The following is a 72,089-nucleotide window of genomic DNA, read 5'->3' as shown; positions in this document are numbered from 1 at the left end:
TCAATATATATTATTATTATTATTAAAACTATATTATCCAAATATATTTGTCTCGTTGTCTGACTGTTGTAACTTATAAGTTTTATCATCTCTGTTTTTTTTTAAAGTCCTAGTTTTATGTCTGTTTTGATTTTGGCACCAGATTCATATACACATTTTCCCATCTATTTAAGAATTGTGTCATGAGTTTTCTCTACTATCATTACTATTATTATTTGTGTCCTCATATTGTGTCCAGAAATATAATATATACAAAAATCAACTACGCACCGTCCCCTCCAGGTCTCGGATTGACCTTGCCTAGAGCGACAGGCGACCACATGACATACGAGTTGCCCTTTGGCAAATTGTCAATCAGTTAACTGATTAATTACAACTTAGGTTTAAAAATTACTTACGGAAATAATGGTCGATATAGGTAAAATAGTACAATAATTGTACTATTATATAATATTACTATTGTACTATTATTTATATTTCATTATAAAATAGTCAACAGGTAACAATTCTTTAATTATTATAAAATTGCCAACAGGTAAAATATAGGCAATAGCCCAATTATAAAATGGCTAACAAGTAAAATGGTAGTAGATAGAAAAGTCCATTGATAAAATGTTAAATGACCACTGTAATACAACTAATACCATAGTAATACCAAGTATTATTAAATGTTATTATTATATTATAGAAGTTAGTTATTAATATTACATAAAATGTACTGACCATATTGTATTAATCAGTCAAAAATTAAGAAAATTGTACAATAATTGATACTATTATAAAACCTAAACTCGGTGTAACTTTAAAACAAATTACCGTAGATACATGACATTTCCACTGGTTTTTTTATACTAGCATTTTATATACACAATTTAAATTTTCATAATATTTCGATTTGTTATGAACTGTTAACACTTTACAGACATTTTCAGTTTTTAATTTTAGATTCTGAGCGAAGCGATGAGTCTATTGATTTTACAATGATGTGTGTTTTTTTTTTTATTTTTTTTTTTGTGTCTGTCATCACCTTTTAGAACAGTAAAAGTGCTTGGATTTTCTTTAACAGTAACTTTTCTGATAGGAAAGTGAATCTAGTTGGTCAAAAGTAAAAATTTCTCAGTAGTTTTCAAAAGCGGCGTGAAAAACAAAAAAAAAATTAAGGAAAAACCGGAATTTTTACGTTTTCGAGAAAATCGATTTTGGTTTTTGATGTAACTCTAAAACAAATTACCGTAGGTACATGAAATGTTGACTGAATGTATATATTAGCATTTTCTATACACCATAACATTTTCCAAATATTTTGAGCTGTTTACTATTCAGCTTTTGAGCTGTTTACGGACATTTTCAGTTTCCATTTTTTTTAGTTTTTTTTTTTTTTAAACTTGAAAATTTAATAGAAGGCTCCTAGGTTATTATTTCAAAGGCAGATGAAAAAAATTAAAAATCCTTAGTCACAGTTTTTATTTATAAGCATTTAAAGTTCAAATCTTGACAAAATACGGAAAAATCACGAAAATTAGCAAATTATTTTGAGTTGAGAATTCATAAACATTTTTCTTTTTAAATCTAATCTGAAAATGCATTTTATATTGAGAATTTTATTAAATACTATATTATATAATATAGGTAATACTATCCTAATATTTTTTTATTATTTATATTCATTTAACACTAATAACTAATGGTATGTTGATATTTAGATATAATCTTAATAATTAAATTAAATAAATAATGCTAACATAATAAATTGCATTTATTGATTATTATTTTAATAGGTACTACTTATTGCTATTTAGATATTTAAAAACCCCTCTCCGTAACTCTGTATTTGTTTAATTGCAATGAAAATAAAATATGAATGTGCATATATAAGACATTCGTATGTGGTATGTCATAAGTCATAAAACCTTATTACAAGTTTTATAAAACATATTATAAGTACTTTAGGTTATAGTGTTATACCTTATACCTACTTTGGATTCCATTATGTTAAAAATATGTAAACACATTAAGACATTTTATTAATTCGGTAATTATTTAATTATTTTTTTTGATTATTTAGAAATATAACATATTATACCCAAAACATTTTTAGCAATACTTTATGAATATATGATATAAGCAAATTAGTGGGTGATCAAGTAGCAATACATAAATGCCCAACAGAAAAAAATAGGCCCGGTTGAATTCCCCTCCCCCCTCCCAATAAAAAATATCTGGGTGTCATACCTATAACTATTATAATAAGCAATAGCCATCTGGCCCCCACTGAGTGTTACATTGTCACGTTGTCGCAGCCGCCAGATGGCTATTGCTTATTATAATAGTTATAGGTATGACACCTATCTTCTACACTACTACAACAGTGGTCAGTCACACAGACGCACAGTGCAATTATGCTACAATGACTCAATGATTGTAGACGAAAAAAAAACCTAAGAAAAAGAAACCAAGGAAAAAAAACCATGAAAATAAAAACCAAATTTTTGTATTTTACTATATTATGTCATATTTCATTAGACATAAGTTTTAATTTTCTAATTAAAAATTTTGATCAGTAATCCAACTGCCCAGGTGTTCTGTCTGTTGAATACTATCGTCAGTGGCGTATATAACCTTTTTTTACATTTTTACAATAAGTTACGTTAATTCAAACAACGATCACTACAATAATAATAATAATCATTTATATTCATATTATAAATTCGTTTTACAATAAGTATAGTTTCTTCCAAATTTGAACTTAAATTGTCTGTAAAAAATAACTAGGTATGTATTTATATATTGTTCACATTGTTTGGTTACAGCAGTATAAACTATTTATGAGAAGCGTTGTTTTAAATTTTCAATCTTTAGCTATAAAAATTGAAAATTTTATCATTTTTAAATACGTTTTAAAAATTTTGTCACAATACAATATTGAGAATAATAATTTAAAGTAAGTTTCACGTTTTAAAAAAATGTATACATTTCCACGCTTTTTGGCCCAACAAATACAATTTTATCGATATTTACAGAAAAAAACTAAAAAAATTGAAATTGATCATTTGATCAAGTATATGAATTGATAAAATAAACCTATGATATAAATCTCAAGTGTCTACGGTTATTCGTTTTTGAATTACAACAAAATTAGAAAATTGTATGTATACAAGTAAATACAAGTAAAAAATGTATACAAGCAAATTAAATTAAATTTTTACGAGCGTTTGAAATTCATATTTTTACAACATTTGGATTTTCACTCGATTTCTCATTTAGCGGTTTTGTTATTTTATTGTTATTCAAAAACGAATAACTGTAGATACATGAACATTTTACTGAATGTTTATATTTTAATTTTCTATACACCATAACATTTTGAAAATATTTTGACTCTTTTTGAGCTGTTTACGGACATTGTCAGTTTTCAATTTTTTTAGTTTTTTTTCTATAAATATCAATAAAATATTATTTGTTGGATAAAAAAGACGTGTAAACTTAATGCAAGGCTCCTGGTATATGGTTACAATAGCAGTTGAAAAATATTAAAAATACATAGGCACAATTTTTTTTATAAACATATAAAGTTCGAATTTTGACAAAATGTATCAATATAATTATTTTGTAGTTTAAATTTATAAAATGTTCAACTTTTATAGCTAAGGATTGAAAATTTAAAACAAGGTTCCACGTAAATAGGTAAATATATAAGTTACTTTATTCACAATAATATCATCAAATATATTTAGTAATATCATAGGCTGACTGACCGTTTTCGCTCAGAATCGTTTTTCTTATGCAATGGTATTATAACATTGAATTCGAATTTAACACCATCCATTACAGTGACCCACTTGTAACCTACTGTACATCAGACCGACATCCACTTACCCACTTTTTAAATCTTATTTTTAAAATTAAAAAGTTTTATAAATTTCTAACTCAAAATAATATATGCACATTTTCGTGACGTTTTCGTCGTGTTTTGTCAACATTTAAACTTTAAATGCTTATAAAATATATTGTAAATACGGATTTTTAATATTTTTCAATTATAAATTATCATTGTATTTAGAAAGTAATAATTTGAAACTGAAAATGTTAATGTTAAAATTATTCAAAATGCACAAATTAGGTTAAGATAGTCAGTGGCGTATACCTATAGAAATAATTTTTGGGGTGGGCTATTGTAGATAGAAACTAGAAAGGGGTCTATTACTTAGTTGCTATACGGTTTACTATATATTTAAGAGTTTCTATGAATATATATTCTATATACGCCACTGACGATAGTATTCAACAGACAAAATTTTGGATTATTGATCAAAATTTTTAATTAGAAGATTAAAACTTATGTCTAATTAAATATCACATAATATAGTAAAATATAAAAATTTGGTTTTTATTTTCATGGTTTTTTTTCCGTGATTCCTCAATGATAAACCCAAAACGCCAAGTTGCCGCCGTACGAAAACTATAATAATATATTTTTATGCTCAGTTCATACTTCATATTATCCATGAAAAAATAGATCTATTTTGTCATGATATTATCATATCCAAGTATCTAACTCAATCTAAGGATCATACATTATAATATACCAGTGGCGCCGAACTATATTTTACATTGGCGGGGGGGGGGGGGGGGGGGGGCAAGTAAAAAGTTATACGGACCACCACTCCTGTTTACAAAATGTTGCTGCATATGTATACATTAATAGCTCAGGAGTTAGGAACATAATTCATAAATAGTTTGTTGGGGTACCCACGGACCCCTACTACCCCACCCACCGAGAAAAAGGGTGGGTTGTCGCCCCTCTTAGGTTATAGGTTCGGTGCCACTGTAATATACCACGGACTAAGATAGAGTCTATCTTCGTCCGTGTAATATTATATTTAAGTCCAGTATATCTGTATATACTATTATTTAAGGCCGTGATCTAAGATAATATGTCACAACCTTATCGTTAACCAAACTAATAAGACGACGATGTTTCGAACAGTCGAATGTTCACCGTCAACCAAACGTGCAAGCCACGACAGTTCTACCATAGAACAATAAAATAGTTCTACTGTCGATCAACTGCTGACGCCCCGTTTTCATCAACCATTTTTTTTGTTTTTATTTTTTCGTTTTTGCGAAAAAAATCACTACTTAGATAACGTTGTGAACGGTGTGATATAAATTATTATTATTTGTTTACAATTACAATCGTTTTTGATTTGTACACGATTGGGATTTTTTCACCATTACTATTATTATTATTATTATTATTATTATTATTTAATTATTCATAAACCAATATTCATTATATTTTATTCATGAAGTTACGGTACCTCGCGAATTTAATACTTCAATTGCAACACAATATCTAGTTATCGAACAGCTAATTTTCACTGCTGCTTAACAATGCATTTGATATGTCGTTTCTCTACGAAAATTCTGTCCTACGCGTTTTGCACAAACTACTAAATCATAACGTATTGAATCCGGCAAGTTTGACAAGTTCGACAAGTTTGACATTACAGCATCAGCATACAGATTGGTCTCAGAGTATTGCATGTACGTCAATCAAAAAACAACAGCGATGTATCTGTGGTTAGTTGTAAATATTATTATGTTTAATGTATATGAATTAATGATTTTTTAAATGTCCAAACTTAATATTTAAACATTAGGTACCTATTTATGCTAATTACATTTTTATTTGATAACTTTCGTAAATTGAGGATTTTCATCCATTCATTTTAAAATTACCTTGCAAATAATCTTTAAAATTAAAATTAAATAAGTATTTTAAAATAAATTATCTAAAACTAATTTTAATTAATTCAAAAAAATGCTTGTGTTATAAAACTTTAAAACTTTAAAATTAAATTATTCTCATATTAAAGAATATATTATACAAATTACCTAAGTAAAAATACTTTTTTAGCATAGTAATTTGGTGTGGATAAATAAAATTACCATTATAATTTATAATTAATGTTCATGGGATCATCGAGACATTTTTTTTAGCTATGCAGCAAGATATAATTTTACCCATTTCATATTTTTCTAAATGTTAGGGTCTATTTATGGCCGATTTTGTAGTACATTTTACTATGTCAACATTTAAATTCTATAAGAATTCAATTAATTATTATGTGTAAAAGAAATGTTATCATATCTAAGCCTAATTTCACTAAAACAATTTTAATCTACTTTAGATTTGTCTATATACCTGCCTATATAAATCAAATTGATCAGTCTCACTTTACCTACATTATCAATAAATCATTATTATTTTGCTAATCTAATGAAATATTCATAATAGGTACATATAACATAAGCTACTACCGATTTAGTTGTATGAGTTATAGTCATCGTAGAAGATTATTAAATGAATGTAAGATTTCATATTAATAAATATATTATATTCAATATTGAGATGTTGTTCATAATCTATTCATATCAGATATAGTCCAATACAAAGTAGAATGGAGTCTATTATTAATACATTTTAGTTATAGGTAGGTACAATTACTATTGATAATGTTATTTCAAAGGTGTAGTGGTTTCTCACCCTAGTGATATGATTGAAAGCTACTATATATTATAATGCTATTCATATACCTACATTAAACTAAATTACAAGTAAATAATATTTTATGCCTCGTTTAAGTCTAGATTGAAATTGTCATTATTGATGTATTCAAAACCATTATATTAATATTATAGGTAGTAGGTATAATGTGTTAAGTATTAAACAAAAAACTGAATTTAAACACAAAAAATCTTCATTCTTCTGGGTGCAGGGAATGGGTGGGTTGGTTGCTATGTTCACCTCAGCACAATCCATTATTATTACTTATTTGAAATGTTAAGTATTAACATAATTTATAATTATAGCCAATTCATTTTAGCTGTAGATATGTGTATAAGTGTACTTTGTACTTAACTCTGTTCCGTTTTTTGAGATAAATAAAAATATAATTAATTTAGGTACTATCTATCATTACTATTTAAAATTTAGGTACTAATTATTATACTAATGTTGGTGATCCAAAAACCTACCAGTGTTTCCATAGAAAAATTAACATTTCCCTTTTTTACCTGTGACATTGGCACATGCTTAGCGTATTTTATATTTTTCCAAATGATCATATCATAGAACTACAAATCAATAAGGTACTTACTTAATATTTATTTATTTACTATGGAATAAACGGGTGAGCCAAATTACTATAAGTACCTATATGGAAATACATCAAATAAATATATTTATGAAGTTGTAATGTTAAAATGTTATGAATGGACCATTCTTGAAAACATGGATCCAAAATGTATATTTTGTAAACGTTTTTTTACTATTTTAGAGATTTTTTTGGTAAATTTAACTGTACATTAATTTCCAATTGAAGACTCGAATCCTAACCATGGCATAACTATAAGCTTCCTCACTATATATAAATTAAACATTTAGTATACCTTATTTATTAATACCTTTATGCTGAAATTAAATTATTATAACACATGAATCAAAGTATGTAATTTTATTTTGATTGAATTTTTTTTCTGATAAAAATTAGTTTAATAATTGTTTTTTTTATGAAATGCTACATTTATATTTTTATCTCATTTTATTTATGAGTAATGACGGGTGTAAGTATAAATAGTGAATTAATGAAATATAAATATTTAAATATTGATTTTACAACGGCTTATCTGTCTTTTTATATTATCACATTTTCAAGTTTGTGAAAAAGTTTGAAAATTTCATATAACTAATAAAATTACAAACTTAACAGATGGTAGTTGAACACATATTTTTTTAAATTTTAGAACAATTGTTTAGAAAATTGCATAAAACAGATAAATAGAGGTCGCTATAAGCTTATGCTCAGCAATTTTTAATTACATTTTTATAATTTTTGCATACCTAATAGCTTAAAATATAAGAAATATGAATTTGACAGCTGTAATTTTATATATGTTACAATAATTAGGTATAAACCTTTATATTGTATTGAGGACATTGAGACAAATTATTTCTATTGTTATGAATCCTTGAGTATGTCTTTTATTTCATTTTATGTTGACACGTTTTTATATGGATTGACCTTGTTGTGGAAATTAATATCACAGATATTTGTAATGACTAATAAACATTTTTACTAGCATTGTTTCGTTGTTAATAATTTGGTATCACAATATTATAATAATATTTCTAATTTAATTTGTTAATTTAATAATTTATTATAAGTTGTTATTGTAATTAAAATATAATTATATATTGTGTATTGTATATTATGCACGTGTATAAGACATATTATACGAATATTAAGATTATAGAGTAAATAGTCTTAAAATTCATTGTTGCAACAGTATGAACTAAAATTACAATTATAACACAGTCAGTTAAACAAATTCATATTGGTATAATTTAGATAGTATAGGTTAGATGTACTTTTACTCAGAAAACCTTATTGATGCTTACATGTTTTAGGTTTGGTGAGGTCAAGAAATGTATTAGTTTTACATTGCTGTGTTAGTTTTTTGTTTACCTAAGCATATTCATAAAGTATCAACAAATTGTGACAAGATTCTACAGTCTTGAAATCGTCACAAATTACTTATACAAATACATATACCTAATTGACGCAACACTATAGTTTTTGAAAAATATCTAGCTTAAGTTCCATTTCCATTCAATTAGTATTTATTTCAAGTGTTTGCTATTGATTTTAAATACATTAGTACGTGAGTGCCAAGTATATTGACTTTTCTGAATAATCTGATTACTGTTTATATGAATGTTATATATTTGTCACTTATATTTGATATAGTGTATATTGTATTATAAATATTAATTAATAATTGAAAATGTAAGACAGTAGTCTGTAAAAATATGGAAGACCCATGCATAATTAAAATGTAATATTATTAATTTATTTACTAGTTAAAACTCAATTACAAAAAAAATTTAATAGTGTACAAATAAATTTTATGCTTAAAATATGGTATACTATACTAAATCATAATTAATAAAAAAAAAATAAAATAAGCTTAGAAGTGTTTGTATTTCAAATATTGCGAATATTGTGAATATTGCGGAAATGTGTAAGTTATTTTGTAGATAAAAATGTATAAAATCAATTTTAATAGCTTAGTCTTGAAACTATAATATGCTCAAGGTTCCTTTATAGTTCTAATTTTTATGGTAGTATCTAGTTCAAAATTTTATATAAATAACAATAATTTTAGTTAAAATCAAAAATTATTAAGAGACTTGAAACTATTCACTATTACGTATATTACTAAACAAAATGGTTCTTTATAGATATTTAGACAAATTTTAAACACTGACTATTGGATAATGAAATATACAAGTACATTTTACAGGCCCATGACATGATGTTTGTAATGAAATTTCAAATTAGAGCTATAACAAAAAGTGTATGAAATATTCTCATAATTCTATTGTTACAAAGATCATCGTCCTATAAAATTAACTTGCAAGTTAAATTAATAATTAACAACAGTTCATGGTGGATATTAAATAATAATATACAAACAATTAAAAAATATTACATCAAATTTCAATGATGGTGTGTTCATTATTATTTATTACCTATTAGATTAGCATTAGTTATCAAAGTGTGAAAACCATACAATTTTACAATAATATTATTTTTGAAAATATGTCACTTTCAGTCATTCAAAAATCAACAGATTTCAAAATTGTTTTATCTCCATATCATAAATAATTAACTGTACAAAAATTAAAAATATCTATTTTATAAATTTAAAAAAAGTTTTTTTGAAAAAATCGAAAAAAAATTTTAAGGGTAAGATTTTTTTTTAGAACTTAGTAAAAGGGAAGCTATTAGTCATATATTACATTTTAAAAAACTGTTCTAGAATATTTACATGACATTTTTAATTAGAGCTACTGACTTTCTGATTAACTAACATACTGTCTAAGGGCCGTTCTTACAATGTCTGGTAAAGTTTCGGTTAACTTTAACTGGACATTGAAAGAAAGACCCTTAGAATATTATTCTGATTTTATATGAATATTTATGTTTTCATAAGTTAACTTCTAATCATAAATTAATAAAAAAGGGTGTAAGTTGAAATGTTTTAGTTAAAATTAAACTAAATAAAATATTCTTAATATTTACAATATAGCAATCTGTTTCATAAGCGTTGCACGGGGTATGTTAAGTATGCCTCATTTGCATACACTGTGGACTGGTGGCAGAACCCTTTTATAAGAACGCATATGATGAAAGTCCCAAAATAACACTTTTTAGAAAAATAAAATAACAAAATATGACAGTACAATTCATGTTCACAGCTAAATTATCTGACAAGAATAATGAAATTATATCATTTTCAATAAAACATGTCTTTATAAAAATGTTTTATTTTTCAACATAAAAAAAAAAGCATGTTGAAAATAATTTCTAATAAGAAATAGTAATAATAATGATAATAGTTAAATATTTTTTTAGGCAAATTGTTAGATTATTTAATTAAAAGATTTTATAGTTTTGGAGAGCAGTTTTTATTATCTGCATACCCTGCAACCAAAGTCTGTGCATGCTTTGATTTATTGTTCTGGTTTGTAGTTAAACAAAATATTTCAGCTCGCCTTAAATGTGTTTGAAAAATAAATAGAACAAAACTTAACATTGTATTCTCAGTACAATTATGATATCGCTGTTTAAAAATTAAACCATAATTTCACAAATGTATTCCAGAATAATTTGTAATTTCATCACTGATATGTATGTGGTATACAGCAGCACATCGGTTAAGTGTTGAGTACTACTGTCTATGATAATTGATCTGAAGAAAGTGTCATAATAGTGGGAGTACTCATTTTTCATGTACCTGACAATAAGATTATTTATTTTCAATTAATTCAATATACTAGGCTGTATGCTGATAAATTATAAATAATCAAATTTATATTTAAGTATTTAAACAATTATTTATTTTTAACCCATACTAAGAAGAAAAATCTAATTTAATAAATTATGCATGCATTTGTATAGTTTTATGAACTAGATTACTTTCATGCTAAAATAGTCTGGCAAGTAGGTGTCGCTCTGCTGTGTAGTAGGTTACAAGTGGGTCACTGTAATGGATTGTGTTAAATTTGATTTCAATGATTTCAATGATATAATGTCATTGTTTAAGAAAAAAGTGAAGACGATCAGTCAGCCTATGATATTACTAAGTATATTTGATGCTATTATTGTGAATGAAGTAATTTATATATAATGACCTAATTACGTGGGAACTTGTTTAAAATATTTAATCCTTTGCTTTAAAAGTTGAACATTTTATACATTTTAGATTCTGAGCGAAGTGATGAATGTATTGATTTTACAATGATTTAGGACAGTAAAAGTGCTTCGATTTTCTTCAATAGTAACTTTTCTGATAGGAAAGTGAATCTAGTTAGTACTTTAGGGGTCAAATTTCTCAGTAGTTTTCAAAAGCGTCGTGAAAAACAACGTAAAGTTCAAATCTTGACAAAATACGGAAAAATCACGAAAATTAGCAAATTATTTTGAGTTGAAAATTCATAAAATTTTTATTTTTAAATCTAAGATTTGAAAATGTTATACAAGATTATCCATAAGTTTGTCTACCTTTATCAAAAAAAAAATTTCTACAAGAAAGTAAAATTAAATTTTTATAAGCGTTTGAAATTCATATTTTTACAGCATTTAATATTCACTCAATATCTCATGTAACAATTTTCTTATTTTGTTGTAATTAAAAAACGTATGACTCTAGATACTTGTAAATTTCACTGAATGTTTGTATTAGCATTTCCTATACACGATAAAATTTTGAAAATAATTTGACACTTTTTGAGCTGTTTACGGTCATTGTTAGTTTTCAATTTTTTTAGTTTTTTTTTTCTATAAATATCAATAAAATTTTATTTGTTGGGTAAAAAAGCGTGAAAATTTAATATAAGGCTCCTTAAAAATACATAGGCACAATTTTTTTTTATAAGCATTTAAACTTCAAATTTTGACAAAATTTATCAAATTTATAATTTAATAATTATTTTGTAGTTAAAAATTTATAAAATGTTCAACTTTTATAGGTAAGGATTGAAAATTAAAAACAAGGCTTTTAGGCTCAACGTAAATAGGTTATAAATAAACTACCTTTTTCACAATAATATCATCAAATATACTTGGTAATATCATAGACTGACTGACCGTTTTCGTTCAGAATCGTTTTTCTTATACAATGATATTATATCATTGAATTCCAATTTAACACCATCCATTACAGTGACCCACTTGTAACCTACTGTACAGCAGAGCTACATCCACTTACCCACATTTTTTAAATTTAAAATTTAAAATTTGATAAATTATGTCAAAATTCAAACTTTAAATGGTAAAAAATTGAAAATGTCCTTAAACAAATAAAGTTCAAAACAAATCAAAATATTATGAAAAACTTTATCGTGTATAGAAAATGAAAATATAAACAACTAGTGAATATATCATGTAACTACGGTCATTTGTTTTAAATTTACTCAAAAACCGAAATCAATTTTGAGGAAAATTCCTGTTTTCCTTAATTTTTTTTAATTTTATTTTTCACAGCATTTTTAAAAACTGTTGGGAATTTATTATTTTGATCGTCTTTATGCAGCAACTAGATTCATTTTCCTATCGAATAAAATACTGTTGAAGAAAATCAAACAGTTTTACTGCCCCAAACGGTAATGACAGACAAAAAAAACACACATTGTAAAAATCACTGTATTTATCGCTCTGCTCAGAATCTAAAATTATAATGTACCTAATAAAAATACATTTGATATTTAACATAATGGGTATTACAATGTTTATTTAATTTTTGAAAGTTTTTGGATTTTAAGGTTTGGATGTATGTGTGTCATGTGTATACCATTATTTAAAAATGATTCATAAATATTTATTATTTCAAATGTTTAATATGTAATTCATAAAATTATGTAATTTAAATTATTTTTATAGAACATTTCTTATGGACTACTTATGACGTATAATGATAGAAGGTGTGTCAAGAAGAACCTTAGCAGGATCGAGTGGCACATACAACGTTCGTGCTACCGAATTGGCTGTAGATCGAGGTCGTTTAAAGTCAATCAATGCTACTGTTGTATTTCTTGATGACACTCAGCATTGTTTTAAACTTGACGTGAGTAAATTATTTAGTAGGCGTTTTCTATTTGAAATGCATGTATTTGTAATATTTAATATGTTTTTATTAATATTATTAATTATACTATGAAAATTAAATATGTAGAAACGAGCTAAAGGTGAAGCATTACTAGAAGCAGTATTTCAACACTTGGAATTAATTGAAAAAGATTATTTTGGCTTACAATTTACCGAAAATGGGGTAATTCCATCTGTAACAAATACAGATATTTTGGTACGTTTAGTATAATTATTACTATTCAGTAACCTTAGACTGTGAATAACATTTTATTTTTTAATAACTTTAGAGATGGTTGAATCCAAAAAAAAGTATCAAAAAACAAATGAGAGGTAATTTATTATTATTATCAAGCAAATAATCTATTCTTGTTAAAGACAATTTGTATTTGTTATTGTAGAATTTAAACAGTTGTACAAAAACAACATATATTATATATATTAATTTAGTTCTTAATATCAAAATTATTAAATAAATAACTACATTAATTTTGAATTATAACTGTTTATATAAAATAACTAATATAATTTTAATTATTATTTATTATATTATTTAATGATTTCAGGAGGATTTTTTTATTTTTGTGTAAAATTTTATGTGTCTGATCCAAGTAAACTTCAAGAAGAATATACGCGTTATCATTTGTATTTACAATTACGAAAAGATATTTTACATGGAAAACTTTTTGTGTCTCCAAGTACTGCTTGTCTTCTTGCCAGTTACACCGTTCAATGTAATTTAAAATTGTTAAATAAATAGCTTATAAAATATAAATTAAATATAAATTCATTTTTTTAGCTGAACTTGGAGATTACCACCCTGAAGAACATAAGCCTGGATATATATCTGGTATGGTTCTTATACCTGGCCAAACAGAACAATTGGAAAATCAAATTTCTGAATTACATAAATTACACAAGTAAATTATACATAAATACCTAAAAATAAATATATGCATGTAATACAAATTTTTAATTATTAGGGGTCAATCTCCCGCTGATGCTGAATTCAATTTCTTGGACCATGGGAAAAGATTAGATATGTATGGCGTTGATTTACATAAAGCAAAAGTGGGTATTTTTATAATTAACTTTTATAATCATACCTAATATATAAAATTGTTATGTTTTGTTAAATACTAGGATTCTGCTGATAAAGAATTAGATATTGGAGTTACATGTAATGGTTTAGTTGTATTTCAAAATAATATTCGTATAAATACATTATCATGGGCAAAAATAGTAAAAATATCATTTAAGCGAAGGCATTTTTTTGTTCAACTACGAAGAGAAATGGTAAAAAAAACATGCATTTAATGTTTTACATTAATATTATAGATTTTTTATGTTTGAGAGTTTAAAAGTTCAATCATTTACAGTCTGAAAATTATGATACAGTATTGGGCTTTAATATGATGACATATCGTTCATCTAAACATTTATGGAAATCTTGTGTTGAACATCATTCATTTTTCCGGCTAAATCAACCCATTTGCCCATCAAATAATCGAGGATTTAGACGATTGTTGCCAGGACCATTTCTTCTCGGTTCACGATTTTCATATTCTGGACGAACTGAAATACAAACAATAGAAGAGAGTCGTATGTCACAACCACGACCTCACCGAACATTTCTTAGGTCATTTTTGTTTTATATTGAATCATTTAAACAACAATAATTTATATATAACTTGTAAAAAAACAACTGTTATGAAATCTTATTTTACTATTATTTAGTACTATTTTGTTCTGAAATTGTTATAAAAATAATAATTATATATTATACCTTACTTATTTTTAGAAGAAATTATGAATTTTAAAATTACTTAGGTTCATAAACTATATTGTTTGTCTTTAGATTCAAAAGTAAATACTGTTCGAAACAACCAGTTAACAACAATACGGAGAGTAAGAGTTCAAAATCAATTCTCAAATCATCTGCTAAGGGATCACATGATAATAAAGTAAAGTCAGTTGATAAAGAACCAAGACCTGCTTGGGGTCCTACTTCATCACTTGTATCAGATGAGTAAGTGAAACACAACTTTAATGGAATGGCCGCACAGCGTCCAAGGAATCAAATTGTATATTGAAAAAACCTTAAAACATTTGAGTTTAAAAGGAACTTCCTGAAGCCATTCCTTAACAGATGAAATAATTTTTTTTGAAGAAATCATTTTGTAAAGCAGTTAAAATGCTGATTTAAATTTTTTTTGGAAATTAAAAATATCTTTAATTATTAAAATAACCCCCTTATAGCATAACTTTTCAACATTTCTGAATTTAGCTGCTTTACAAAATAATCTCCTCATTAAAAAAAAAAATCCCTGCGGGGCTGCTGTTTGTTTGTTTATAAAATAAAAATAAATTATAACATTAATTTTATTTTTTCACATTTTATTTATGTTTTTTAGCGAAGGTGGATTTATATCTTCAGCTGTCCGTCCAAGTAGCAGTAGTAGTGGAACCGGATTAGCAGCAACTGGCCGAAATTATGTTGATGATGACATGTCTAGTAGTATTTATGATATTCCAGCATATGATACGGAATCTTCTTTGGTAATATTTTATAATTATATAATAGTATATTATAAAGCCTAATTATCTAAATTAATAAATAAACTTAAGCTGTGATAAATTACATTGATTATTTCAATAATCAATTTAATACATTTGTACTGGAAAACTTGTTCTATTTAAACTATATAAATCTGTTAACGTATTCATTAACTAATATCAATTTGTCTAATTTTGGTTAAATATACCTTAATTTAATTATGTACACATATTTTATTTCCCAATATCCATACTACATATTATCATGCACATTTTATAGTTATGCTGCTAATTGATAATTACATACTCAAAACTTAAACTTCATATAAAAAAAAAATCATATTTACCTATATCATACATATGTTTTACAGGGTTGTGAAAATAATGTTGTTTGCATTCATATGAATGCTGATGAGGAAGGTCGATTTGGATTTAATGTAAGAGGTGGCTCAGATTTAGGATTACCTATTGTTGTGTCCAGAGTTGTTCCTAACACAGCAGCTTTTCGATCACAACCTAAACTATGTGAAGGTGATCAGGTTAGTACATTTTACAATATTGTTTACTCAATATATAAATATAATTTTTCAAGGTAATTTATAATTTATATTAATTAAATTGTAAATTATTAATAATATCAAATCATTTAGGTTTTAATGATAAATGGACAAGAAGTCAGTGAGATGGTCCATGATGATGTTGTAAATTTAATTAGAGCAGCTAGAGATGTAGAACACGATGGGAAATTAGTTTTAACGGTACAACAAAAAGGTATATATATCATATAGAACTATATCATTAATTGGGATTAAAATTAAAATTACAAGTTTAGATAGCTAAAATAATTTGATAATCTGATAGTCTGTTGAAAATATATTTAACAATATATTTTATATGTATCTCTATAGTTGTTGGTAACTTTTAATGTTATTTTATCTATCTATCTTCTAACTATATTATAAACATGAAACTACTTTTATACTTATATACTTTTAAACAGCTAATCTCAGAAATTACACTACCGATTTGGATGATTCTTTTTTTGTTGTGTTCGTAATTGTCAGAACAAGGTTTTTATGAAAGAAAATTTTAGGCGAATCTACTGGAAAAGTAGGAAATCTGGAATGCAATAATACAACGGTGGCGCCATCTGTCATAGTATTTTTGTTTATTGTAAGGTTGCTTTATTAGTAATTTCAGAAAACTTCTAATTTTGAACGACTTTATTATTATTATTTTTATTTAAAGACTATTTAACATTCTTGTTCATTTATAATATTGTTTAGAAAAAACAAATATCAATATGTGGAAATTAAATTAAAATCAAAACTTTTAATTTCAAGCAGTGCAGAGCTTAGTTTAAATAATCAGTTCTAAGTTCCAAGATTTTGATTTGATATGTTTAAAAAATATGATTTAAAATAATATATATCCAAATGTATACAAGTTGTTACAAATAGTTAATTGGACATTTTTACAATATTATTACTAATATTAATAATGAAATAGAAATGATCAATTCATATCAAACTTTATCAATTTCAGCTGGCACTCACACTACCGATTAGTTCAGCCAAGACGTTTTCAATTGTTATAACTTATAAGACATTTTTGCTCAAAAAGATATTACTGCCTAATAATTATAAATGTCCAGAAAATGCAGATCTTGAGAGAATGTCAGCGCACTATTTGTTTTCTATCTGACACACGCTACATAACAAATTTTACATTCACAATATTGATAATAATGATAATAATTTCTAAAATTAGAGTGAGATTACCTCTTATATAATTTAAAGGTAAGATTATTCTAGGGCATCTTATGGCTGTTTTATTATATTTTTATTTTAAAGTGAGTTATGAATATTTAAAAATTGTAAATTATCTGTACATCTTAAAATACCCATGACTCGCTTTAAAATTAAAATATTATAAAACACGTATGAGATGCCTTAAATGATAATCTTACCTTTAAATTTTATAACTGGTATTTTCTCCCTAATTTTAGACATTATTATGATTATTGTGAACGTACAATTTGCTATGTTGTGAGTGGGTCAGAGAGAGAAATAGTGCGCTGACATCCTCTTAAGTACCTTCAGTTTTTTTTTTTATTGAAATTACGCCTATATTCTCTATAAAAAAGTTTGGGCTTTTCAAACACTTTGTAATTTATTCATCTGTCATAGTATATTTTTGTTTATTGTAAGGTTGTTATTGGTTATGATTAAATATAATTTTAGAACTGTATATTATATTTGGTCAAAACCATATAGCTTAGTAAAATAGTATTCCTAATGCTTACTTTTCAACTGTCTTCCCAAAAAGGCGGGAACTAATACATGCACATTATAAACAAGTTAATAAAACATTTGTAATTAAGAGGATGTCAGTGCACTATTTGTTTTCTCTCTCTGGCCCATATGCAACATAGACAAAACGCATTAACGTAGAATTATTTTTTCAATGTGTTTAAGTAATCTTAGAGTAAAATCACCTATTACAAAAAAGATAGAGAATAATATTTTAGAGGAATGACATATTGATTTATATTTTATTGTTATTTAACTTTGTATTTGACTTTCAAAATAAACAAAAAAATGTTGTAAATTGAAATTATGTTTAAACTGTTTTGAGACAATATTTAGACAAATCGATATGTCATTCCCTCAAAAATATTATTCTCTATCCTTTTTGTAATGGGTGATTACTTAAAAACATAGAAAAAATGATTCTGCATTAATTTGTTTTGTCTATGTTGCGCGTGGGCCAGAGAGAGAAAACAAATAATGCGCTGACATCCTCTTAAGTACGCACCTAGCCTAGTCTGAAAATATACTGATCGTATAATCACAAGCGTGTCTCCCGGTCTACGCCGGGAGGGATGGCCATAGCCTATAATATAATATAATCAAATATGTCCTAACTGACTCATTGACTGATCAACGACGAGTCTAACTAATGATAGCTTGAGGCTTTCAATTTTAACGGTAGCTATTATATTATATTAATTTCATAATTCTAAGATATTTTTGGCAAGATATTATAGACAAGAATGGGAATGTGTAAGGTGATAAACAAATATTTTACATTTGGGCAATTTATATATATAAATAAAAGACAAACAATGTCTGTCCCTCTACACATTTGTTACCGGGATGTTTGGACCATATCGTTTACATGGTTCATTATCCTGGTGCGGATAATGTAGGATAATTTTAAACCGGTCTAGCTTAGCGAATTTGTGGCCTGTGTCCTTCATGCATTCCTAAAACGTTCATCTGATTGCTATGAAATTTGGTACGGAGATAGATTAAACTAGATAGGCTACATTTTGTCGCGAAAAAATGTAAATAAGAAGTCCGACTAGGGGAGGAATTCAAATAACAGGGGTCTTCAGTTCTAACCACGGTTTTGGATTTGGTGGATAAATTTTTTGCATTATTTTTTTTTTAAATTTTTGTTTATTATTGGTTGCTATTGGTTTTAATAATAATAATAATTATTATTAATTACCTTGTTTTTTTCTTATATTTACTTTTTATTTTTCTTCTTTATCTATACATACAAATGTTTGGTTTTTTTTATTAATCAGATTTTAGTACGTTTAGGTTGAGTTAAGATTTTATACTAATAGGTTTTATAAATTTAATACTTTAGAGTTAATTGTACACTTATGGACGCACCACACGGGGTCCGCGATCTACCCCAGGTAGCTTACCTATCTGATAATATACTGCTCGCTTAATCACCAGCGTAACTCACGGATAACGCCGGTCAAGACGGCTATAAATTAAAATATAATTTAATTTACACTTAAAAACACATTGTGTTACATCCAAAAGGAGTTGAATAATCACAAAAACCTAGCCATTGCAACATATTGCCGTGTCAGCTAATATTTAATATAAAATAACCACACATTTTTTGAAAAATAAATTATAAATTAACTTTATAAAGAAGTTTTTATTCTAAAACCAGGTAACCATGTCAATAAAAGCTATGATAAGATATTGGGATACAAACTGTTATTATGACAGATGTGTTTATTTAAGTATAACATTTTAAATACAATTTAAAATGTTGATTCAGTCACTAAATATTACAATGTAGTATAATATGTATTTGTATCTTTGAATAATTTAATATTAATCAACTAGTTTTTTTATGCTATTTCTCATTATAAACTATAATGTGTATTTTCTATGTTATAATGTACAGGTGATGATGATGATGACGATGACTGTTTGAAAGAAAAAGAAGAAGAACCTTTATTTCAGTACATACCAGAATCTCCACCAAGTGTTATGTCATCTGATCCATTAATTCAATCTATACTACTGCTTGGAGATGGTTTAGCAAGTGGGTCTTTACTAACACAGTTTGAACAGCTGTACAGGCATAAACCAGAAACGTCAATGGATAATGCTAGAACCACTCAAAATATACATAAAAATAGATATCGCGATATAGCTCCATGTATGTAACATTTTTAATGTATAAACAATAAAATTGATGAAACTTATTAAGTACATATTATGTGTAATGAAAAATATAATAATATATTATTTCATAATCATATTACCTAATATAGAAATAATATTTCATTTCTAACAAATAATGTTTATTAAGTAAAAATATTTAATTAAAAACTAAATATTCTTTTAATATTGTTTAGATGATATAACTCGATATATTATCAAAAATCAGGACCATGACTATATTAATGCCAACTATATAAATATGGAAATACCGGGTTCAGGAATAATTAACAGATACATAGCAACACAAGGTTTGTAAATACATACTAAATATAAGAGCTTTTATCATTTGATTTAACTTTTTGTTTTTTTAATTTTAATAGGACCACTTCAAACAACAATTAGCGATTTCTGGTGTATGGTATTAGAATCTCGTAGTACATTAATTGTTATGGTCACTGCTCTTGTTGAAAAAGGTCGTCAAAAATGTGCCAAATATTGGCCACCAATCAATGAAACATTAGAAGTTAACAGCAATATATCACTAAAAATGGTGTCCGAAGAAACGGATACTTCTAACATTATTGTTTACCGCCAAATAGAGTTAACTGAAATAAGCGTGAGTATTCTTAAGATGATGATGTCACACCAGCATTTGTTGTCCCTGTTTTACAAGTTTAAACCTTATATTCTATTCTAGCTAAATGAATGAGCCACATTCTTTACAAGTTTAGCTTTGTTTTTTGATATGATCCGTATTTAATTAATTAATTTTCCAATGTATTTTTACAGACTAATGAAACTAGATCTGTTACACAACTTCAATATAGTTTATGGCCTGATCACGGTGTACCAGATGATTCAGATCGCTTGTTAAATTTAGTAGGAGCTGTTCGTAAAGAACGTGTAGGTGTCGTTGAACCTGTTGTTATACATTGTTCAGCTGGTATTGGACGTACAGGAGTGATAATTTTATTAGAGACTGCATTATGCTTAATAGAAGCAGGCCAACCTGTTTATCCTCTTGAAATTGTCCGACAAATGCGTGATCAACGAGCTATGATGGTACAAACTTCAGTAAGTACACTTTAAATTAAATATACAATATACATTAACATTACATTTGGATATACATTTATCCATTTATTGCAAGGAGGTATGTTGTGTCTATGTATTATTAATTGTTATATTATTATTATTTATTACTAATTTAAATTTTTTAATTTTAGAATCAATATAAATTTGTATGCAGTTGCATACATTATGCATTTACACAGGGTATTGTGAAACCATTGCCGGAATATAGTCAACAATAAAATAATCCGTTCTTTGGTAATTGCAGTGATCCCTTGAAAAATGTATTTATTTATTTATTATATTTTTATTTATACATAATATGCTTTTTTTCTTTTTTGACATTTAAATACTAGAACAATTTAATATTATATCATTATTATTTATTAATTATGTATAATGACTTGACTGCATATTAGCATCTAAAATTGTTCTTAATAGATTTATTATTTATAATTCCTTATTGAATTAACCATTCTTTCTTTCCCTTTAATTTTTAATTTATATAAATATTCTTTACTAACTTCATTGTATTTCCTAAATTCTATTAATTTTCATAAATGTATTATTGTACTTCAAATATGTATGTAATTTATTTGCCTTTTATGTGTTATTAAAAACTCTTTGTTTGCGATTATTAACCAATAAAAGAAAGTACTTCAAATTTAAAGATTCATGTTTTTCGTATCGATAGAAATAAAAATACTTTTGTTATTATGTTATACTTATTAGATGATACATTTATTTCAGAGATTCATAATATTTATAACTAAGTATAATATATTATATGATCTTAAAGTGATGTCTTAAAATATTATTATGTACACACTTACGTTTATATTATCACTATTTAGTAAATTAAACAAATTTAGCTGTCTTATGTTCCAATTTACAATAGATATTTAATTGTATTCCACTTAAAATACTAATAAATTAAAAAAATTACCCCAAAATTGATATTGGTCAAGTTTTAAATTATTTAAATGTAACTATTAAGAGCACTAGTAGACAAAATATGGCATAAAAACATGGTTTCGTAATTCCAGGAATACGGCTTATTGAAGCGTTTTACAGTACGTGGGTCTAGAATGAAAAGGTTCTAAATCATTTTTATGAAATTGTCCAGGAGAGCAATTTTTAGGTTTGAGTTCAAATGTTTTACTTTGTGAACAAAATTTTTTAAAAATGCAGAAACTTGTATAGTTTAATTCACAACATTTTAATAATAATTTGGTGTATTGGTTGATATACAAATTATAAAATGTTTAGTATGAAAAGGTTCTATAATATTAGAATATTTAGAACCTTTTCATCCTAAAATAAAAAAAAATATTTTTAATTAGAACTTTTTTAATCTTATTTATTATTTTTATTATTGTTAGCTGAAACCTTTTCAGAATAATGCTTTCTCATTGCTACCAATCTTCTATCACGAAACAATGTAATAATTATGAAACATCGAAATCTATAATATTTCGATCGTAAAATTCTGTTGAATAGGAATAAATGTAATAGTTATTAGGCTTATTATTGGTAATACTACCGTATTGTTAATAATTTGGTTCCATTAACCGAGCGTTTTCAATTTGATTAAATTGTGTTTATAATTAAATTTTTGGCGATTTAGAACCTTTTAGTTTTAAAAAAATTGTCAATAATGATCGTTTAATTATAAATGTTAGCTTAAAAGATGCACCTCTGCATTCTAAAACCATTTTAAGTGACTTGAAAAAAATGCGATTTAGAACCTTTTCATTCTAGACCCAGGAGTATAAATACATATAACAAAAATTGTAGAGGAAAATTTTATCTAGAATTGTTAGAAGCCCGATTTTCGATATTTTTATTAATTAGTTAAATAATTAATCGATAAAAAGTTAAAAAAACGTGTTAATTTACCATGCGATATGGGACGATTGGAACAAGATATCAAAAATCGGGCTTCTTACGATTCTAGAAAAACTTCTGCTGTACAATTTTTATAATAGTTATTTATACTGTAAAATGTTCAATAACCGTATTCTTGGAATTACGAAACCAATTTTTTCGACAAAAAAACGTTTAATTACGCTCGTCATGTGGTACGCCTGTAATGGGCAGCGGGCAGCGCTCGATACTATGTGTTCATACCATAGAGTAATATGTATACTAAATTCGTTTACTTGAAAAGGTAACTCATAACTTAAAGTGGATCTAACCAAACAAACAAAATTTATAACATAACTAATTTTGTCGACAAAATATTAAGTATATTTTCAGTGTCACCCGAACAATACACGAACGATATGTTACATATTTAATATGGCTAACCTGTAAAAGGTTAATTTAAAATTAATTAATTAATTTACCACCTAAAGTTAAAACGCAAAAGACGTACTAAAAAATGTATTTGCTCATAACGAATTATTATTTTATGTGTATTTTAAAAAAGTAATTACTAATTAGGTTACAAATGTAAATTATTTGGTTAAATTTTTTGTAATTTATGTATTGATACACATATTTAAGTAAACAGGAGCTTTCATTAAAAAGTAAGTCTATCGAGGATCGAACGCACGGAGTACGTGCATTAGAAATACAAGGGTGACAATTTACGCAATGGTTAATGGTCAACGTCAATCAGGGATTGGAACCGAAACCGAAAGAACCGGTTCTTGGAGAAAATGTAAGAACAGGAACCGGAACTGGAACCACAATTTAATATACAATAAGTTTTCCGGTTCTTTTAGGTTCTTATCGGTTCTAAGAAAAAGTCCTTTATTTCAAATAACTGAACATTTTATTTAAATTGGATTTTGTTGTAATCAAATAATTATTTTTCATAGAAATATTTTTGTTTTGTACATAATAATATGTGGTATTTTAAATTTTTAACTCTAAATAATCGTCTTAAAGGTGCGACCGACACTGATTAATTTACACACATACGGGTTGCATTTTTCATTGGTAATATACAGAGAATGGTCGACAACAATGATGTGTTTTTCTACAAATTTTTACCAAATATCTACGACTATTACGAGAAATAATATTTATATAGTTATTTATAACTTTGTCTCATAGTTTCAAACACAGTCACACACACACACATTGACACATACGAGTAATTTACGACTTATTAATTTTATGGTCATACTGTAATTTTATGTTTTGCTTATTAGTTATTAGCAACTTCTAAGACCTAAACCCAGTACACTTTTTAATCAATTAAAATCATTTTTGAAAATTGAATACACTTCTTAAATTAATAATTTCTTACCTTGTAAAATAATTAAATTAATTTCTGATTTTATTAATAACTGTTTAATTCTTTAATTACCCACCTTATAATAAATGATTTCAAATTTATTGTATAGCCAGTTTTATTAGTTTTCATTTTCCAGTATAAATTTAAGAAGGAGGTTCAAAAAGTTCTAATAATATCTTGATGAATGTAACATACTAACATTACACTATTTTAAATTAGTAATTATAAAATTAATTTTGCAAACCAAAATAAATTGAGTAAAATAAAAAAAGTATTTGGAATGTATTTGTATTTGTATTTAAATACAATTTTAAAAGTATATTTTATAAGACTGGGCCAAGTTATGACTTGATGAGTAAAAAATCTACTTAATAAGCAATAGGTAATGTTTGAAAAAACTCATTTTTAAGAACCGGTAAGAACTGGAATTAACCGGAACCGGAACCCTTATTTTGTAATTTTAAGAACCAGAATCGGAACCAGAACCTATTTTTTTTTTATATAAGAACCGAACCGGAACCAGAACTAGAAAAATCCTAAAGGTTCCAGTCCTTGATGTCAATATTGTATGGACCGCTCAACTAGACTGTTCGTGAATTAATAATGCCCCTCTCCTGCGGGTACGCCATGTGGGTCTCGCCACGGAGACGAATACGTTTCACTTTTACTATTGCACACTCTTAAAGAAAAAGTATAATAATATCAATAACTGTGTTTAATTAATATGCTTTTTATTTTATACAACCATATTAACATATTATGTATCAATTTTAACAGGTGAATACACTTATATAAGTTAAGTTGTTAAATACAGATTACTAACACTGAGTATAAAATGTTGTAAATATACTCACCAAATTTGTTTTTATTATGTGGGGAAAATTGTATTATTTCTATTATTTTTAACCATCACACCAACACCTTCAGAAAATTCAAGGAATACTTATTTCAGTAACAGCTATAAAATAAATAAATAATTTACTAGGTATTAAGGAAATCGTTTAATTTAACCACCCATCCAGTTACCAATTATTAATTTTAGATGGTGTAATTTCACTGCCTTAAGTAGGTTCCTATATACGGTTCCATTTTATATAGGTACTCAATATAAACGCATAGCTGACATAATTGGAAAATAAAATATAGTAATTCGTGTTGCTTAGCTGCGAAGTTATTCTATCTTACATGAACATTTTTCGAGTATTATGGATCTAAATATATAATTTAATAAAATATTGCTCAAGAATTTAAAATGAAATATATAAATATCGCTAACAAAGTTTAATGTTTATTTTCTAGTATCATTGATTATTAATGGTAATTAATATTTATAATCAATACATTTATTAAATTTATGACTGAAAATGTAAAATGAACTTCATATAATCATAACCAATTGCGATAATTATTGAAAAGCTGGGTTGTAGTTTATTTTATATATTTTAATGTGATTAATACATTATCGGTACATATGTGTTTTATAAAATTAATACTTAAGAGGACACCACACGGGTGAAAATACCTACCGTACAAAAACATGCCAATTTTGTTCCAATAATACGGCTTACTGCAGTGCCGGCACTAGGAATTGCGGGGCCCTGGACATAGGTAATAGGTGCCCAGAGGAAGGCAAAATTTTAGCTTTTTTTAAATCAGGATTATTTAAAATTAATGCGGTTTTTATTTGAATTTCAAACATTAAAAATAATATTATCAAGTTATTCTTTTTTTAATTATAATATGTTAACAAAAAATTATTTACAAATAATAAAATAATATGCATGTGTTGAAAATTATAAGTTAATAAATTCGTGGTGGGCCTATTATTTAATTAATTTATATTTATTTTAATAATTACAACTTATAAAAACATCAATAAAAAATAAATAAAATCATCAAAATGTTTGAATGATATAATAAATTGTTTAATATCTAAGGACGCGGCGGCGGTAGACAATAAACTACATTAAAACTAATCCTGATACACTAGATACGCACGCAGTAGGTACATATTATTTAATACAGCTATACCTACTATATCTAAACTAAATTGTAATAATAATTTCATAAAATGAAAACTTAATTTTATGATATTATGCAGAAATTGTTGAAAAAATACTGTAAGGTGCAAAACGGATTGCAGTCAAATACTAAAATGTTGAACATAATATAATCAAATAAATGTTTTGAGAATATAGCTCTTGCCCCTTCTATAATACGGTCATACGACAATACGCGGAGAGCTTTTCCAAACAAAGAACAGAAAAAACAATAACTATAGAGATAATGAATATTTATATTATTAATTATAGTATACTCCTACAATCCTCGAGTATCCTCAAAATATTACTCCTTCATCGTATCGATAACGATTTACTTTGTACTATGGCTAAATTTAGATATCATTTTCCAAATAGCTAATGATAGAAATAATATTAATATTATACATGTGTAGTATATAACAATAAGTCAATAAATGTATGGATTTATAATTTGTTAATATAAAATATCAATGTGTTTCGCGGTATTAAGATGATAATTAAAAATTGCGGGGCCCTTTAACAAGCGCGGGGCCCTGGACATATGTCCCATTTGTCCTCCCCTAGCGCCGGCACTGGCTTACTGAATGGTTTTAGAGCAAAATACCTTATTTAAAAGTTGTAGAGGAGAGTTATATCAGGGGACGTCTAAGACTCGATTTTTGATATTTTAATTTTTTATACCAATTATTCATAAGTAAAAAAGTGAAAAAAAGTAACTAACGATTTTACGATTTTGAGAATGAAATATCGAAACGTCAAAAGTCTTATACGTCACCCGATATAACTCTTCTCTACAACTTTTAATTAAGGTATTTTGACCTAAAACCATTCTGTTAGCAAGATTATTGGAACAAAATTGGCATGTTTTACAGTAAAAAAATTTAATTACTGTAATTTTTTGTCTGTCAGCAACATTTTGGATAGTACCTAAGCATGCTTAGATTTTTGAGATCAGCATCGTTACTGTAAAAAAGTGAACATAGTTGGTACTTTTGGGAGGTCAAAATTGAAAATTCCTAGTAGTTTTAGAAAGCGTCGAGAAAAACTACCGACAAATTACGAAAAAACCGCTAAAAATGGGATTTCTAACGCTTTGTTTATCACCATACCAACGAATAAAAAAAAAATAATGTAGGGACTATGCTAACAACTTTTTGTATACAATGTTTTATCATAACAAAATATGAATTTCTAAGTACAATATAATTTTCACATTTTTCAGCGAAATTATCAAAATTCTAACTTCATACGCACATAGAATATTATTTTGGATTTACGCTAAATTTTTTTTTTTATTTCCACTAACGACAACTATCAACGATATTATGAGTATCCGTTTATTAAATTTAAGGTATTTTAAAATTATTTATCGACAATAGTTTGAAAAAACTTTAAAAATCAAATATTCGTCATGGTTAAAACTGCTCAAAAAGATGCAAAATATTTTGAATATTACGTATGTTAAATTCTCATATAAATATTTGGTGTAAATTTATGGTATCTACGGTTATTATTTTTTGACTTAAATCAAATCAATTTTATCAAAAACTAGTTTTCCTGAAAAATCCTCGTTTTTCCTTTGTGACTATGTATTTTTAATATTTTTAATTGCCAACGAATACAATTTTATTGACATTTAATTTATAGAAAAAGAAACTAAAAAAGGTGGGCAAGTGGGTTTCGCTCTGCTGTACCTGCAGTAGGTTACAAGTGAGTCACTGTAATTTATGGTGTAAAATTTGAATTCAATGATATAATATATGAAAAACAATTCTGAGCGAAAACGATAAGTCAGCCTATGATATTAATAATAATAATAATAATTTTATTCAGCAATAATTGTTTGAAATAGGAGATATTATATACATATTTGTGATTAAATTGCTTCGCCCAACACTAAGGATAAGTTCCTTGTTTTGATGGGCGAGTCTCTAAGAAAATAAAATAATAGTTCATTAATTAAATGAACGAATATAATAGTAAAATAAATAATGAAGAATATAATGAAGAATACAGTTGTCGCTAGTAGTTATAGAAAACAAAAACAAAGAAAAAAAAAAGAAAATATTATATGAGCAAAATAAGATAGTATGTAACGAGGTATAATACAAAATAAATAACTTTACAATATAGATAAAATACAATCATATAACTAGTTCATTGTATAATAACCATCTCTTTATAAGAAACTTAAAGTTTTTAAATTTATCACAATTTGATATAATAGGAGGGAGCCTTTCATATAGTCTCATGTCCGTTATGAGATAGCTGTTATAGTATTTAGATGTGTTTATTTTGGGAAATATTAGATTTTCAGATCTTGTATTATGATTATGTGTAGCTGTTTGTGCTAGATTATTTTTAAAGAGGTAGAATAAAGTTTTTTTGTGGTATAGTTTTTTAATGGATACTATTTTAGTATCTGAGTATAATTGTTTAGTAGGTTGAAGTCTAGGTTTGTGAAATATAAGTTTTAAAGTGGTATTTTGGGCTACTTGTAAGTTGTTTTTATATTATGTTAGAGGAGCTCCTCCCCAAGCCACAATACCATATTCTATTATGGACTGTGATAGGGCAAAGTAAGTATATTTTAACCAATGTGTGTTAAGAAAGAGTTTAGCCATATTATAAAAGGCATACAGTTTTCGTAATTTTAAATTAAGTTCAGCGGTATGTACGTTTCAACGTAGATGTTGGTCGAATGTAACTCCCAAGTATTTGGTTTGATTAGTCCTTTGAATGATAGGGCAATTACATTGTAAAATCTGATTACAATTTTGGGCATGAGTTTTTAAAGTAAAAAGTTTGATGATGTTCTTGAGATATTTGAAAATGTTATAAAGATCGTTTTGTTATTATTGAGAGTTAAATTATTGTTTGAAAACCAAGTAACGACTTTTTTAAAGGATTTTTCTGCTTTTTTTGTTACCGAGTCCCAAGTGTTATCAGATATCAGTAAAGCTGTATCATCTGCGAAAGAGTATAGGCTATCATCAATTTGTATGTTCGATAAACCTGTTAAGTATATAATATATAGTAATGGGGATAGAACTGTGCCTTGCGGTACTCCTAAGGACATTGTTTTACAGGAGCTTATAACATTGTCTATTTGGACTTTGTGAGTTCTGTGTTCTAAATAAGATTTAAATAAATTTAATGCATTGCGTTTGATGCCAATTTTGTCTAGGTAGTATATTAATTTATTATGGCAAACTGAGTCGGAGGCTTTACTTAAATCCATAAATATACCGATTACTTTTTTTTTAGAGTCCAATGCGTGATGAATTGATTGCGTTAAGCTGTTAATAGCACCTTCAGTGTTAAGACCTTTTCTGAAACCAAATTGTGATGGGGGTAGGATTTGATTTTCTTCTAGATAATTGGCTAGTCTCGATTTAATTACTTTCTCAAATATCTTAGAGAAATTTGATAAGAGACTTATTGGCCTATAATTTTCTGCTTTACATGGATTACCTTTTTTATAGATTGGAGTTATTAATTATGTTGTTTATTATAAGCACTAATGGTTCAAGAGCCCTGTCATCAAGTAGTTTAATCATGTCTGTTGAAATTTTGTCATAGCCCGGAGCTGTACCATATTTTAAGGACGAAATTATGTTTTTATTTCACTTAAATTAGTTTTCCTTATGTATAGGGATTGGAGAGGTAATGATGGAACTATGTTGTCTACGGAACTTTCGGTTGTATTAATGTAATTGTTTGCATTTTTTGAGGTTATATTCGCAAAATATTCATTGAAATGTTCTGCTATTTTAAATGGTTGCGTTTTATTTTTGTATTATTTATATCTATATGTAAAGTTTTTATTTTAGTATTCGGATGACCTTGTGTGGCTTCTTTAATAGTTTTCCATATTAATTTAGGGTCGTTATTACATTTTTAAATTTTTTCACCGTAAAAGTCAAATTTAGCTTTTCTGATGGCACTAATTAAATAATTTCTATATTTTTTAAATTTTTCCTTTAAATGTAGATCGTACGGTTTTTTCCTCGACTGGGCGTGTAATATATCTCTTTCTCTTATGCTATTCAGTATTTCGGTTGTAATCCAAGGTTTTATTTTAAATATGCTTTTGCGGGTTGAAATATTATATGCTTTTTCTGCTGTGTTCTTTATTATATTAGTATAATATACAATTGTTTTATCAGAAGAAGTTAGATTAAGCATATTTTGCCATTGCACCTTTTTTATTAGCGATTTAAAGGTAGGTACTTTTGTTGAATGATTTGTATAAATTTGATTCATTTACAGATTTTTTACTTTTATTTTTTGAAATAGTATTAGGTATTATTTGGATAAACGAAGGAAAGTGATCTGTAATTGTTGATTCTAATATGACAGCATTATCAATATTGAAGTTAGTTATTGTTTTTATGAATATGTGGTCAATGCACGATTCACCCACATCCCAGACACGGGTTGGAGAGTTAATAAATGAGGTAAATCCATAGTGTGACATTAAACTAACGTAATTATTAGTCAGATTATCATTGTTTAGTAGGTTAATATTTATGTCACCACAGAAAACTATGTTCATATTCTTATTATCATGTATTAAATTAGGTAGAAGATTTTGTAACTGTTCTAAAAAGATGTTTCCATTGCCATTTGGGGATCTGTATAATGATACTATACAGTAATTGTGTTCGTTTACTTTTATATTCGTTATTAAACAGTTAGCTTCGGAGAATATTACTTCTTTGTATGTAAAGATGCAATCGTTTCTAATGAACAGAACAATTCCGTCACTTTTGTTAATGTTATTATTTGTATGGATTATTTGGTAATTATTTAGAAATACGAATTTTTATCAAAATGTTTATTTAGCCAGGCTTCAGATAATGAGATAATATGAACGTGATTTCCAATTACTTTAATTAAACAAGATAAGTCAGTTATGTGTTTATTTATACTACGGATATTCATGTTGATTAAATTAAAACTTGTGTCTATGTTATTTATTTTGTTTTTTAATTTATAGACGAATATTTTATCGTTTAGGTATTGTTTTGCTAGAAAATTATTAAATAATATATTGTTATGAGCCATAATTGAGATGTAAAGAGATGGTTATTTTTGTTTTGAATAACGTTTTATTAGTGAGGTAGTATATATATTGAATTAAATAATAAATGAATGATACAGATTGATCCAAAGTCTACGTAGATATAGTGTGGAATAATCATTAATGGCATAATAAAACAGATAATAACTATACAGTGATTGTAGTACATGCAATTGGGTTTCATTAGAACAAGTTAATTAAAATCTAAAAGTTATATTTTTCGGAGAGATATTAAAGTAGGAGAAGATCTTGTTGAGAAAAAATTTTTCGTATCTTTGCATTTTCGTGTTTTCTGATTAAGATCTCTGCGTCCTGGTTGATCCATATATATTTGTAACCTTTTTCTTTTGCTGTGGCTCTGGCTTTACCGTGTAATTGTCTTTTATGTTTAGTGAGATGTTGATTTATATATAGGCGCTTATCGTTAGACCACTCGGGATTAATGTTGGATAGATTTAGTGTTTTATTTTGTTTACAGTTAGCGATTATGGCATTTTTCATACCCGGCTTTGCAAGACGGGCTATAATTTTATGTTCACCATTTACCGTAATAGGAACGCGATAAGCTTCCTCTACGGTTATGACTGTGTTTAATACTGCCGCAAGCTTTATCACTGTATCTGTGTATTTCTCATTGTTAACCTTAGGTATACCAATTATTTCTATTGTTGAATCAAGATTATTTTGTTCAATGCTGTCTAGACGATATTTGAGATTCTCAATATCTTGAGAAAACTCTTATTGTTTTCATAAAGTTGTGTGTTCTCTTTACGTATTTCTTTCATTTCTTCAAGTAATTTGTTTACAGTACCGTTGAAATCATCGAATTTTTCACTCATAAATTTAACTGAATTGGCAAGGTCTTGTAATGTGAAATCTGTTGATTTAGTATCGATGTTTTTCTTTGAGATGTCCCATTTGTATTTGCATACGTTGCAGACCCATCTGTTTTTTGTATTCTTAGTAAGTTTTTGAAAAGATGTCGCATTTAGACCTCCACAAGTGAAGTGATATTTGGTATCGCACACAGAGCAGACAATTATGTCTTCCGGAATTAGTGTATCGTTGCACTTTGAACAGTTGGACATTATTATTTTAAAATTTAGAACGGTGGGTAAATAATAAGATAAGACAGTAATGTACAGTACACACGTCGTATCTCGAAGAGCGCAGAAATGAGACTGAATTTATTACTAAATATATTTGATGATATTATCATGAATAAAGTAATTTATATATAATCTATTTACGTGGAACCTTGTTTTATATTTTCAATCCTTAGTTATAAAAGTTGAACATTTTATAAATTTTTAACTACAAAGTAATTATGAATTTTTTAATTTGATACATTTTTTCAAAATTTGAACTTTAAATAAGTACTTAGGTATAAAAAAATTTGTGCCTATGTATTTTTAATATTTTTCAACAGCTTTTATAACAATATATCAGGAGCCCTGCATAAAGTTTTTACGCTTTTTTACCCAACAAATACAATTTTATTGATATTTATAATCTATAGAAAAAAAAACTAATAAAATTGAAAATTGACAATGTCCGTTAAAAATTCAAAAAAAGTCAAAATATTATTTTTAAATTTTATAGTGTATAGAAAATAAAAGTATAACATTCAGTAAAATGTTCATACAGTTCTTCGTTTTTGAATAACAACAAAATAACAAAACCGCTACATGAGAAATCGAGTGAAAAACCAATATTGTAAAAATATGAACTTCAAACGCTCATAAAAATTTATTTTAATTTGTTTATGCAATGAGGAGGTCAACATTTAAAATTCCAAGTAATTTTCAACAGCGCCAAGAAAAATAAAAGAAAAATTAAGGAAAAACGGGAATTTTTTACGCATAATCGACTTTGGTTTTTGATGTAACTTTAAAACAATTGACTGTAGATAATAGATATACATGAAATTTTCACTGGTTGTTTTTCTTTGAATTTTCTATACACGATCTAATTTTATTAGTTTTTTTTCAATGAATATCAATAAAACTTTATTTATGAGTAAAAATACTTGATAATTTAATACAAGGCTCCTGACATATTGTTGCAATACCAGTTGAAAAATATTAAAAATACATATTAACTATGCACAATTTTTTCTTATAAGCATTTAAAGTTCAAATTTTGACAAAATGTAATAATTATTTTGTAGTTAAAAATGTATAAAATGTTTGGATTGAAAATTGAAAACAAGGCTCCACGTAAATAAGTTATATTATATAAATTACTTTATTTACATAATAATATCATCAAAATAATATACTTGGTAATATCATTGGCCGACTGAACGTTTTCGCTCAGAATCATTTTTTCTTATACAATGATATTATATCATTGAATTCAAATTAAACACCATCCATTACAGTGACCCACTTGTAACCTACTGTTCAGCAGAGCGACATCCACTTACCTACCTTTTTTTAATTAAGGTAGACAAACTTATGAATAATCTTGTATTACATTTTCAAATCTTAAATTTAAAAAGAAAATATTTTGTGAATTCTCAACTCAAAATAATTTGCTAATTTTCGAGATTTTTCCGTATTTTGTATAGATTTGAACTTTAAATGCTAATAAAAAAAAACTGTGACTAAGGATTGTTAATATTTTTCAAATGTTATTGTAACAATATAGTAAGAGCCTTGTATTAAATTTTCAAGCTTTTTTGGGTACAAATAAAGTTTTATTAGCATTCATAGAAAAAAATACTAATAAAATTGAAAACGGAAAATGTTTCTAAACAGTTCAATACAAATCAAAATATTTTGAAAATGTTATCGTTTTTCTCGACGCTTTTGAAAACTATTGAGAAATTTGACCTCCCGAATACACCAACAAGATTCGCTTTCCCATCAAACTAGATACTGTTGGAGAAAATCGAAGCAGTTTTACTGCCGCAAACCGTGATGACAGACAGGGCCGGATTGGTATGTATTGGCCCATCGATATTTTCACTTATATAAGTGGCCCAAATTATTACGAGCTTATAGGTGGCCAATCGTATTTTCAATATGAATTTATTTTCACTCAAACTCACACGACCGGCCCAAACTTTAAGCGGCCCACCGAGATTTTCTCGGTAGCTCGCCTAACCAATCCGGCCCTGATGACGGACACAAAAATTAAAATAAAACACTTCACTGTAAAATCAGTACATTCATCGCTCCGCTCAGAATCAAAAATTGAAAACTGAAAATGTCCGTAAACAGCTCATAACGAGTCCATATATTTTCAAAATGTTATGCTATATAATAAATGAAAATATAAACATTCAGTGAAATTTTCATGTATCTACAGTTATTCGTTTTTGAATTGCAACAAAATATTTCTTATATATATGTTTGAAGTTACACTCATAAAAATTTAATTTGACTTTCCTGTACACATTTTATTTTTAATAAATGTAGACAAACTTATGAGGAATCTTGCATTACATTTTCAAACCTTAGATTTAAATAAAAACAATTTATGAATTTCTAACTCAAAATAATTTGCACATTTTCGTCATTTTTACGTATTTTGTCATCTCTCCGCTCAGAAGATAATATGAAAAAAAAATTAATAACACTAAATTAATTTTTTCTTATTGTTAACATTAATTAATTTATATAGGTATGTCATTTAATGTCCAAAATATTTTGATTCACATTGAGTCATTTTAGTTTCTGAGCGGAGCGAGGAATGTAATGGTTTTACAATGATGTTTATTTCTTTTTCTTTTTTATTCTGTAAACACTTTTTCTCCCTCTAAAACTGAAAGGTAATATTCTTGAGCTGGTACTTTAGAGAGGCCATTTTTCGATTTTCAAAACGCTACTCGAAATAAAAGCGGTTAAAGGAGAAAAAACGTACGATTTCACGATTTTATAATATTAAAAAATTACAGACAACGTTTACTACCAGAAATATTGTTTCAAATGAAAAATGACAAGAGATATTTTTTGTTGTATTTTGGATTTTGTTCTTTTCGGTTGAAAGTTCGGAAATTAATGTAGCCATTTTTGAGCTATTTATAGACATTTTAATTTTGGGAGTTTTTTTGTTGTAATTCGGTTAAAATCATTCGTATAAACTTAAATTAGTCGTTTACTTATATTAGCCTTACCTAGACTAAAATTTTCAAAATATTTGAGCGACTTATGAGCTTTTTCTTTTCTTTTATATTGTTTTTTATTTTTATGATATTTCCTAATTATAAATTATAATTATAATTATATAAATTACCTATTTATATAAATCATTCTTAAGTTGTTCTTAAAACGCTTTGTTTATCACCATAGAAACGAATAAAATTAAATAAAAAAGATTCCCTCGTCCGCTCAGAATCGTTTTTTTATCGAATGCAATCATTGCATTCAAATTGAATACAGTATAAAAAACACTATCCTGTCCGAGGCCCGAAGGGACGATGGACAAACATCCACCACCGAAATGCGTTGACCTACTTTTTTAAATATGTCAATAAAAAATGTTTCACTCGATTAAAAAACTTGATAATGTAATACAAGGTTCTCGTGAGTTGTTGTCAGCTTAAATTAAAAATTAAATTGAGCGTAAATCCATAATCCTTTCTTTATGAGCACCTGAAGTTAGATTTTTGACAAAATTTGTAAAAAATACGAACATTTGCAAATTATTTTGAGTTGGAATTTCATAAAAATTGTCCTTTTTATATCTAAGATTTTAAAATTAAATAAAAAATTTATCAAAAAAAAAATGTTTACTGGATATAAAACTAAATTTTTATGAGCGTGGGAAGTTCAAATTTTTACAATATTGGATATAATAATATGCACTCGGTTTCTCATGGAGCTTTTTATTTTTTTAAATTGAAAAACGAATAACAATGGATATTTTATTTATAAATAACTTTATTATTAACTACATAATAACTAACAATAGTGATAGTTTATAACATTTTCCAAATATTTTGACTTATTTTGAGCTGTTTACGGACATTGTCAATTTCCATTTTTTTTAGTTTTTTTTTCTATAAATATCAATAAATTTTTATCTGTTGAGTGAAAAAGCTTAAAAATTTAATAGAAGGCTCCTAGGTTATTGTTTCAAAGGCAGATGTAAAAAATTAAAAATCCTTAGTCACAGTTTTTATTTAAAGTTCTAATTTTGACAAAATACGGAAAAATCACGAAAATTAGCAAATTATTTTGAGTTGAGAATTCATAAAAATTTTTCTTTTTAAATCTAAGAATTTAAAATGTAATATAAGATTACTCATAAGTTTGTCTACCTTTATCAAAAAAAAAATGTTTACAAGAAACTTAAATTAAATTTTTATGAGCGTCTGAAATTTATATTTTTACAACATTTTGATATTTATTCGATTTCTCATGTAACAATTTTCTTATTTTATTGTAATTAAAAAACGAATGACTGTAGATACTTGAAAATTTCACTGAATATTTATATTAGCATTTCCTATACATCATACAATTTTGAAAATATTTTGACTCTTTTTGAGCTGTTTACGGACATTGTCAGTTTTCAATTTTTTTAGTTTTTTTTTCTAAAAATATCAATAAATTTTTATTTGTTGGGTAAAAAAGCGTGAAAATTTAATATAAGGCTCCTGATATATCGTTCTAATAGCAGTTGAAAAATATTAAAAATACATAGGTACAATTTTTTTTTATAAGCATTTAAAGTTCAAATTTTGACAACATTTATCAAATTTATAATTTATTAATTATTTTGTGGTTAAAAATTTATAAATTTTTAACTTTTATGGCTAAGGATTGAAAATTTAAAACAAGGCTCCACGTAAATAGGTTATATATAAATTACTTTATTCACAATAATATCATCAAATATACTTGGTAAAATCATAGGCTGACTGACCGTTTTCGCTCAGAATCGTTTTTCTTATACAATGATATTATATCATTGAATTCAAATTTAACACCATCCATTACAGTGACCCACTTGTAACCTACTGTACAGCAGAGCGACATCCACTTATCCACCTTTTTTTTATTTAATTATTTATAAATAAACTTATAACTTAACTTGAGAGTGCAGAGATTCTAGTACCTATTACAATTTAATAAACAGCAAGACAATGTTTAACAGCATCACCAAAATTATAAAGTACTATACAACTTTAAAATTAGGGTTAATTTTAAACATAAACATTTTTATGAATTTCTAACTCGAAATTATTTTGCAAGCATTTGTTATTTTGACGAATTTTGTCAAAATTCTAATTTCAGACGCTTATAAAAATATAGTATTGTAAATACTCACTCGCTCAAATTTTTTTTAAACTACACTTATAACAACTTATGAGATCTTGTATTAAGTTTTCAAGTTTATTGACTGAGTGAAAAATTATTTATTGACAATATTTAAAAAAAAACTAAAAAAAAAAAAAAATATCTCATCTAAATAAATGGTATAAAAAGATTTTCTTAAATTAATGATTCAAGTATCTTTTAGTATTTATTAATTTTTGAGTTACACCAAAAAAACTAAATCTACTTTACAAAAACTGGTTTTTAGTAAAAACCTCTGTTAATCCTTATTTATTTATTTTTGCTAAAATGCACTTTACAACGAATTTCAAATTTTTTTTAAAAAAAAGACGTGTTTTTCAACGCTGATTTCGAAACTGTTTGAATTTTTTACGGAAAACATTATTTTGGTAGTTATAGCCATCCAAATTTTGCGATCTTACGTTTACGTTTATACGCATGCGCGGTGGAACTCGTGTTTGGCAACCAGAAGCTGCAGGGGAAGGGAACCACTATAATATACTTATATTACAGGTATGGCTTTTTAACTACATTGTTTAATTCTGAGGCCTACCCAAGGCGGTTTTACACAGCAAATCGGGGGATATTTTCGATTTATTTGTCCGAACGCAGCGCAGCGAGCGAGTGTTAGCAGATTATGTGCTTTTTAACAACTTTGTTTAATTCCGAGGCCTGCCCAAGGTGGTTTTACACAACAAATCTAGGCAGATTTTCCAGCTACCAGTCAAGTAGCGTTGCACGCATGCGTATAAACGTAAATACACAAACTTTGGATGGCTATAACTTCCAAAATAATGGTTTCAGCAAAAAAAATTCAAACAGTTTTAAAATCAGCATTGAAAAACACTAAAAAAAAAAAAATTGAAATTCGTGAGGGGCGTGCAGCTAAGTGCATTTGTTCCTTTATTTTTTTTGGTTTTTCCTAACGCATTTGAAAACTACTAGGAATTTTTTACTTTTTGACATCATCGACAGAGCATTAAAATAATTAAAAAAATCATCCTTAGATTTTACTTTTGCCAAGGAATATAAACTATATTTATCAGCGTTGACAACAGCATCTCAGATATTTTTACAGTGACATCACTTTAATTATCGTTGTAGATTAGATGATTGTAAGTTTATGTAAAAAGTAAATTAGGTACATGCACTAAATTGAATTAAAAATATATGTTTTTGTTGAATAATTCAATATCGGTTTCTATTTTATGGATTATTGTTAATAAACGCCAAAATACAATTGAACAAAAAGGTTGGTAAGTGACCTACCGCTCTGCTGGTAGGCTATAGCATAGACTTATTATTTATTAATATTAATTTCTTTGTAGGTCTATGGTCTAGACTCTAGATACTACCTACCTATTAAATTGCTAACAGATCACCAGTCATTGATCCCGAATCCTAGTTGATACCTATTCATATTTTTAGAAATCTTAGAATCATTTCCTACATTTATTGGGCGCTGTCAAAAATAAGTACCTATGAAATAATATCAATTCCTACATAAAACAGCCAATTTGATTATTATTGCTGATACCTACCTATATATATTGCACCGATTTGTCTGGTAAGTGGTAACATATACATGGCAAAACCAATGGATGATATAGATGAAGACAAGCATGATTAAAGATACAAGTGAGCATTGGTACAACTAGGGGGTGCACCCAAAATTTTAAAATGTTCACTCCCAAAATACTTAACCGATTATATTTTAATTTTTTTGAAGTAAAAATTATCAATAAATACAAAAATGTTGCACCATATTGTATATTGAGGAATATAATAAGTCATAAGTGGGTACTTCACTATTATGTTCCAACATTCTCAGCTATAACAGTATAACATAATATTATGAAATAATTTTTAGCTTATGTAGGTAGGTATTTAATATTGTACAGAACAGGTCACAGTTACATAGTTATTACTTATTTGTGTAACAATGATCATACCTAATAATATTTTCTTATAAATCAACAAAATAACTTAGAAAACAGGATAACAATATTTCTTTTTATCTTTGGCAGGATAAAAGACTGCCCATGAATGTTAGCTCGTTTATATTGTTTCCTTGTTTATAATTTGTTATAATTTATAAAACAAGTGGGAGCGCGTACAATAGTCAACAATATTTCAATTAAAGTTGTTCAAAAAACTGTTATGGTGTTATTTTATGAAAATTAAATATACCAATGTTTATTCAATTATTTATAATATTAAACAAATAAGAAGACTTAAAGAACCTATATAATTAAAAAAAAAGAAAATACAAGAAATTAACAATCTAGATTTTCCAGCATTAAGCCGTTCTACTTCTAGTCCAAATCAGCCAGAGTCTAAAAATCCTTAATAAAATCTGAAATAACTAAATAAAAATAACTGGAATGGCATTATTGATTTGGGAAATCAAGAGAGGAAAGATGGACCACGTTATCCTAAAGTCTAAATTAGCAGTATTTTAAATAAATATAATTAACTGGAGATAAAAATCATGTTAAAATAGTTGTGATAATTTTATTTCTTATCTGTTACTGTTTCACTCGTATTAAAATATTTTTAATTTTTTATATATATATAATTTATAGTCTTTTATGCTACACGTATAATAAAAAAAAATTTTAATTTTTTAATACTGAAAATAAAAAATTTTAAATTAAATTAAAATTTATTTGAAAAATTCAAAATAGCCAATTTGTAAATTTGATTATATGAACAATTTTAATGGTAAAAACATTTGTCTAAGTCAAGTGGTTAATTTTTTAGAATATTTTAAAATATCAATATTTTTTTGAGTATATTAATTTAGAATGTAAAAACTTTTTTCAAAATATTTTTTTCACAATATTGTTGTCATACGTTTAAGTAACAAATTTTTTTTTTTTGATAGATCTTCCTGTTATACCCTGTACATAGAGTGTGGCCAGTGTGGGTCCGGGGGTCTGGGAATTCTTTATAATTTGTGCACCCTCGAAAATATAGGTCTAGTTGTGCCTATGTACGTGAGACTATTTAATGTAATAGTGACGATTTTATAACGAAAATAGTTATAATGGCGTTCAAGGAACCAGTAAATATAGGAATATAGGTCATAATAATTAATAAACAAATAATTCATAATAAACAGGGCTATAGCCTGCTGTAATGAGCATTTTAACATGTACAAACAATTTACAATTTTAAAATGCTCATAACGTGCTTTACAATTAAAATATATAGATAGGTAGGTATGTACTAGGTACCCACATTTTGCCATAATCAATATATTTTTTTTTTAGTCATTTTTAATTTTAACTAAGTTCAGACGTTCCTTGTTCGACCTGACGTTTCATTATGTTATTTTATGTTTTTCACAAACTATATAAAAACAAAAATAAATAATAATATATAATATTATGTCTTTATTAATTAAATATTATTCCTTGTGGGGATCATCCCATTCAAATAAGAGGAAAACAAAAATTAAATTAAACTATTAATAATCATGTTTGTCATTCAATTATTTTGCATTACCACACATAACTTCCCGCATTCGGCATTACGGTCAGCTCTGGCTCAAGGGGTAGGCGACATAGGCCCCACGCCTAGGGCGGCACTTAAGCAGCACTTTAGTAAGAAGGCAGAATTTACAAAATTATGATAATATTATATTGTTAGGGGCGGCAAAATTTGATTTTGCCTAGATCACTATTTTTGCTTGAGCTGGTCCTGATTACGGTGCAAGGTCATAAGTCTTATTTATTATTAATACAGTAGCCGGTAAGTTGAATTAATATAATAAAATTGCAACAAAATAACTAAAATCGTTATTCTTAGTTATTTAGTATATAATTTTGTCCAAATTTAAACATAAAAAACCTATAAAAAAAACTTAATAAAAAAAATATTTTTTAGATTTTTTGGTTATAGAATAACCTACATATTATGTGGAATCTTGTTTTAAATTTTCAATCATTATCTAAAAAGTTGAACATTTTATACATTTTTAACTACAAAATCATTTTTTAATTTAAAATTTTGTCAAAATTCAAACATTAAATGATTATAAAAAAAAATTGTGCCTATGTATTTTTAATATTTTTTGACTGTTATTGTAATAATTAATCAGGAGCCTTGTATTCAATTTTCACGCTTTTTGACGCTTTTTTAAAATATTTTTACTATCATTTATAGAAAAAAAAAACTAAAAAAATTGAAAATTGAAATTGTCCGTAAACAGCTCGAAAACAGTCAAAATATTTTGACTAATTATTTAAATTTTATGAAGTATAGGAATTGACTACTTCGGTTATTCATTTTTGAATAACAGTAAAATAAGAAAATAGGTACTTCAGAAATCGAGCGTATATCCAATGTTGTAAAAATTTAAAATTCAAACCCTCAAAAAATTTTTATTTGACTTTCTTATGGACTTTTTTTTTGTTGATAAAGGTAGACAAACTTATAAGGAATCTTGTATTACATTTTAAAAACTAAGATTGACAAAAAAAATTTATATGAATTACTAACTTAGAATATAAACTCCGCTCATAATATAAAATACTAACTTAAGTTTAAGTTGAATTTAATATTTAATAACTATAAATTGCTCATACTTCATAGGACTGTATTTGTACATATCGTTAAATACTATTTAACCAGGCGTCCAGGCCAGAACAGTACAACTATAATACCAATGGTGCAAAATTTTATTATTATACAATTTTTTTGTTATTTTGTATGATTTATTTATTATACTAATTAAAAATATATAGTTTTTATTAAACCTATTAATTAATAAATTAAAAAAATACTAACAAAAAAGATAAACATTTTTCATTGAAGTTAAATTAATAATTATAATTACCTATTGGCTTTATTTGGCTATTACTTACATGATTTTTTGCAGGGACTTTTTTAACACAAGTGTAGAATTTCATATAAATAGGCACATTATGCATTAGCATTCCAAACTACCTAAATTAAATTACAGGACTCGAGGAGGTCATTACAAAATATAAATGTACAATGTACATAATAATATAATATTTTATTATTATATAATATACATAATTATATAATATTATTATTGTTATCATTTATTATTATATTCTGTGATAATAATTAATGTCGTAGCAGTAAAGTTGTGATCCATCTATTTTCTATGGTCGTAGTTCACCGTACAATCTAATATCGTTGTAGTTGATATTCGTAACAATTGATATTCGAGATAGTTGTGTACGTGAAAATTGCACGTAAATTTAATATCGACGTAGCATAATGTCATGATAGTAGTACGTATCCGTTGTGTCACTCCAATACTCCATTGCACCAATAACGAATAAATTTGTATTGGTTTTTTTTTTAACGCGATCCCTGAATGATGCTCACGACTTAACTTTAATTAAAAAATTATGTTTTATGGCATACTATTTTATAGAATAATTACGAGTTATAATTTTCAAATCATTTTTTATGGCGCAAAATGTATGGTTAATAAATATTATAATAGTAGTGTACGATAACATGTGACCGTTGGGTTGGTACGCCCGGATGAAAATCTCTTCCCCACTATCAGATTCCTGAGTATTAATTTGTAATTCTTTCATAGCTAGGCAGCAGACTTACACCCATTTTTGCTGAAGTTTCGAGACTTGGCTATTTTTTGGTACACGGTGAAAAGGTTTCGTTGACTTTCGAACGCTTAACTCATCCCAAGAATCATCAAAATGCCGAGAGACTTCAAAGCACCCGTCAATGTGTCACCGCTCATCAGGGTAAGTGTAATTTATTTACTCAGACCATTTGCGCCGAAAATATGATGTTCGGCGATTTCAATCATTAAATTTACTTTAGGTGTATGTTGAGAAACACGCGATTTGTTTTTAAGTACCTCAAATCATCTATTCGCAATAAGATGTAATAACCCGTGTGCGTTAGTCTGCGGAGATCTAAATCTCCTTATAGGTATGGTTTCTCGTTTGATAATTCAGCCCGCAAACGCGTTTCTTATATCAATTTTGGTGTTGTTATTTTCTGAGTGAAATTATGTGTGCTCCATTATGATTGATCAACAGTGATGTTTCTTCATGTTTAATGAGCGGAAAAAAAATTATCACAATATACGCGTTCATGATGTTTGTTTTTCCTGACCAACATTTTGGTTTGCTATAAAAAGTTCTCGATACTGATTTCTAGATAGCAAATGCAAATTTATGCAATTAGGTATCATCTTTTTCCTTAAACATATTTTTGAAATTTATTCATATTATGAAAATCATCTATTTCTAATAATACTTGTTATAGGGGTCATATAAGCACAAGCTATGATACTACTGATTATGGGTCATAGTTTATATATTTATTGAATATCATTTATAATATCTAAATATAAATTACTTCATTTAATTTCAAGATTTAATTGTTATTTAAGTAAGTATTTGAGTAAGGTATTTAAAATATAATTTTTTTTATATTAACAATACTTTAAATGTCATGTGAAGGTCATTAATATTCTTTCTCAAATTTTTGAATAAAATGTAATAAACATTATCTTACTAATGATAGGTATATGTCATAAGCAAATAATTTTTTTTTTTGGAAGATTGAGGAGCATTTAGTTTGTTGATTGAATAACAATTATTTGTTGGTTAAGTTTCTCGACGAATCTATGATAGGGGATGAAATAGTTTTAGAAAAAAGTTCAAAGAGTATTGAATAGTCTAACCTAGTTCTCTAGTCCCTGTGTGTATGCTTTAGCAGTTACCTAAGCTTCTGGAATTAAGCTTTCATCTGAATTTATCAGTTATGGATATATAAATATTTTTAAGCAATTCTTATGTAACTTATTTTGTAATTCAAAGTTGATTATAAATTACCGATAACACCCATTTTAAAAGCAAATTATTGAAAACTATTTACTATAAAATAGATCAAAGTAGCTTAATATTAAACAATTATATTACTGATACTTGGAATTAAGGGCTAAAATGACTGATATTAGTCTCGCCTAAGTACCTAACTATAACAAATTTAAAAAAAAAAAATACAACCTTAGGTGTCCAAACACAGAATATATCTCGGAATATATAATATAATAGGTTCAAATTCTACTAATCAGATCAATAGCTGATCAATACATTATCTTTAATGTTATTCAAATAGTTAATTATATTAAATTAAAATATTTATTTATTAACATAGGTAACTATCTACATGTTTTGTTTGTACATTTTTCTAGTATTTATTTAAATTATTTATATAAAAAAAAAAAATATAAGAAAATTAATTGTTATTTATTAACATGGTGTACTATTGTGGCACATACTATTACATATTATGTTTGGTACGTTTATTTTTTATTGTTATCATCTCTCAAAAACCCTTGTATGTCCAACTATTAAAGTTGAGAAACAGTTAGATGTATGTAATATTTTAATTTGGAACGCAATATGGAAATAATTTTCTTTGCATAAAGTAAATTAGTATTAAATATACTAAGATGGTGTCCACAATAGTAGGTACATCTTATGCAAATAAATACCATGATAATAATTATTATTATTATTTAACTATTAAAACCTAGTTGGACCTAGCGTTTGAGCTTTGTTGGCAATATATATAAATATATATGTTTTACTAACTACAAATTATATTGTTATTCTATTGTTATTCAGTTTGGCAGATGGAGCTTCCTGTTGTTAGGGGTGACCTATGGAGCTACCAGACATAGTTATCTTCAAAAGAAAGAGGATAAAACAAAGGAAACTCGTCATCAAAAGATTGCTGAAAGAGAAGCCAGGATTGCTGCAGAAAAGAAAAAATATGCTGATGGTGATTATTAATTAATATTAACAAACACACTTGGTTATAATAATACGAAAATTCAAGTTTATAATGTATCTACAACAAAAATAGTATTTTTAAATCCAACTAAATATTGTGTGGGGTTTGGTGTGGCACATTGATTGGCCAAAGTCTCTAACGTGTTCTGAGGTCAAGCATGGCCAGCGTTACTAGCTCTCGGATGGTTAACATTACAGTGACTGATATCATTCAATAACTGACATAACAAATTAATTACTTCTAAATTAATAGGTACATATTATTAAAATGCACTCTTAACAGTTAACACCTAGGGTTTTTTCCATGGGCGATTCGATGAGTAATACAATTATATTATACTTTTAGACAACCATTGCAATATATTAACTTCTATTGAAATAACCTCTCTAAAGTGTATACCCACCCACCAAACTTGAGCTTGAAATAAACAGTGTTATTAATTTGTACTATTAATTGTTACAGATGAAATCAAAGATTTGGATGTTATGTTCAATCCACCAAAGACTGTTACATAAAGAACGAATGGCAGATATTTAGATTAAAAATAATAAAACAATTGTTTCTTATTGATATGTTCTATATCCTATAGTATACATTTTTATGTTTCTAATTATTGTAGTTATTACACCACATAAATTATTTTAATGTGCAGATAAAATGTATTCATATAAGAAGTTTGTACCATAAAATACATGTTTTCTCAGAACTCAAAGAGATTCTTTTATTAAATATAAATTTAATAAAACACATGTATTGATTATGTATTAATCACATTCAAGAAAATAAAATATACTTCAACCAAGCTTTTCAATAATTATCTCAATTAGTTATGATTATTTATTCATTTTATATTAAATGCATTGATTATAACTTATAAGTATTTACTACCCGAGTTACTACCATAAATAATCAATGATTCTAGAAAATAAACACAACATTTGTTAGCGATATTTTTATATTTCAACTATTCACTCTTGAGCTGTTCATTATAAATTATAATTTCTGTTTCAAAATGCTTGAAAAATGTTCATTTAAGATATGGTAACTTTTTAGCAGAGCAACTCAAATTATTATATTTTGTTTTCCAATTATGTCAGCTATGCGTTAATAGTTGAAAACTAAAAGTATATTAAAACAATAAAACATTTTTATAAACACATGTTTATGGAAAAGGATAATATAATTTCATTATTCTTGTCAGACAATTCAGCCAAGAACATCAGTTGTACCTTCATATTTTGTTATTTTGGTTCTTATAAAAAGGTTCTGCCCCTAATCTGCAGGGTATGGAACGAGGTATACTTTACATACCCCGTGCAAACGCTTAAGAAACATATTGCTATATTATAAGTATTAAGGAGAATATTTTATTTAGTTTAATTTTAACTAAAACATTTCAACTTGCATCCTTTTTTGGTAATTTATAATTTGATTAATCTTTTATTACAAGTTAACTTATAAAAACATAAATACTCATGTGAGATCATATGAAATCATATAAAATCAGAATAATATTCTTATTCAGTATGTTAATTAATTGGAGTCAGTTGCTTGAATTCAAGATGTCATGTAAATATTCTAGTGTAGTTTTTTTAGGGGATTCGATACCGTGATTTTCTGTTTTTGTCTAACATACACGCGACATGGTATTTAAGACTGGTTCTTTGCCAAACATACCAATTGATCTAATGAAGCGATAAGAATTCTAAAAACTGATTTGAATTTGTTGTCAAGTCTACTGGAAATAGACTCCCACATTTTTCATTTTTTGACTTCTCTAAAAATTTAAATATGACAATTTTTAAATACTCTTTTTTAATATAAAATTTTTAGGAGTTTGGGATAAAATCAAACATGTGGGAAAGTCGATTTCAAGTAGACTTGACATCAAATTCAAATCTGTTTTCAGAATTCTTATCGCGTTAATAAATCAATTGGAATGTTTAGCAAAAAACACGTCTAAAATACTAAAAACAGAAAATCACGGTATCGAATCCCTTTAATGTAATATGTGACTAATAGCCTCACTTTAACTGAGTCCTAATAAAAAATCTTACAAAGGCTTAAAATCTTTTTTTGATTCTTTGAAAAAACTTTTAAAAATTAAAGAATAGTTATTTAGTGTTTTTGTAGGGATGTTTATTTATAATATGGAGAAAAAACAATTTTATAATCGGTTGAATTTGAATGAATAAAAGTGACTTATATTTTCAAAAATACAGCATAAATGCATATTCCCTATTGTAAAATTGTATGGTTTTCACAATTTGATAACGAGTATGGATTTTGAAGGCATTTTCTTTTTTTCTATTGCTCTAAAACAAAGCTATGTCAGCTACAAATTTGATTTAAACTACTTAGAATAAAATACATGACGTTTAATTTGGCTTTTTTTTGTATATTAATGCTATTTTGGGTACTTTTTTTGCTTTTAAGTTACATTTCTTCACATATTGGAAATGTAAATATTTATTTTTATATTAAATAATGTGTTCCATGGTTGGATCAATCGATATTATCTTGTTATGTTTGATTTATGGATATATTCAGTGATGTAATTTAGATAATGAATAATGATATTGCATGTTCTAAAATTATTCCTGACAAATCCATGCTTCGAAAAAAACTATATCGATTAATGCTATACAAATACTATTTATTAAAATTAGAGATTACGTAAGGAACACAAATGTATGGGTATCAATAGATGAGACTACTGACGTTGAGGGGCGATGTGTAACTAATGTTATAATTGGTACATTGGAAGTAGACAACCCTGGGAAAATATTTCTACTCAACTCAGAGGTGTTAGGTAAAGTCAACCACTCTACTATACCTAAATTATTTGACATATCTTTTTATATTATGGCCTGATGGCATACTTCATGACAATGTTTTACTTTTTGTGTCGGATGTAGCACCATATATGGTAAAAGCAAGAAAGTCTATACGTCATGTACTTTACTTAAAAATGGTGCATATAATTTGTTTGGCACATAGCCTACACAGCGTGGCAGAAGAGATCAGAATGAATTTTCCAGAAATTAATAGTTTTATATCAAATATTAAAAAAGTTTTTTTAAAAGCTCCATTCCGTATAAATTTGTTAAAAAATATATAAGTACAGACTTAAATTTTCAATTATTAATTCATATTTATAAGTACAATATAATAAAATATACTATATCAAGTATAAGTGTCAAATATATAACATTGATTTAAACAGTAATCAGATAATTCAGAAAAGTCAATATAGTCAGCATAATAACAGTAAACATTTTTTGGAAACTATAGTTGTATGTCAATTAGGTATATTCGGATTATACATTTGTGACAATTTAAAGTCTCTAGGATCGTGTTACAATTTGTTGCTACTTTTTGAGTAGTCTTAGGTAAACTAACACAGCAATGTAAAACTAATACATATCTTGCTTTATTCCAAATCTAAAACATGTTATATTAGTTTATGATATTTTAGTATCGATAAGGTAGACACAAAACAAATAATAATATTTATTGTTCTGTGATTATAACCCGACGACCTATGATAAGATCGTTTTAAACTGGCAACTAAATTACATAACCAGAACAGCTCGAATATTCACCACTAGCGCTTGCGACATTATGTGTGCCGATATAGAAGCAGAATTTACGGGCTTATTAGCCAGAGCGGTATGAAGCCACTATTACACACAAGCGCTAGTGGTTAATTTCCGAGCTGTTTTTCATAGTGATTTCGGTAGACACGTCGTTATCACGACTCGTTGGATATCTTAAGTGTCCAACCGTACTATCTTAAATCGTGCATTCGAATTTCGAACAATACACAACTGATCAATTTGTTGTTTTGTTTATTAGTTAACGTCGAAAGCTATTCAACCGTTTCTCTGGACCGACTAACTTTTAAAGTTGGAGAAACTATGGAAATCTCTAGACGCTTTTTTGAAATACTCAAGTCCACTAATTACCATGTTGGACACTTACCCAGAGAGTTATTCGCAAACGAAGAACAGCTTCCCGAATTATTACCTATTTTCACGATTTTTATCAATAGTGTCACACTAAAATCAAATTGTTTGACACCTAAGGAATTAGCGCTGTAAGTATATTCTATTATTAATTTCATTATGTAGACACATTTCTTTAATATTATAGTTATCAAAGTTCCCCAGTAATTAATTAAAAAGTATGAACTTCAAGTGAATTAATTTTGACTAATTAAATAATGTAGAGATATTTGAACCAAATTTTCCAAGATATTAGGTAAAAATCATTTTACAAATTTCCACATATTACGTCGTTCAACTGAAATGGATTAAAATATGATCATACTTATACAATGAATATTATATTTTATTATTATTATTAAGTGATAAATAAAAATACATTTAGATTTGTTCCTTACATTTTCAATAGAAATAAATAATGGTTTTGGGTTTTTGCTCTTACCTATGTGCAATGCATTTTTATAATTATCGAAAAATATTCTAAATAAGTTAACATTTGTTTTGTGAACTGATAATTTACAATATTTTATTCTAGATTTTATTTTATTTATTGTTTACACATAATATCATATTTTAAGCAAATAGCATATTTGACTAATTGAATTGTTTTTTCTTTTTTTTAGAATAAATGTAGACATAGGGTAGTTGAAATCTGCTAAAAATCTGTCTGTTCTTTTTTTTAGTTGTATACTATTAATGTCCCCACACACTGCAGCGTTGGCGGTGGTTGAGGTAAAATAATTCCGGACACAATTTACCAGAAGACAAAATAATTTACCACCACTGCTGCAGTGTCTGAATACCTTTATATGAATAATATATAGGTGTAAAGTGTATAATAAAAGTGTTATAGGTAGATATTTTTAACAATAATATATAATATATGCTTAAAAAGCATTTAAAAACGTCTACAATCCTGGGCTAGTTAGGAATAATTTCTAACTAGTTAAAGTTAGAATATTAAAAAAAAAAATTGTCTAGTCACCTATGTATTTAAGTTATATACTATGCCTATAAAGTAACTTATACTCTGTTCAGCAAAAGACAGTGCCGCGCACCGACGAAAATTGGTTCACCCACGCAACACCCTGCCATTGGGGAACCAGTTTCGATAGCATAGTGAGGCGGAGGGATGCGCAGAATCGGTGTGCTCTTTCGCTGAACACAGTATAGTTAGATTATAAGTTTGTCGATTTAAACAATTTAAAAAAAGTATTATAATAAGTATAGGTAATATACATATAAAGAAACCAGAATTCAATTTTAATAAATATGATACAATGATAAATTATTTGAAATTCTTATGATATTAAATTAATTTAGGTACTTAAAATATTGATTACATTTTATTGAGTGTTTGTTAAAAATTTTGTATTTTGGATTTTCAGGATTTAATACATTTTGTACTCAGGTAAATTTTATATTAAACAATAGCTTATTAAAAAGCTTTCGAATAACTTTATGATTGTTTTATAAATAACTAGTTAAGTTACTCAAACAAGCTATTAAAGAAAGTAGCTAGTTAAGTTATAAGTTAATAAGAAAAGTAACTTAAAATAGTTATTTTTAGAGTTACTTATTTATAATATGAAGTTATTAAAGTGGGAACCATACAATTTTACAATATTATGCAATGTGCGTTTTTTTGAAAGTAAAAGTTGCTTTCATTCATTCATAATTCAATCGATTTGAAAATTGTTTTTATCTCCATATTATAGGTAAATGAATAATTTTACAAAATTGCTGTTTTAAAATTATTTTTTCTTAGACTAGGGTATGGGAGGCTATAAGTCATACATCATAATATTATTAATATATTAATAATTATGATTATATAGCTGTCATATTATATTACATTAAAAAATTTGTAAGAATCGCGAGTAAACTTAAGTTTTTTTTATTTTCTCCCATTTGGCTTCGACTTCCTATTTATAAAAATATCCAAGTGCGATCACCAGATAGCTTGGTGGTCCAGACCCTGTGACCCCAGACACTGTGCCCAGCACTGCATTTTAATCAAAAATATGCAAAAACGCAACCTAAAAAAATGTAAGCCTTCCCACCAAAACACAAAAAAAAAATACTAATTTTTTTCACTTAATACTTATTATATTATGAAATTCTAGGTTTAATTATTCTTGTGATGTGTATATTTTTCTAACACTACAAATACCACTTAGTTTAGTCTGGTTATTGCCTAAACAATTTTAAAGTAGAAAATACTAGAATATATATATAAAAAAGCAGAAATCTAGTAAAAAGAATTTTTTTTTTTAAATACTGAAATATTAAAAATAAGCAGCATTTTTACATTTTAAATCACAACACATGACGAGACATCTATTTTTATAGCACTCTGCTAGATTTTAAGTTAACCTAAACAAAATAAGCTAATGATTTAGAAAATGACCAAATTCTGCTTATTATTGAATTGGGTGTATTTTTTTTTTTAGTTACACTACAATATCTTCAAAGCATGATAATTTTTCTTCTCTAGAAAAAGTATCAAAAGCCATTGATCAATTTTATGATGAATCTACTAAAGATGCAATAATATGCTCTTCTGATCTGGAAACATTAGAAAGAAAAATTTTAAAATCTGAACAAGAATTAAATGATTTAAAAGCACATGGAACATTATACGAGTAAGTAAAATAGAATAATAATTATCCAATAAATTATTTAGATGATCAGTAGTATTTGCATATTAGAACTGTATGCACTAAATGTGTAGAATTACTATGTGATTAGAACATTGTGTGTTTAGAATGTGGTGCCAAAATGTGGCAAAATTCAACCATGTGTTAATTACCTTTTATTCTAAGAGTTGAGAAGGTAAATGGATACCCTCTTCATATTTTTGGTCTAGTGGTACATTTTCCCCCAAATTTTTTAAAAATATATTTGAATATGAAATAATTATTTCTCTCGAAGAAAATATTTTGGAAATATCTGACCATTTATTTTTATTAATTGTTTATTATATTTTATTTAAAAAATCTTTTTGTTATTTAAAGTTATTTTAGAATCTTAGTGGAGCAATGAATGTATTGGTTTTACAATGTTCTGTGTTTTTTTTTTTAATTTAAAAAGTTAAAATATATTGAAAATTATGCTTGCATGATAATCTTTGAGAGAGCTATATCTAAAACAAAACTAGTTGTGCATTGTATTTTGTACAATAACCCCGATATATTATGATTTACGATATATATCAATATGTTGACTGTATTTTAAACTTTAATTTATTTAAATTAGACGCAGTAATAAAAAAAAAATATACCTATTGCAATATATCTTCACAATTTTTTTTTAAATTTAAATTTATAATTTTGTTTTATTAGTCTAAAACGTATATAATTTATCTATCAAGGAATACCCATGAACGCCGATAAGATAAAAATATTATATAAGTTAAAGAAATAAAGAATTACAGAATCGTTGTATTATTTACTCTGAAAGGTTAAGAAAATCTAATACAAATGTTTGGTGAATATTTTAAGTACCTACCTAAGGTTTTAAGTTTTTGTATTACAACAAAAAAAAAAATTTATTTTGTCAAAAACAGGTTATGGTAAAAATTCTCCTGTTTTTGACATAGAAAACCTGCACTCTAAAACTGCAGAATAATAAATACTTCAACATATACAGTTTTGTGCATAGTTGGTGCCGTGGTCCAAGTGCATCATCAAAACCGATTGTCTAAATGCCTCTCATTGTGATTTTTAATGTATTATAACGCTTTGTTTTACATCTTATTTGGTTTCAAAAACTTTTTAATAATACATTTTAATTTTTAGAAAAAAGATACATTTGATGGATGATGAAATTGCATTACTCAAACAAAAAGAGAATATTGTCAGCTTATCTTGTTTTAAAACTGAAAATAATTTGGATGCAGTTATGAAAAAATTTACAGACGAAGTTGATACACTTGGTACTAATGTTAATAAACTTCATTATCATGTCACGAACAGTATGACAAATGTAAATGTTGTTTGAAAAATTCTAATTATTCTTGATATTATATACTGCTAATGTTATATGAAAAAATAATAAAATTTTTATTTAAATGTTTAGGATAACGAATGCTTAACAAAACTAGCATCAAATAACTTAATTAATTTGACTGATTTATGGCGCCAACAGATTTTTAAAATGATTGATGTATGGTTTAAAGAGGTAGAGTAAAATTGTTTATATTATTACTAATATTTGTGTATGTTATGTCTTAAGAGAATTAGCGCATTATTTGTTTTCTCAAATTGTTTGTTCCTAATAATGATTATAATCATATTAATTTCTAAAATTAGAGTAAAATTACCTCTTATGAAATTCAAAGGTAAGATCATTTTTTAGGGCATCTCATAGGCGTTATATTATATATTAATTTTAAAGCGAGTTAAGAATATTTTAGGATGTACAAACAGTTTACTATTTTAAAATACTCATAACTTGCTTTAAAATTAAAATATAATAAAACCCCTATGAGATGCTCTAGATAATAATCATACCTTTAAATTTTATAAGAGGTAATTTCACCCTAATTGGAGTATTTAATATGATAATAATCATTATTGTGAACTTAAAATATGCTATGTTGCACGTAGGTCAAAGAGAATACAAATACTGCGCTAACATCCTCTTAATATAAATAACTTTATAATTTGCAGGAAAATATTTCATCAGTAATAAATGATAAATTTTCTACAAAAATCCATACTCTAAGTCAACTCTCACAAAGGTTAATATTTATTTATTTAGAAGATATCTAGGTTATATAATTAATCAAAGTATATATTATGTGCAGTTGTACAGCTTTACGGATGGCTGGAATGAAAAAAAAACGTGAGGTATCAAAATTAAATTTAGTAGTGAATAATGTATTCAACATTAAAAATTATTTTAACGAGGATAAGGAGAATCTACATTCTAACAATCAAGATATAATAAAGTAATTATTAATAATGTAAAACTATTAATAATAAAAAAAATTATCCCTTATATACTAGGGCATGACAAATTAGATAGGTATCATTACAGTTATACTAGTTTTGCACAGTTGATACGTATCTCCTTCACCTCCGGCCAATATCTTAGTTCTCCACTTATCATTAGTTGATTTTAACATATTTCTATATTATATATGTATGTATATGATTGACAGCCAATAAGAAGTGGAGAACTACGATAAAGAGCATATCAAAATACCTATCTAATTTGTCAAGTACTAAGGATTGTTACATAGTTCTTTGTGAGAATATAGTTTTAATAATAAACTTTTGTTTCAGTTACATTGACAAGCACATAAAAGATCGAGAATTAATCTTGGAAATTAATCAACATTCACAATCTACTGAATATGATGATATACAATCTCATATATCGGAAACAGTGATAGCAGACGCGACACATAAACTATCAGAATTGGAAACAATTAATGACCGTATAACATTTATACAAGATTCTATTGAACACTACATCATGATGTGTGATGTGTTGTGGTGCCTGATGAGAACAGGTTGTTCTATGGCAAACTTAAAATGCGAATTAGTGTTATATTGTATCAATACTCTTGAAAAAACTTTTGATGACATTACATTTGGAGCTGTAAGTATAAGAAAACCACAATAATTATTTAAATTATTAATTGTTCATTTTAATGTACTTTCTATATGGTTAGAAATGGGATTTGAATCACAAAGGCACCGAAGAACCAAAAATTCGTCAAAACTACTCACCTACTGAAAGTGAATTTGTAAAATTTGATGGATATAAACGTTACTCCAGCATTTATACTAACAGGTGAGCCTTTTTATTTTATCTCTATTTATTAATGTTAAAAAATTGAATCATATTAAGGCATCTTCTGATAACAGATGTCAACTTAGAATTATTTTTCAAATTCTAATTAATAAATTTAATTTTTGTAAACAAATGACGAGTAGAAGATGCATATTTTATGTTCAATGCCGCTCGGCACATTTAATCATTTTTACCAACTTTCAACATTTCAAAAAATTTTTAGTTTTACAAAAAAAATGTTGTTTTTTAATCAAAAAATATATATTAGATTAGGTTTTCATTTCTCCTTGATTTTTCATCTATTCAAACTTTCAAAATGTTTGACATTTTCTCCACTTATCAATCATAATACTCCTTGTTTTCAATTGAAATCTAATATATTCTAAAATTATATATCTTTTTGTGAACAAATAGAATTGTTCCTAGTATAAAAAGCATGAACAAATAGAATTGTTCCTAGTATAAAAAGCATAATATGGTCATTCAATCACTGATAGAAATTTAGTGTATTCGCATAGACTGGAAAATACCTTAATATGCTACCCTAATGGTGTTTTTTCCATTTTTTCTAACATTCTATGGTAATTTTTCAAAACACATTTTAAGGCACTGGCATCGTTATGAGGTAGCAATTATTGTTATCCCACCAATTATATTGTTTGATCTACCATATTCTCCCATGCATCATTAGACCACATACAATTATATAAAGATATTATTGAAGATAGTTGCTACCCCATGATTTGACTTCAAAAGACACCCCCCGTTTTGAGGTATTCCCTTACAGTGTTTTAACTAAGTTCGGTCATTAATTAGGTATTACGATTAATCATAGCATACAAAAATTATTCAAGGTGGAAACTGGTCACCCTCTAATATTCTAAGGATATATCATAATTTATTATTAGGTATTACTATTATACGGACTAAAGGTTGAACTGATCTTAACCAAAAACCTCTTATTATATATTTTATTATATAATAATTATTATAATATTGCATATTATTATTATTAGCTAAATTATAAGCCAATATCAACGTAACATAGAATGAGTTCGTTGTATAGTTAACCTTAAAATTAGTCAAAATATTTTAAAATTTCCATTGTAATTATAAATTAAATTATGATATGACAAAATGTTTCAAGTCCCTGTGATCAAATTGATTTCATCAAATCAAAAATCAACAATGTTTCAAGTTGATTTCAAATTACAACAAAATTATTAGGGTTTGTAGGCAAATTAATTAATTTTTATTTTTTTGAACAAAGATAAAAAATAATTCTTACATAAAAGTATAAATGTGTATCATTTAATTTCTATACCGATAGGTAAACATTATTTTATACTTTTTTTTTATATTTTGTGTTAGTTAATATTGATTACAATTTTTACGGTACAAATCAAAAATAGCTAGATCAAATGACATTTTGTAGATGTTATATTAAAAATTACTTGTTATGACTAGAATGCACTCACATGGATATGTCATATTACTAAGCAAGTCCAAACCATTAACGCTTCACCAAAGTATATGGTTGTACATTTTAACACAAATTTGGTGATAGGTGAAAACCTAATACATTTTATAATTGTTTTTTTTTATATATATTTATATTGACTTATAATCCAAACCCTAATAATAACTAATATTATTTTCTATCAATTTTATCAATGTTAGAATTTAAAATGTCCTACATTTTTTTACCCATATATTTTTGATATTAAGCAGAGGAATAAACTTTTAAAGAACCTTGGCTATTAAAATTGAATATTTTATGAATTTTTAACTTTTGAGGGATAAAATAATTTTATTACATGTGCATTACATCTATTCATTGGTTAGTAAACTGCATTCAAGCATCACTTGTTGCTAAATTTAAACTATAAATTAAAACACCATGTGTTATTAGGATTACAGTTTCTAAAGTACGATATTAAGTAAATAATATACTTATGTTGAGTTATGTTATAATAAAAATAATCAATGAAATATCTTGGTTATTTTTTTTTTCAGTGATGAAATTGAAAAATTATCAAAAATGGTACAACAATGGAAAAGTAAATATCATTATAGCAGAAATGAATGTAACCAGCTTGCCACTTTACAACAACAATTACAAATGTATTGTGACACAGTTAATAGTTTAACTTTAAAGTATTCAAATATAATGTAATGAGTAGATTTTTTATTATTTTTATTTCATTGGAAAACAATATGATAGGTTAAGTAAAAATTTGATATAGTTTTGTATTTACTTAAGTATAAAATAAATTGATAATTAACAAATATCACGTTTTCATACTAAAACAATCGTTTTTCATACGAAAATAGACTGTGTACATTTCCTTCAAGTTGTGCTGAATGTGTACGTCTTTCAAACCTAAGTTCACCTGATAACATCATAGCTCTGAGGTTTTTAAGCGATTTAGTACCAATATCTTGACAACTGTGTCTTAGACCACACTGTATGTATGGTAAAAATCTGAGAGCGGAACCTTTATCCACAATTGTTCCACTGACACCTTGAGCAACTTTCAAGGAATCTTTCTCGCTGTGAATAAAAATCCAGTTAAATTAAATGCGTCATGTGACGACAAAAATATTATTTTATTATACCTATGGAAATATCGGTTTAATGCTGATCCTTTTGCATCTTTTCTGTTCATTGCTTCCAAACTACCCATACCACGATATTTCTTTAGCCTCACACCGTCTGAAAAGAAATATTCACCAGGTGATTCAGATGTTCCGGCTAACATGGATCCCATCATTACTATAAAAAAAAAAACATAAAATTAATAAAACATTATGGGTACTTTCACTGTCACGCTAAGCTTAACTTAACATTTTAAATGAAATAATATTTATAAGCAAATTGTATTTACTGTAATTTATATTAAATAGTATTCTATGTATTGTAAATGAATTATAAGCATTTATTCTATCAAACATCTGGAAGTTTATTCTAGTTATGCCAAATTATTACAATACAAGTTTTTTTCTTGCAATTATTTTGGATTCTTATTATTATCCTTTGAAACTATAATAGTAGGTTAGGTATAATTACCAGTAGATGCTCCCAGTGCAAGAGATTTAATTATATGACCTATGGATTGAATTCCACCGTCACCTATAACAGGCACACCAAACTGTGAAGCATATTGAGCAACTCTATAAACAGCAGTTCCTTGAGCCCGACCAACTGCCATTACTTCTTGTGTTGTACAAATAGAACCACAACCCATACCAACTCTTAGGCCATCAGCTCCAGCATCTATGAGAGCTTTTGCTTGTGCCATAGTCACAACTAAAAATAATTATTATGTTTAGTTAAATGATAAATTAATAATAAAATTTACAAGCATAATGAATTACCGTTTCCTGCAATAACTTGTAATGACGGGAGATTTTTTTTAATGTATTTAATCATGTCAATTTGATACACTGAGTTTCCTTGTGATGAATCCTAATAAATAGGTCAGACGATAAAATAGTTTGATAGACAGCAATAGAGAAATTTAAATGAGTTATTCTTACCAAAACTATAACGTCAGCTCCAGCTTGATGTAATAAATGAAGTCTATCTTTGTCATCCTCGCGTGTTCCTATAGCGGCACCGACTAAAAGTTGTTTATTTTCATCTTTTGATGCTTTTGGATAATTACGTGATTTTTTCAAATCTGTTCTGGCAATTAATGCTACTAATTCACCATTTTCATTTAAAATGGGTAATTTCCCTTTTTTGGAATTTTCTAAAAGGCTATTGGCTTGTTCTAAAGTAACCCCAGATTTTGCTGAAATTATATTTTCTATTCTTGTCATTACCTGAATATTAAAAATATATATATATATATATTATTAAATTTTAAATTCTGCACTATCTAGTGGGTATTTTTTAGAAACATCAAAACATAAATTTAAATAATTACCAAGTTGACTGATTGTTGCAGTTGTTCCGATCCTTCGAGAAAATCAATATCCCTAGATGTAACAATACCAACTAACTTGCCACCCAATTTGCCATTTTCAGTAACAGGAAAACCACAAAATCCATGTTCTTCTTTTAATCGAAAAACATCAGATACCTATAATCCACAATTAACTCTTTACTTTTTTTTTTTATGAAATTTGCAATTTAATGAAATATATTTACCAATAAATCTTGAGATATAACTACAGGGTCCCGAATAAATCCATGTTTATATTTTTTTACCTTCAGAACTTCACTTGCTTGATAGGCGGGTAAGCAATTATGATGAATAATACCAATGCCGCCACAAAGCTATAAAAAAAAACATAAACCTGATGATTTGTTTATTACATGGGTAATTTTTATAAGAAATTCATAGTTGTATCAGTTAATTGCCTTCATGAATTTGTGATGTTTTTATTACACAAGGAACTTTAACTGTACTGTACCTAGTTATCAGATCAAAGTAGGTTTTATTTAATATAATCATTTTTTCTTAATGATATACATTTATCAATTTTTCTGCCCCTGTCTTAATTAATTTAAAATACTGTATGTTATCTTTATTTATACTTTTTTGCAATAAATATGTTAGGTATATTAAAAATAACAAAATTAAGTTGCATAACTTATAGAATATTATTAGGTAAGTATAAGAGACGAATACATATATTTAATTGTAACAGAGATAAGACAGTATTATTTATTATTTTGATTAATTCACCAATTAATAAATTATAAATAAAATAATCACACTCATTATTTTGTTAGTTGCAATATCAAAATATTATTATTCATAATGGAATTAAATTTAACTTACTGCCATTGCTGTAGCCATTTCTGATTCAGTTACAGTATCCATTGGTGATGATACTAATGGTGCTTGAAGAGTAATATTTTTGGTTAATGGTGAAGACAAGTCCTAAAATTACCAATAATATTTAGATTCATCTCTAGTGTAAAAATTAGATTGATACACTGAGTTACATTAATTCACTATTTTTATATTTTAACTTAATAGTTTAGCTATGTTGACTATCAACAATATGTTGTGCATATTGTTAATTCTTTGTCAAATATTGTTCATTATTCATAAGAAAAAAAATATAGATTTAAAAATGATCATATAATTAATTAATTTGGAAAATGGGTATTAGTTTAGTATGTATTTAGTATTTATAGTCAAATTAAAAATTATAAAATTATGTTACATTATTATTAATTAATTAGTAATACAAATATAAAATAATACAGGATTACATTTAATAATGTAAAAATCAGTTAAAAAAAATGAACATTGAATACAACAACTATATAACCTATTCAGAAGTATGTAGAAATAATTCAAACAATTTCATATAATTATTTTGTTTTAAAAAAAATTATAAGCAATACACTTTTTGTATATCACTTAAAAACATTTAAAAATTTATCCTGCCTGTTAATAAATTGGTACCCATATATTGTCCGTATACTAAACTCGATTTTCACTCAGTAGGTCACATACTAAACGAATACCAGAAAATGTAATATATGCATACCTATTGAAGTATCAACTAATAACCGTTATATTTTATTCAAATTCATAAATATTATGAACATTTTAAAAGATTATTAGAAAAACTTTACCTAAATAGACAATAGTTTTCAAAATCAATGTATAATTTATAGTTTTTTTTTTATTCCGGTATTTAAATATGTATGACTATTAAAGTTTTTATATGATTTAGTTAACTAATTTGGAGTTGCATAAAAACTACTTAATTTAATTGTTTACTTGAATTTATAAGGCCAATAATGGGCTACTAAACCATGCGTAATGGATCATTAGTTCACTATCAATTCATTAAATATTTAGAAATAATTGATGAAATCTAAATCTGGCATGGAAGTTTTAGAAGATATTTTTTATTTTTTCATAAGAAAACAAATAATATTTAAATCTAAATTCCTGTTGACATCTTGATTTGCAATTTTAGATTTTGAATATCTTAAAAATCAGTCACAGTTCTTTAAATAGTATTTTTTCATTAGGTATTATTTTTACATTTTAAATGTTAACACAAGTTCAGGAAAAACGTTTTTAAGTAAGTACCTACCCACATTAAAAACAATTTTATTTGTCATATTTTAATGTTTTTGAGGTCAAATAAATGATCTATTGGACACAAACAAATCTACATTATTTAAAAAAAAATGCCCTATTAATACAATTTTTAGTACTCTAATGCCCTGGTAGTGATGTGTTCAGCTCTTATCCATTTTAAAATACAAATTCTTTGGCTTCTTATAATATTATATATTTATACTTAACACATATCAGATAGTTATGTAATACTTTAGTAGGCTACTGTGTTAGGTAATTATTTTATAATTTGGTAGCAAGTAAATAAATACTTACAACATCTCCAGCTACAAAATCAATAAATCCAGGCAGTAATATGAAGTCACTGAAACATAGAACAAACAAAACATTAAAAAAAATTTGATTGAGATATAATCATATTGACCATGTAATTGTACCTACAACTGTACACAGTTAACTATTGATTAGACACAGTTAAATAATGCCATTGCTATTCTTTCAGAATTTATATAATAATCAATAGTAATTTTAATTTTTAGTGTGTTGTTTGGGTTGACGTACACATAAAAGTATAATTTAAATGTTATACTATGTAGATAACACCTAAATTATAATATTACATTTACATACCGTTAATTATAATTTATAACTCGTTATGTACTTAGGAGTAAACATAAAAAAAAAATGATAACATTATAGTTTTCTATTCAATCAAATGCTAAAATATTTTAACAAATTAATTAGGTACAGTAACGGACTAAGATAGATACGACTGGAAGCAATATCCTGAGCGGATGATGGGGAGCCAGACCACAATTGCCTCGGTACCTTCTACTCTTCCATTCTTAGATTAATTTTTAGCGAACATGAACGCTACCTACTTAGTAAAATATCAACTATTTTAATACATTAATTATCTATGATAATATAATTGTTATTATTATTGAAAATCAACCTATCTATCCACACAGCCACTAAATAGCAGTAATGTCTGGTATGCACAGAAATCAGCAGAGGCAATTCGGGCCCATTAAAAATTTGTTTGTTTTCAGTCTTCTCTATCTTAGTCCGTGGGTACTGTTAACTAATTTATATAACAAACTTACAATATCATACAGCAATAACAATGTATAGATATTAAATTAAATGGTGTCGTTAAAATAAATAATCAGGGAAATAATATAGGCAGAGTACAATTGGGTATATTTTGTTTAATAATTGGTGTTCAATTTATCATCATATTACCTATATTTAATTATTTTACCAAGGATATTATCATAATAATGCTTTTCCATTTTTAATAGATTTAAAATAGGTTTAGGATTTAAGTTTGAACGGAATGAATTGCATCATTATTTTCAATGCAGAATTTAATTATTAAAAAATATATTACTAGGTAGTAAAAATGTTTATTTTTAAAGTATCTATGTACATATCTATCTTTTAAATATAATGTGTAAGTATTCATTTGTCACGCCTAAGTAGATTAAAGAGATGACCTACAACAACATAGTTGTATCACGTTTCAACTACCTATGTTACATAAAGAAGTAAAGAATTACTGTCTACTGAGCTGTTTTTAAAACCAATAAATAAATAAAACAGGGAAAACATCTTCCTTGATTTTTATGTTGTGGGATTTGAGATTTCACTTTAGAACCCATTAAGAATCTATTATCTATTAAAATTATTTATTCAGTAGGTAAAATTGTAAGTATTAGTAAATATATTCATAACTTCACTGCTGAGCAAATAACTATGGAACTAATATTACCCCAATACATAAATAAATGTCATAATATATATTTCTGTCAATATAATATATAGATAAGTAGTATGCCAGTAATACAATTTTGACCAGTGGTGTATAACAAGCAATTTTTAAAAAATTATTCAACAAGCCTTATCAACATTTATTACTTTTTATTGAACACTATAGTTGTTTTGTTTTATTGATAGGGTAATAAAAGTAGATACTTAACTTTCAGTCTAGTGATATAAGTTAATACCTATAATACCAACAACTTACACAGTGATTATAATGTAGATCAAAATAGATGTTACAAGTGATACCTACCTACTCATAATAGTGTTTTACCTGCCTCATCAAGAATGATATTATATTAAATTGAAACAAATGATAAATTATATTGTGAAAAAAAAATATTAGTTAAGTAGGTCCTATTGTACCTTTTGGAGATATTGTTTATCAAGAATTTAATTTATAGTTTTACACATACCTACCTAATTAAAATTATATGTAGTATTCAACTTTATACCTAAATCTTGGGGTTTTTACAACTTGTTTGATATACATTAATATAGGTGACTATGGGTATATACCTATTAACAGTTTTAACGAGTTCAATTAATCTTTATTCAGATGACTCTTCGTTATTTCTCCCAGTAAATAATTTTAGCATCTTTATATGTACACTTCAATACCCACCTACCTACACAATTTTGTAGAAAATTATAATCAAACATATCCTCTGTAAATTTCCCGGAAATAGACATAGGGAAACTCTATAATAACAATTGGTGAAATTATTATTTTAGGCACTTAATTCACATCAAGACAAAGCTGGGGTGATGTATGCAAAATATGAATAATTGTAGTATTCTAAATGGTCAGTGTGTTTGACAGGCACTAAAGCAATGGAACGTCATAAGATTGTATGAGGGCTCAGGATTTGAATTTTTCTAGGGGCGCTCAAGCGCTATAGATTTGTTACTGTTGCAACAGCTTCTCCCCAGCTTTGAAATTCTTGTTCATATTTTAAAGACTCGGGAGTGTTACGGCTGTAACGAGTCTTATAGAACCAACATAACATTATACATACGTATAACATATACCTAGCCATCACATATATATTATATACATAGTGTTCACGGGAGGTGTTAAGTCAAATAACTGACCACTCCACCACACTTCCACCTCGCCACCCCAATGACAAGGCAAGTATGCGCTTGTCTGCCAGGGAAGTATAACAACATGATATTAAGTAGTTACTACGTACTTGTAAGTGAGGCCTTCGCCGGTGTTAAACAGCTCTTGGGCCGAAAGGCCGTCAACGACATTTGTTGCAGACATGATGTCTTGCGGATGGTTTGGTCAACGAAGAGGATTAATAGAGACGAGAAATTAATAAGCCGGTAACCGCGTCGTGTGCGAACCACGTGCAACGAACGGCGTACGTCGGCGAGAAGTGTCGGCGGCGGCGGCGGCGGCGGCAGCGTCGGCGTAGTGAATAGTGTCAGTGTGCAGTGACCGGTCGACGGTCGCGCGGCGGTGCGACGGTGGGGACAGAGCGAGTGAGAGAGTGCGGCGCAGCGCGTACTTACGTCACAACTCACAACACACACCGCGTATCGAGTGGCGGCGGCGGCCGACGAGGAGAATAATAATATAATATTTAAAACGTGTTGTTCGCGCGCACGCATCATCGCTGCGCAGTCCTTCGCCGGTCGTCATGACCAGTGACCGCTCCACCGCTTCCTAGAAACTGACAGATCACTACAACTACAGTATCACCTGTGACCAGTATACTTGTCTATGCCCGCGGGCCGCGACCCACCGACGCCGACGCGTTAACCGTCCGTGACCCGACGGCGAAATTTCGCGGCACTCCGATAGATTAATAATAATAATAATAATAGCTATAGGCTATACTATTATAGTATATTATTATAAATGGGATATTGCCGCGGTGTCGTGATGTCGGTCGAGTGACGACCACTACGATACGTTTCATAATGATAAACGAGCCAAAAGCTAGTGATAAATAAATGATTATGTAAAACTATTATTATAATATTATTTATTATCATTATTTCACTGATCCACTCGGAAACGATAAAATAACGACATGCATAATATGATATCATTGTACATGGTACATCATTACATAGTATTACATATTATCTAATAACTATAGTATAGGTATGCCATACAAACGGTGGTTGCTTCAGTGACTTTTTATGAAGGAAAATTAATTTAGTCGGCAATTTTTTTTTTTGGGGGGGGGGGGAGGATGGTCGAAAATAAAAATTAAGAAAAACTAAGATTTTTACGCTAAAAGTCAATTTTGATTTTTGGTTAAAAAAAAAAAGTAATTGTACATTTGTACCTAGCCCAATATAGGTAGAACCTACATGAAATTTTCACCGAATGTTGAAATTAGCATTTTTTATCTATCATACAATTAAAAAAAGCTGGTAAGTGGATGTACAGTATCAATAGGTAACAATAAGTGGGTCACTGTAATGGTGGTATAAGATTTGGATTCAATGGTATAATATTATAATATCATTGTATAATAATACTATTATTACTTATTTTTAATACGGACATACGGTAGCCGCTAAGTTGATTTAATATTTAATAATATAGAATTACAAAAAAATAAGTAAAATCTATATTTAATAGTATGTAATTTCATCCAAATTTGAACATAAAATAACTATAAAAAAACTGTGGTTTTGTATTTTTATATGTTTGGGTAACATATCATATTTTAAATTTTCAATCCTTATTAGCTATTTATATATTTATTATTTTATTAATAATTTTATACATTTTTATTTACAAAATAAATATCTACAAAATATCTACAAAAAAATTTTTGATTTTTAAATTTGATAAATTTTATGTAAAAATCGAACTTTAAATGCTAAAAAAAATTGTGCCTATGTATTTTTAATGTTTTTCAACTTCTATTGTAACAATATATCAGAAACCTTATAATAACTTTTCACGCTTTTTGACCCAACAATTAAAATTGTATTGACATCATTAGAAAAAAGTGGGTGAGTGGATGTCGCTCTACTGTATACTAGGTTACAAGAGGGTCACTGTAATGGATGGTGTTAAATTTGAATAAGAAAAACGATTCTGAGCGAAAACAGCAGTCAGTCAGCCCATGATATTACTAAGTATATTTGATGATATTATTGTGAATAAAGTAATTTATATATAACCTATTTACGTAAAATCTTGTTTTAAATTTTCAATCCTTAGATATAAAAGTTGAACATTTTATAAATTTTTAACTACAAAATAATTATTAAATTTTAAATTTGATAAATTTTGTCAAAATTTTAACTTTAAATGCTTATAAAAAAAAACAATTGTGCCTATGTATTTTTAATATTTTTCAACTGCTATAGTAACAATATTAACAAAAATTTTCAAGCTTTTTTACCCAACAAATAAAAAATTTATTGATATTTATAGAAAAAAAAACTAAAAAAATTTAAAACAGATAACGTCCATACACAGTTCAAAAAGAATCAAAATATTTTGATAATTTTATGGTGTATAGAAAATGGTAATATAAACATTCGGTGATATTTTCAAGTATCTACAGCCATTTTTTGTTTAATTACAACAAAATAAGAAAATCGTTATATGAGAAACCAAGTGAATATCAAATGTTGTAAAAATATGAATTTCAAACACTCATATAAAAATTTAATTTGACTTTCTTGTAGACATTTTTTTTTTTTTTTTGATAAAGGTAAACAAATTTATGAGTAATCTTGTATTACATTTTCAAATCTTAGATTTAAAAAGAACATTTTTCATGAATTTCTAACTAAAAATAATTTGCAAATTTTCGTCAATCTTACGTATTTTGAACTTTCGATGCTTATAAAAAAAAAATTGTGACTGGATTTTTAATTTTTTTTCATTTGCTTTTGAAACAATATTATTATGACTAGTGTCATCGCTTAATGGTGTGAGTGGCTTGGGGTTGAGAACTGCTTCAATTTTGCATAGAAATGTGGTCAGCTCTTCAAAATGTAACATATTATTTTTAACAATCTTTATTAAGTGTCTTTTTGCAAATTTCACTGCTGACTCCCACAATCCCCCAAAATGTGGATCAGACGAAGGTATGAAATGCCAATGGATTACATACTCAGTGAAAAAATCACGAATGGAGTCCTTTGAGTAATGTGACTTGAGTACCTAACATGTTAGTAACAACAAAATTAGTAATATTATCACTATATAAGTGATTGCATTGTCCTAGATGAGTCTCGAACCTTGACAATGCGGCTATGAATGCTTCAGCTGTGAGATTGGACATGAGATTCTAAATTAATTGCACGAGTCAAATAAACACAAACAATGAAATATATGCCTTCAGGAGGACTATAAACCTACTTGAACAAGACATATTATTTTCAAAACACGATATTGAACATTGTATTAAACAAATCTCAAAATGTATTTTATTTGTTTTTTTTTTTACAATTTAGTATGAAAAAGGTGGGTAAGTGGATGTCGCTCTGCTGTACAGTAGGTTACAAGTGGGTCACTGTAATGGATGGTGTTAAATTTGAATTCAATGATATAATATCATTGTACGAGTTTAAGAAAAACGATTCTGAGCGAAACCGGTCAGTTAGCCTATGATATTACTAAGTATCTTTGATGATATTATTGTAAATAAAATAATTTATATATAACCTATTTATGTGGAGCCTTGTTTTAAATTTTCAATCCTTAGCTATAAAAGTTGAACATTTTATAAATTTTTAACTACAAAATAATTATTAATTTTTAAATTTGATAAATGTAGTCAAAATTTGAACTTTAAATGCTTAGAAAAAAAATTATACCTATTTATTTTTAATATTTTTCAACTGCTATTGTAACAATATATCAGGAGCCTAGCATTAAATTTTCACGCTTTTTTACCTAACAAATAAAATTTTATTGGTATCTAGAAAAAAAACTAAAAAAATTGAAAACTGACAATATCCGTAAACAGCTCAAAAAGAGTCAAATTATATTCAAAATTTTATCGTGTATAGAAAATGCCAATATTAACATTCAGTGAAATTTTCATGTATATACAGTCATACGTTTTATTAATTATAACAAAATAAGAAAATTGTTTCATGAGAAATCGAGTGAACATCCAATGTTGTAAAAATATGAACTTCAAATGCTCTTATTTTTTTTTTGCTAAAAGTAGACAAATTTATAAGGAAACTTGTATTACATTTTTATATCTTAGATTTAAAAACAAAATTTTTTATGAATTCTTAACTCAAAATAATTTGGTAATTTTCGTGATTTTTCCATATTTTGTCAAGATTTGAATGCTTATAAAAAAAATGTGACCAAGGATTTTTAATATTTATAAAATTTCAATGTAACAATATAGTAGGAGCCTGGTATTAAATTTTCAAGTATTTTTACTCAACAAATAAAATTAATTGACATTCATAGAAAAAAAAACTAATAAAATAGGAAACCAGAAAATGTTTTTTAACAGTTCAAAACAAATAAAAATATTTTGAAAATTATATCGTATATTGAAAATGCAAATATAAACAACCAGTGAAAATTTCATGTATCTACGGTCATTTGTTTTAAAGTTACATAAAAATTGTACACGTAAAATAATAATAATAAATCTTAATAAAAGTCCCTCTGTCTGTCTGTAAATCTTTAAAAAGTACGAAGCGGATTTTGATGCAGTTTATTTAATTGATAGAATAATTCAAGAGGAAAGTTTATATGTTTATAACATGCATAATATAGTAGAGGAACACTGCCCTTTTTTGTATATACCAGCATAATATCTCGAAAATAACTCTACTTATTTTAATACGGTTTTCACTAATAAATCGGTTGAGTCACAAGGAAGGTTGTAATGTATAATAATTTTCCTTGGTGAAATTAATTGGGTGGCTGAAAATAATAACAATTTATGTCTTTATATATAAAAATAAATGTTTATCTCTATGTCATTGAACTCCTCTTAAACCACTGGACATTTTTTGTGTTTTTGAGTGAGTACCTGAATGGTTTAGATTCACAATTAGACCCAGTTGGTTCAACAATGAGACTTACGATAGACATTTTTGTATATAAATGGTTGCTATTGGCTATAGGAGAAATAATTTTGTAAAAATTAGTATTTTAAATGTTTGCCATTAGTTACTCTGCCAGATGAGGTACAAGCAGGGGTGGATTTAGGTATGTGGTGGCCCCTGGGTGGAATATATTGTGTATATACATAAACAAGGAAATATATTTTTTTTTATCAAATAATATTTATTATTATGTTTAGTAGTAGTCACAATTAACTACTATTTAATAATGAATAAGTATAAAAACAATCAAATCGAGTATAACTAGTATATTAAGTAATATTATCATAATATTAAGTGTAAGTAATTAAATGAAAAATAATAAATAAAAATAATAAAAATAATAATGTCAAGCAATTAAAATTAAATGCCTGGAACTTTTCTTAATTTATAAATCAATAATTTATAATAACGATAATTTATCTACAGACAGATAGTCTGTAATGTGTATTTTATATTTCCGAAAACTAATCTCATAATTCTGACAATGAATTAATAATCTATATTCTATATTCTTGCTAACCATCATGTTTTCTACGACATTCGACATATCATTCAGACCTACATGTGTATATTTAGAATCACATTTACTAATATTATTACAATCGACGGTGCACACCGATCGCGGACGGCATAAACTATCTTTTCTATATTTTTAGAGACCGTTCATTGTCAATAAACGTAAATACATCTATTATTAGTTAGTAAAATAAAAATTTTTAAATGTCCAAAAAAGTTCAATATTATTTAATTAAATATGTGTAAATATAAATAAAATATTTTTTCTGTATTCTAATTTAAATGTCATAAAATTGTGGGGGCCCCGAATTTGTGGGGGCCCCTGGGCTGCAGCCCACTCAGCCCTCCCCTAAATCCGGCCCTGGGTACAAGTATCCATCAAATTGTCGCACGCTTATGGTTTCGAATAAATAAATTATATCTTGAAACAAATATGAGAGTTGAATGTATATTTGTGGCTATTATATGGGTTCTCAAAAACTACTTGACCGATTTTGTGAAAATTTTGAATTGTTCTAGGAGATAATTATTATCAGGAATGTTTTAAGAGTAGTTTGTACCACGTTCGATTTATACCAGGTGCTATACCCAATCCACCACAAATAAATTGTTCACCTTGGCCGATTTAGTTCGCAAAGCTACCCAAGTTTATCTGTGAGCTGAGGTACCTAGGTAGGTACACCAAAACCAAGATACACTTATATAATCTACATTTTTTTAAACATTTATGGCGGGCGAAATCGAGTTATAGGTATAACTAAAATTGGATGTTGGTTTATCCGAAGTTATTAGCCTCGAAATATTACTGGACTGTTTTCAATAATTATTATTAATAACACAAAATATACAAGACAGTAGGTACCGTATCGGACGTCTTTGAAGTTTTCCACCCGACTTTACCTGATCCACTTTTAACGTTTTATTCAATTAAGATATTTTATTCAAATTTAGTTTTGTAGTTATTAAGTGTATAGTTTTTTTCTTATAAATATAGAATATAGATGGCAACAATTTGCAAGCTGTTAAAGAATGGTCATGGAGTTGCAAATTTCAAAAAGTACGAAAAAGATGAACGGTGGCGGCGGCGATTAATCGCGACAAGGCTCAGCCGATGATGTCCAATTTATAAAATGTGACCTTAAGTAATTGCAAGGATGCGAGCGGTGTCACACTTGTACCTATGTGGACTCGGAATAATGGCATAATAACGACCAACGAGTCGTGAACTGCATTCGAACACACACTGTGTGTGGACGTGCCGGCGCTCAACACGAACAATAATATTACACTACACTGCGTCGTCTCAGAATGAAAAGGTTCTAAATCAATTTTTTTGAAAAATGGTTTTTTTGTATATAATTATTTAATATTTATTGTTGTATAATTCAATCTTGAAATCGTATCGATCCGTTGATTATTTAAGGGATACACGGAATGAAAAGGTTCTAACTCATAAAAACGTGAATGATAAGGCCGAAACCGAGAAATATCAGTTACAACCTTTTCATTCTAAACAATAATTAAGAATGACAAACTAATTACCTACTAAGTACTATATGTAAATCCAATTCTGAGCGACTCTGCCCTGAAAGGTCAAATTTAATTGAATTTGAATTTATTTAGCATACAATTTAAACAAATTATAAGCCCCACAGGGAAATTGAATTTTCGGGGGTACCCGATGTCGAACAAATTCTGATTCGGGTCAAACAAATAACGTACTGAATATTAGCAAAAGAAAAATCCTGGAAAGTCCATTATTTACTTATGAGGGGGGCTGGGGAAACATTTCCTCGGCCCCACACGGGGAAATTGAATTTTCCAAGGTACCTGTTGTCAAACAAATTCTGATTCGGGTCAAACAAATTCAAACAAATAAAGTACTAAATATTGACAAAAGAAAATTCATGAAAATTGATATGTTGGGGGCTGGGAAACGTACGTTCGTTTTTGAATTACAAAAAATAATAAAATTGCTACATGATATGAAGTTCA

At 26.9% G+C, this 72,089-nt stretch overlaps 4 protein-coding genes and 1 pseudogene across 4 annotated transcripts; 3 read left to right on the top strand and 2 right to left on the bottom strand.

The window, feature by feature from the left end:
- The first annotated feature begins 5,162 nt into the window (after nt 1-5,162).
- On the top strand, nt 5,163-21,995 carry LOC132935945 (tyrosine-protein phosphatase non-receptor type 4). The gene is made up of 18 exons (XM_061002596.1): nt 5,163-5,583; nt 13,011-13,194; nt 13,303-13,431; nt 13,505-13,547; nt 13,781-13,948; nt 14,014-14,134; nt 14,198-14,285; nt 14,358-14,510; nt 14,594-14,853; nt 15,073-15,243; nt 15,629-15,773; nt 16,142-16,309; nt 16,421-16,541; nt 19,992-20,249; nt 20,449-20,562; nt 20,635-20,870; nt 21,044-21,328; nt 21,481-21,995. The coding sequence occupies exons 2-18, from the start codon at nt 13,042-13,044 to the stop codon at nt 21,565-21,567; spliced, it is 2,700 nt and encodes an 899-aa protein (XP_060858579.1). The 5' UTR covers nt 5,163-5,583; nt 13,011-13,041; the 3' UTR covers nt 21,568-21,995.
- Nucleotides 21,996-31,931: 9,936 nt separating this feature from the next.
- LOC132940881 (uncharacterized) lies at nt 31,932-32,788 on the bottom strand (annotated as a pseudogene).
- Nucleotides 32,789-43,556: 10,768 nt separating this feature from the next.
- On the top strand, nt 43,557-46,628 carry LOC132936172 (ATP synthase subunit e, mitochondrial-like). Its single transcript, XM_061002861.1, has 3 exons — nt 43,557-43,743; nt 45,643-45,799; nt 46,274-46,628. Exons 1-3 carry the CDS (start codon nt 43,696-43,698, stop codon nt 46,324-46,326), a joined length of 258 nt encoding a protein of 85 aa, XP_060858844.1. The 5' UTR covers nt 43,557-43,695; the 3' UTR covers nt 46,327-46,628.
- A 2,966-nt stretch (nt 46,629-49,594) lies between these two features.
- On the top strand, nt 49,595-57,912 carry LOC132935247 (uncharacterized). Its single transcript, XM_061001722.1, has 9 exons — nt 49,595-49,910; nt 52,272-52,463; nt 53,619-53,805; nt 53,899-54,000; nt 54,492-54,562; nt 54,629-54,772; nt 55,110-55,428; nt 55,502-55,623; nt 57,640-57,912. The coding sequence occupies exons 1-9, from the start codon at nt 49,732-49,734 to the stop codon at nt 57,797-57,799; spliced, it is 1,476 nt and encodes a 491-aa protein (XP_060857705.1). The 5' UTR covers nt 49,595-49,731; the 3' UTR covers nt 57,800-57,912.
- On the bottom strand, nt 57,792-65,127 carry LOC132935246 (inosine-5'-monophosphate dehydrogenase). The gene is made up of 10 exons (XM_061001721.1): nt 64,703-65,127; nt 61,998-62,046; nt 60,417-60,518; nt 59,780-59,908; nt 59,556-59,711; nt 59,164-59,451; nt 59,002-59,092; nt 58,694-58,933; nt 58,243-58,399; nt 57,792-58,177 (listed from the first exon to the last, which is right to left on the bottom strand). The coding sequence occupies exons 1-10, from the start codon at nt 64,774-64,776 to the stop codon at nt 57,928-57,930; spliced, it is 1,536 nt and encodes a 511-aa protein (XP_060857704.1). The 5' UTR covers nt 64,777-65,127; the 3' UTR covers nt 57,792-57,927.
- Nucleotides 65,128-72,089: the final 6,962 nt, after the last annotated feature.

Source organism: Metopolophium dirhodum, chromosome 1, assembly GCF_019925205.1.
Source record: "Metopolophium dirhodum isolate CAU chromosome 1, ASM1992520v1, whole genome shotgun sequence".
NCBI lineage: Eukaryota > Metazoa > Arthropoda > Insecta > Hemiptera > Aphididae > Metopolophium > Metopolophium dirhodum.
Note: the sequence above shows the minus strand (reverse complement) of the source record. Positions and strands in the feature narration are given on the sequence as shown.

Excerpts from the sequence above, each read along its gene's own strand:
- LOC132936172 (XM_061002861.1), top strand. The coding sequence starts at position 43,696 with ATGCCGAGAGACTTCAAAGCACCCGTCAATGTGTCACCGCTCATCAGG. Across the intron at positions 43,744-45,642 it reads ATGTGTCACCGCTCATCAGG|TTTGGCAGATGGAGCTTCCT; the intron begins GTAAGTGTAATT and ends ATTGTTATTCAG. Across the intron at positions 45,800-46,273 it reads AAAGAAAAAATATGCTGATG|ATGAAATCAAAGATTTGGAT; the intron begins GTGATTATTAAT and ends TAATTGTTACAG.
- LOC132935247 (XM_061001722.1), top strand. The coding sequence starts at position 49,732 with ATGGAAATCTCTAGACGCTTTTTTGAAATACTCAAGTCCACTAATTAC. Across the intron at positions 54,001-54,491 it reads TTGATGTATGGTTTAAAGAG|GAAAATATTTCATCAGTAAT; the intron begins GTAGAGTAAAAT and ends TATAATTTGCAG. Across the intron at positions 55,624-57,639 it reads TCCAGCATTTATACTAACAG|TGATGAAATTGAAAAATTAT; the intron begins GTGAGCCTTTTT and ends TTTTTTTTTCAG.
- LOC132935945 (XM_061002596.1), top strand. The coding sequence starts at position 13,042 with ATGATAGAAGGTGTGTCAAGAAGAACCTTAGCAGGATCGAGTGGCACA. Across the intron at positions 13,195-13,302 it reads AGCATTGTTTTAAACTTGAC|AAACGAGCTAAAGGTGAAGC; the intron begins GTGAGTAAATTA and ends TTAAATATGTAG. Across the intron at positions 20,871-21,043 it reads TAGAGTTAACTGAAATAAGC|ACTAATGAAACTAGATCTGT; the intron begins GTGAGTATTCTT and ends GTATTTTTACAG.
- LOC132935246 (XM_061001721.1), bottom strand. The coding sequence starts at position 64,776 with ATGTCTGCAACAAATGTCGTTGACGGCCTTTCGGCCCAAGAGCTGTTT. Across the intron at positions 62,047-64,702 it reads GGCGAAGGCCTCACTTACAA|TGACTTCATATTACTGCCTG; the intron begins GTACGTAGTAAC and ends TCTATGTTTCAG. Across the intron at positions 59,452-59,555 it reads TGCAACAATCAGTCAACTTG|GTAATGACAAGAATAGAAAA; the intron begins GTAATTATTTAA and ends TTTAATATTCAG.